The 72089-nt window shown below is 30.2% G+C and overlaps 3 protein-coding genes across 3 annotated transcripts in view; all 3 read right to left on the bottom strand.

Moving 5' to 3' along the window:
• Positions 1-10288, bottom strand: part of LOC107443529 (uncharacterized) — a 22119-nt gene extending 11831 nt beyond the window's left edge. The window contains exons 1-4 of the mRNA XM_087165207.1: positions 10096-10288; positions 4268-4405; positions 2265-2471; positions 290-366 (exon numbers count right to left, since the gene is read on the bottom strand). Coding sequence (XP_087021333.1) covers positions 290-366; positions 2265-2471; positions 4268-4405; positions 10096-10282 — 609 coding nt within the window. The 5' untranslated portion in view covers positions 10283-10288. The remainder of the gene's footprint in view (positions 1-289; positions 367-2264; positions 2472-4267; positions 4406-10095) is intronic.
• Positions 10289-19011: 8723 nt separating this feature from the next.
• Positions 19012-41619, bottom strand: LOC122271853 (uncharacterized). Its single transcript, XM_071185468.2, has 8 exons — positions 41526-41619; positions 38739-38891; positions 36678-36875; positions 31791-31879; positions 28329-28410; positions 24536-24751; positions 22088-22181; positions 19012-20307 (listed from the first exon to the last, which is right to left on the bottom strand). Exons 1-8 carry the CDS (start codon positions 41617-41619, stop codon positions 20286-20288), a joined length of 948 nt encoding a protein of 315 aa, XP_071041569.2. The 3' UTR covers positions 19012-20285.
• Positions 41620-41889: 270 nt separating this feature from the next.
• Positions 41890-66417, bottom strand: LOC107443353 (uncharacterized). The gene is made up of 7 exons (XM_087163413.1): positions 66340-66417; positions 65127-65344; positions 60339-60385; positions 54272-54418; positions 50098-50235; positions 48801-49100; positions 41890-42147 (listed from the first exon to the last, which is right to left on the bottom strand). Exons 2-7 carry the CDS (start codon positions 65296-65298, stop codon positions 41998-42000), a joined length of 954 nt encoding a protein of 317 aa, XP_087019539.1. The 5' UTR covers positions 65299-65344; positions 66340-66417; the 3' UTR covers positions 41890-41997.
• Between the last annotated feature and the right edge of the window lie 5672 nt (positions 66418-72089).

The following is a 72089-nucleotide window of genomic DNA, read 5'->3' as shown; positions in this document are numbered from 1 at the left end:
TCTGAATTTTTAGTTTAAAATATCGCTCTCGTAACTTATAATAAGCTTATTCAAAATTAGGCTCTCGAAACAGAAAAAATAAAATCCGATATTTAAATCGAAATTATTTAGGAAATTAGCTCTTTTTTTCCGCGTCGTACATTTGGCCAAATTGACAATATTTATCTCTTGAATACGGGATATGTATAAGTATAAATTTACAATAACTGGCGAAGCTCTGAACAATATATATTTACAGAAAAACATTTTTTATGTTACCTATTTAAAATTAATAGTATTTGGTATTTACTTGATAATCTTCAGATACGCTCATATCTACTTTAATTTCCAGCCATCGATCAGCTTCAAGTTTGAAATCTTTATAATCTGTAAAAATTGAAAACAGTTATTCTATTATTAGTAATAAAATCAGTTTCAATGGTATTTTTAAAATTATTTCATTTTTCATTGATTATTAAATTTATTTCATCAGAAATTTTTTAATTTATTTAAACCTGAAATAATGAAATGAAATAATGACCTGAATGAAAACCTGAAAATTGTTTTAAAGTGATAGCTTAAATGTGAAAAAAATATATAGATATTTTAATGCATTTATGTGTGCTAAAAATTGACTCTAATTTTTCCAGGTCGTGAGTAAGCTGAATTTGGCGAGGTATCCTAATGGTAGGGCAGCCAACTGTTTTTACTTTTTGTAAAAATTTATTCAAGTGATGCCTAGGTTTGTGTTTTAATATATCATTTCTTATTCATTTGAACTTATTTTTCCCCACTACATATAAATGATTTTAAAGTTCATATGCAAAGTCACTTTGTTATAGCTCTTTCGTTATAATGCTTTTAAAATGCTGGCAAAGTTACCAAACTTCTGAATGCTTTGGTTTTTGAACGTCTACCACTCTATAAAATATTTAGCAAAAGGCGTTGTAGTTGGCAGATCTGTAATGGTTAATTTAGGTCTAACGAGGTGGAAAAAAAGATACATAATACTGAGAAACATTTTTTTTTCGCTGCATGAGAATTTTTTAAACAAAACTTAGATACTTTTGCATCAAATCTGCAATCAGTTTCTCTTATTTACAAGCTAAATTTTTATGTAATTCAACAGTATCATCCACACCTGGAATATTGTTTTTATTGTTTACCCAAGGGTGTCACTATTTCACTAATACGGTGGGCGTAGTAACTTGATACATATCAGTTTATGATTCTTGTTTTAAGTATTACTTTCAAAGGAGCAAACAAGTGCATAGATACAGGAGTTGGATAAAAAATATTGAGTCACTTTCGATACTAATCTATGAAAACAATCTTTCTTTTAGCAGTTAATGTTTTACAAGATTTAACACAGCAAAACTGTTTGTACAATTTGAAATATCATACTAAAAGCTTTCAGACAAGTCGTTTTTTACTAAGCGAAATTCTGATTGGCAAATTTTGATAAGAAGAGCAAGTAAAGTCTTTGACGCAGAATTTTTCTTAAACTGATTTTTAATTTTTTTCATTAGTTTGCTTCAAAACAAGTAAAAATATTTTATTTAACATTTTAATAATGTATGGTTATTAATTACATAAAGAAATCTCTCTTTTTCTATGTTGAAGGTAAAATCCTTTTTTTTTTAAATGTGCGCTTATTTTCATTTATTAAGAATTAAGATCAACAGCTTCTTTGAAATACATTGATAAATTTTTGTAAATGAATAAAAAGCATTTTTTTTTCAAATTTCTTTTTTTGGGATATTACATAATTTAGCACAAATATAATTCCGATAGTCTAACAGATTTATAGGGTGTCCATAAAATGATTTTAAAAACATTATTTCAATAAAAAAATATACCGTTGCCGGCAGTATTATTAGGAAAGTATTTTGTTTTTAATAAAATAAGTTCAAATAGTTGCCACTAGGCAACATTGACTATTAAAATCTATTTAGCAAAATTGTAAATGTAGCCAACTTTTGTATTTTTAATATGATTGTATATATTTTTGTATGAATGTATTTTTGTATTTTCGCACATACATTTGACAATGTTTTCGTTGAATCTTCTTAACATGCTCATGTTTCTTCTAGCGGTACCATGTGTCGAAATTTAAAATTATTTAAACTCAATGCATTTTTCTCTAAAATGTATTGTTCTAATAACAACAATGCAGCAAATGCCACATTATTTTTTTCTCATATCAGATAGTATTTACAATCTACGTTCAATATGAATCAATCATTTATGAGACATCCTCTATGTTTTGAGAGAAATCAGATTACAATTATTGTATTTTCTAGGAGCTTGAGATATTCGGATGTAGTTTGGCGTCATTGTGTTGTCATTCTCAAGAAATCTGTTCCAATAAGCATAGAAGTGCAAGCATTTGAATGAATGCATTCTTTTTGAGAAATATTTTGGTGTTCGCAACAGAACTTCTAGCGCTGTTTCACTGTTCTTAAGGATATCTTTTATAAACCAAACACCACCTGAAAGAAAGTTTATAGTTATTAGCGACATCTATTTCATATATACTAAATAAATTAAACGACATTTAAAATTTTATTAACCCCTTCATGAGTTGGCAGCTGATACAAGTCGACCAGCTGTCTCTCAGCATTACTATATGATAATAAGTTGAATACTGGGCTGCCAACTTTTGGGAAAATTAATTTTGGTGGTAGCTACGTTGATGATTTAATGTATCATTCCGGTTTCGTAAATTGGATTTACTGTTTTTTTCACACAACTACAAGTAAATGATTTATAAGTTTATCTGAAAAGCTATTTTGTTCCTACATTCTTTTTAGTAAAGCATAAAAATATGACTTGGCAAACTTTAATAATATCTTCAGCAAAAAATTATTATTAAATGAAAATATTACACATAGGCCAGTGGTAGCCTTTTTCATATTGGAAGGCAGGGGTGAAAGCAAGACGGAAAAGAGGAAAGGCTGGTAGTAAAACCATTTCAGTTATTGCTAGTTTTGGGGAGGAGTTTACTTATTCTTTTTTTAAATTTTTCAACAGTATCTACTTTATCTTGGAAAAGAAGCAGTTTTATATATATATGCCAGAATTATAAAAGAAATCTTGATAGTTACAGATATTTCATTTTTTTCGATAAAAATGCTGGAATGAAATGTTTTACGTACCAGGTTTTTCTCTTTTCCGTCTTGCTATATAAGGGCTTTCAGCCATGTTGGAAGGTATACTATCCACAGGGAATAGAACGTTTGCCTTCCATTGAGGTGAACCGGGTTCAAATCCCAGCGATGGCAGGTCGATACGAATTCCACATATATGCATTTTTTCTTTTGATCGCAATGTTAGATACGTAAATAGGCACATATACAAGTTTGTACTTTTTGTATATAAAATCTATATAGCTTTTAAACTATTAGCCTGATAATCTCGTAAATGGTTTCATTAAATGCATCGGAAACAATGCCTGTTTTGAAAAAATTCAATTTTCCCTCTCAAATCACTCCCATTTCCCTCCAAAAAGAGATAAGGGTGTAAAATAGAGTAGGGGACTGGGCTCATACGCAAATGGAAAAAAATTAATATATATTTTTTTTATATTATTATGGTTGTAGCTACTGGTATATTTTATTTTCTCTAAGTAAACTTGTTATAAAATTTCTTTAAGACTTTTCTGTCACATCTTGATTAGTTTTATTTCATACGTACAAGTTCTCTTTGTCTATTTTACGTTTAGGATACATTTTCTATTTATTCTGGGTTTTCGGTTTTATTCCACTGTCCTGAGAACTATAACAACCTCAAGGACCGGAAGAAACACAATCTTGCCATATAATATTTTGGGTTAATTTGAGTAAAAGCATAGATCGAATTTTTATATTAAAAATTGGAAAGTAAACTTTGCCTTATCTTTAACACTAGAACTTGGATTCGATTAAATATTTCCTCACTTTCTAAGTTAAGTTGCGTAAAAGCATAGATCTAATTTTTATATTGAAAATCTGAATGTAAACTTTGCCTCATATTTAACACTGGAACTTGGATTCTATTAATTATTTCCTCATTTTCAATTGTAAATTTTTTAAAAAAATCTGCAAATGAAATTGTATTTGAATAGTCAGTTAGTATTAAGAACGAATTACAAGATAAAATAAAATGTGAGACTTGAAATAGCTGCTCTTAATACGAATAATATTGTAAGATACGATAGCTAGAACGAACATCGAAAGCATTTAGTTAGTATGTGACGTCATAATTTCTCCTCTCCGAAGAAGAAAAAAAGTCCCCAGGAAGAACAAACCTTGCAATTCTTTATAGTGATAATTTTCGATCTTAGCAGATAAGTCTTTCCAGCTCCATTGCATATGGCCGTGTCTTGTAGATGAGTAACCACATTCATGTTGATTAAAAGTACATAGCTCGGATGCATTATCTGAAACTATATTCATAAAGTCAAAACTTATTTTCAATCAAAACTTAGTAAATATGAACAAAAAAATCTGTATATCTAAGCAAATATTTATTATAAAAAATTATATTTACGTATTTAAAAAAATTTTAATAAAAAAATATTTATTCAAACAATTACACACACATACACTATCTACCAATAAGTAATCGGACACCTATGCAAATGACTATAACAGCGGCCCTGATATACATCACGCCCTCCTGATGTGGATTGGGACCCTTGGTCCCCATTCATGGTAAGCTCAATGCCGATGCCTACTGCACTATTTTGGATGACAATGTGCTTCCTACGTTGTGGCAATTTTACGGGATGGACCCCTGTTACTTCTATGACGACAATGCCAGCTGTCATGTTGCGAGGGTCACCAAGGCTTGGTATGGTGCCAATGGGGTTAATCGAATGGACTGGCCGGCCCAGAGCCCAGACCTGAACCCTATCGTGAAACTCTGGGACGAGATGGATCGCCGAATTAAGGGGTGTACTACCCGTAAAAAATCAGTGAAGGAACCTACATGCCTTCTCCAAGCCGAGTGGAAGAAAATACCACTAGCCGTCACACAAGGACTTGTGGAAAGTGTGCGACGCTGTAATTCACGCTGTAATTGCCTAACGTGGTGGCTCTACCAACTATTGATTATGAATAAAGTTTGTTTTCAATCACACGTGTCCAAATACTTATTGGTGGATAGTGTGTGTATATATATATATATATATATATATATGTGTGGGGGGGTGGGGGGGTGTTACTGTGAATGACCGAAACTGGTGGTTTTTGACAACCACATAGTTGCTTTGATAAATATCCGAAATATATAGTAGGCCTAGTTCAGTGTCATTTCCGGGTATACTCTATTCCGAAGTTTTAAAGTCAATTTTCACTGCTGGTATGCCTTACATCAATTTGTTTAGGCTCGAAACTGCAATAAAGTGGTGTACAGTATATGTCTATGAATTATTTGCAGTAGTGGTGGGTATAAATTCTATAAATCGAATTTATAAAAATTAGATTTTTAAATTAAATACTACCATTATAATATATTTATCTGCAATCGGTTTCAGGTTGACATCTGTGAGAATATATACAATTAACAGGGCTGCAAACTTTCTACCCTTTTCGTAAAACTTTATTCTGGTGGTACCTATGTTTATGATTTAATGTATTATTTTTTATTTATATAAATGATTTAAAAGTTCATACGCAACGCCCTTTTATTGTAACTCTATCGTGGTTAGTATTTTAAAATGTTCACAAAATTAACAAAACATGGGTGAAAGCGAGACGGAAAAGCTGGTAGTAAAACCATTTCACTTTCAACTTGTTTTCGGGAGGAGTAAAACTATTCTCGTTTTACGAACTAGTTAGCAATGTTTACTTTTTTCTCTGGAAAGAAACAGTTTTATATTCATGCTATAATTGTAAAAAAAAATCTCGGTAGTTTCAGAAATGTACTGTTTCACGAAAAAAAAAATTCTAGAATGAGAGGCTTTAAGTACCAGTTTTTACTGTTTTCAATCTTGGTATTTATAGGCTTTCTGCCCTGCCAAATATTCGGAATGGTTTGGTTTTCAAATGACCACTATTTTTTAAAAGATTATTAAAAAGGCATAGCAATTAAAAAGACTGGACAACGTCATTTTCAATTTAAAAATAAATTTACGAAAACTGGAAGAATATATTTATCTTATTTTACTTTGTCGAAAAATAATGTGTGTTATAATCCTTATCAATAAGTAAATAAAAGCTTTTGATTTGGAGCTAGTGTCAGCACATGAACTTAACTTAAACTTTAAAATACAAATCTCCGTTAGCTTTCCTTTATTTATCTTAATTTTTAATCATATGAAAATAAATAAAATAAAAATCTAAATAAAATAAATAAAATAAAAATCTAATTAAAATAAATAAAAGAAAATATAAAATAGAATTCAAAAATAAATAAAGTTTGAAAATAAATAAATACAAATTTTAAAAAAATAAATGAAATTAAAAAAAGTGTTACGAAATAGTTCAATTTCCTTGTGCCCGGTTTACCGAAAAGTATATTTCTAATGATGTTTGATCGTTTATTTCCATTTTGAGTGATACAGAGATACTTTTATAATCATTAATTTGTTAATGATCCTTTTTTTAAAAAATCCCACACTGGTCTCAGATCACATTGCCAGTACAGATGCGTCTTAAAACTTGTTATTTGATTCATTGTTACTAATAAGAAAGCAGATAAAGCAAAATTTCAGTCTTGAGTAAATAATCCTCACAGGTTTAACCCCTTGGGGACGGGTGATTCGTAAAAGCATTCCTGCAAAATCGGAATCAGGGTGTAAATAAATTAAAAACGGTAACTTAAATGTAAGCATTGCTAATTTGACAGACTTACTTTGCTTTTACTTTAATTATTGTTAGTTTAATCATATATATATAATCAATGTTAGTTCAAAGTGTAACTAAATAATTTTATTTTCAACTAAGTAACGGTGAATTAAATAAATCAAGCAATTATAACCCCGTCCACAAACAAACTTTTGAAGAACTACTTTGATTACCAGTTTTATCTTTTTAACCTGATTGATACGATTTTATGCTGACACGTATTTGTGACAGTCATCGCGAAAGTGTTAATAATATATAATAATGTTAAATCCTAATGTATGCTTTCCGATTTACCAACAGAGTATTCCTAAGTATTTTAAATGGTCGCGAATGCCACTATTTTTCTAATTAATTTTTGATAGAATATAGTTGGTTTACAGTGATTGGGACACCACAGTATATATAAACAATAAAAACAAATTTATATAACCTGATAATCGGATGGTGAAGGTTCTTAAGCGAGGGCTAAATAAAACTAACATTGCAATCCTTAATTGATATAGCTCTAGCACTTTAAATATTACAGGAATCTACAACTTCTTCGCAGGGGCACAGCGAATTTATATAATTGGGAGGGGGAAATTCCCATTTCGCCGAATGAAATTTCGAATTTGCCCGACTCATTAATAAGTAGGTATTTCATTCGTTTCAATAAAAATATTTTTGTTGCTTATATTTTCGTAATAGAGTAATTTTTCTACCAATATAGTGATAATTAAACGACTTTATTCTAATCAATGAGCTGCGATTGATCAATGGGTAAGGCACTGAACTATTGTGAAGAACTGAAGTTCGATCCTGAAAACCCATCCTGATTAAGATTGATAAGTACGTAAAGACTGCCTACTCGAAAAGATAGTCATAATGCCACAAAGAGGAAAAGCCACATTGTGGAGCCTTAATACCCATGAGCACAAAAAGCAGTAGTAGAAATGCTTATTTATTCTAGTCAACAAATAAAATAAATAATGAACCATTTGATAAATAAATATAAAAAAGAGAGATTGACTCGCAGCTAATATAAAGATATAATTTTCCACTATCACATTAATCGAGTAACAAATTATTTAGCAATCGTCAAATGTCAGATGAAAATTAATTAGATAGAAATGAGAATTATGCTTTTAAATGGAAATATAGTTTGAAAAGTTAAAAAAAATTTTAAAGAAATAATCGTTTTGAAAATTAATTACAAATTAAAAGTTGAACTTATTTAAGATAATTTTATTTGTTGAATTTAAAAAGTGAACTAGAATGAAGTAGATACGATCAAATGGTGATTATTTATTGAAAATTATTATTTTTAAAATCACTACAAATATTTTGCGGTTTGAAATAATTTTTTAACTTTTTTTTTCTCGTAAATCAAAGTTAAAAAATACGACTAACAGCTGAGCAAAATTTGCCGAGTAGAGAAAATTTCTGGAAGGTCTCAGTGGCCTAACGTGACCTTCCACCCGGCGGCCCTATTTCCTTTTTAATTCTATAAAATTTGCTTCAAGTTTCCATTATTTCTTAGAAAACTTTAATAGTGGTTCAGAAAATAATACAAAACTTAAGTATTTAATAACTGTTTGACCACCATATGCTTATTTTGTAAAGAAAATTGAGTTATATAAGAACAGTGTCCAATCAAAATTTAAGTTTTAAAGTCGTATCTGATAATTGTCTTTAAGGTAAAATAAATATCTTGTTAACATGAAAGCAAATTAACTGGCAATAAAAGATTTCGTTTATGCTGAAATTCCTACTGTAGCCACACATATATATGTCCACTACCGACCCAATAAGACATTGGTTCGTTTAAATTCACTAATGGAAAATTAAACGAGGTAAATCTCATCCATAATGTAATAGCTTCTATTATTGAAAACGATGAATATAAATAGTACAAAATATGAATTAAGATTTTACTTGCTAATTTATTTGCTAATTAACAGCCATGAGTTTTGACAAGTAACTACAGATAAAAAATTAACATAATTTTGCGAATCTGCTGAAATGCTCACATAAATTTAGAGGTATAAATAACAGAAATTTTTCGCTAGTCTACTATATCCCCCCTCTCTATTATATATATAATAAATTGTTATCAAAAATCAGACGATAGGTTTATTTCACGTTTTTCACAACAATAATAAAAAGATAAATCAAAATTAGTGTTAAAAATAGCTTATAACTACAATTTCAAAGGAAAATTCCAGAAGAAAATTGAAACCAATAGCAAATTGCAAACAGAGGAGAAAACAATGAAAAAATATGACAAATATAATAATAAAAGCCGAAGCTGACTTCGTCAGGGGGTAGTCTGGCCCGGAAGTTTGTTTTATGAATTTCTGAGTGTGATGTGCTTTCGGTTTTTGCAATGGAATTTGTTTTTAGGTAGGTTTTTCGAAATTTATTTTTCCTTTCGTAATTGTATTAATTCTACTTTTGTATTCTTTTTTCTATTTTCCTTGACTTCTTGCAAAGCCCTAGGAGTACAGAGAGAGCAAATTTTAGAGCCTCGTCCTGCTCTCTAGATAGAAAAGATTTTGTGCTATTCTTATGACTTCCGAGACTGGTAGCCCCTGGCGACGTAAGCTTCTGTTGTCCTTATTATATTTTTCATATTTTTTATTATTTTATTATTTTATTCTTTGTTTACTTTTTGCTATTGTTCTCCACAATAACTCTTCTTTTGTGGTATAAACTTCCAACATAAGAAAGCATTTAATTTTTTAATTTATAAAAGATTACAAGAAATGTGCAAGTAAAGAATACGGATAAAATAGAAAAGATTTTGAAAAGAAAAGATTTCACAAAATTCGTATTAATTTTGTGACAATGAATAATTTTTTTTTTACTTGACTTTCTTTTTTGAACAAAAAATATAAATCTATAGGCTTCATAAGTATATGTTTAAAGCTATTACACATTTCTGATTGTAGCTTACATAATAAAACACAATAAAATGAATACTCCCAAGAAGCTGTGTGGGCTTTATTTAATGTACACTTCATTTGCTTCCGAAATTATAAGTCGAAAAGTCGACATCGTTTGAGCGCTCAAGAATAGGCTCAAATGCGCAAGTCTTGAAAAAAGAAATGAAGTCAATTTCAAAGAAGATTAGTCTGCACTTGAAACTTGTTTACTTTTTACACATAATCTCTTAATTTACTAAGCAAATTAAGTGCCAACATGATCAAGTATATAATAAAGCATACTGTTTCATCTATATATTAATATTGCTTCTAGAGTTTTTCCAGGTTCGTACAAACTTATTTAAAAAAGCAGAAATTCTTACCTCCCTGAGACATTTGGTTATTGAATGTATCATTAGTAAACATTTCAACAGCCGCATCTTTTCTAACTTCAAACGTTCTACCATCTTGAAATGTTTTAAATTCTAGCGATTCTATATTTCGAACATGCGTGAAAAAGACCAAAATATTGCATAAAATTGTAATTAATTCCAAAGCTTGCTTATTCATGTTCACTTTTCTAATTATTCATCCCTTTCGGATTTCGATGAAAAGGAAAATGCTAATTTCTCTTCAATATCTATTTAAAAGGCGCTATCATCGGTATCGTTGTCCGTTAATTTCTTATCGCGTTTGAAACGGCTTATAGAACAATGACAATTAAACGTTAGACAACTAATCATAGACATCAGAAATATGATATTAATCTGAAATATTAGAAAATGTGTTGAAGAATTCTATTTCTAGAATTAAAACAGATATTTTCTTCTATTCCTTCTCTTAACTTTTACAACTCTTAATTTTTCCTAAGCAAACTTGAATCATTTCTTTTCTCTTTATTTTAAGTTTTTTTTGTCTAATTTCAAATAATATTTAATGGTCTTTTTCTGTGCAATTTTAAATTTTTAATGATCAGCTACTGTTACAACTTAAAGAGAAAAAAACCACTTCTTTAAGAAAATAAAGCTTATTACAATATTTTTTTAATATTCTGTTTCAGTAAAATCAGTGTTCGGGAATAATGTAAATTTTCGAGTTTTGCACGACGCTTAAACCACTAAATGCTTATGTTCCTTTTCTGAAAACATTAGCACTTGATTCTTTTTAAAAAGAGACAAAGCAGTACTGTAATTTTTATGCTCTTAGCTACCAATAGGTTGTAGTTCAAAGGCTCCAAAAGTTGGTATATCTAAAAAGAAATTACCACCTTTATTTAAGTGCGAACGCCCTGTTCTTGAAAACAGTTTTGTCACAATAATTTGTTGCGTTCACGCCCCTTCTATAAAGTTATAATTTCTTTGAAATAGTAAAATGGCAGTTGAAATACACACAGCAGTTTTGCCAAAGTTTAAACGCAAGCAATCATGGATGCATAAATAGGGATGATTCTTCAGAAAGGGAAATAATCAAGAGTATAAAATTATTACGTTAAATAAATAATCTCAAGAAAACTAAAGCAGTAATATATTTTACTTAATTAAAAAAAGAAAAAAAAACTTTTTTCTCTCTCATTCACGTCTGGAAAGTCTTGAAAATGGCCACCTATTTCTTAACACTTTAAAGTTGTCGACTATTATTTTTTATTTGTATATTTTTGAAGAAATGAAGTTTTTAATCTAGACAATTATAATAAGTTAGCTTTGCAAAAATGAAATGTCGAAATGCACCGAATAAAATATATAATAGCCAAAAAAAGTAATCAGAAATTGACTTACAGATAGAACGCAATGCTTCAACCACATATGATTCATAAACATACTTTTATTTGAGATTCTTGTCTATAGAACCAAAATGATAGTCTATGTATTTCTATACTTTCATTGGTGCTTAATTCACATTTTTTTTTTTAATTTTAGTGTACACAACACATTGTAATCCCTATTCTTTTTGCATGCGGAAAACTGAACTGGATAAAAAAAGTATTACGGTAAGAAGATTTACGGTCAAATATAATAACTTAAATGTTTTAGAGAAGAGAAAAATATATTAGGATTCTTTCTAAAAAAATCGGTAATTAGGTGATATTTCCTTGCTTAGATAAAATTAATGCACTTAGTCAATAATTCTGAAGTTTTAGAAATTTTCATAAGGCCAGTTAATTTAAAGCTGGAGTATTTTTTCAATTATATAAGAATTAGAACACACTCGTTTTGTTTCACAAGACTGTGACATTTCTTCTTATACTGCGCTATTTTCATGCAAACAATAACTAAGGATAGAAAAACTGAACTGATAGTCCTAAATGTCTGTTTTAAAAGAAATACAGAATAATAATAGAACATTATTCCTTAAAAAGCGTTATTCCTTATGAAGATCGAATTTTCGGAAACAGCATTAAGTATATCATATATAAGATAGACAAAGACATTTTCTTTGGATTCTAAGAAACGGACATTACATTGTTTTGGATTCTATAAGACAGACTTTCCCCTGCTACAGATGTCTTTCGCTTGTTCTTTGCTTTTTACATAATTCCAGTATATTCTCTGACTACCACTTCAACTACGGAATTCAGCTATGTGATTAAAAAGTGTCGGAAAAGTTCTTATTTCTTTCCTTCAAATACAGATGTGCCAACTTCTCCGGCTTCTAGCTAGATATTTTTCCCAAATAGTTAAAGTAATTGCATAATTTCTGTTTTGATAATCGATTTAAAAAAGATGTTTCCCACCACAGTATACAATTAGTTGAAACATATATAAAAAAAAATATAATTAAGTAGCACAGGATTGATGTGCACTTAAAAAAATTAAAAAGTGGTAGTAATATTTAAAAAAAAAGTTATATTATTATGTTTGTGTTAACCAGAATGTTTTATTTTCTCTTCTAAGCAAAAGTAAATAGATCTGAAGGTGTCGAATAAAAAAACTTTATTTCGATAGTAAAAGCTAATATTAAGAAATGTTCATCTTCTTAAAAACAAAATTGGTCAGTAATTAATTTTTACATGATTTTTACATGGCGACACTTTAAGAAAATTTGTTTATTTATTTAAATATTGTTTTAAATAACATCGAAGGTAAACTTCTGTGTTCCTAATCTCTAATTTATTTTCTCTTCTAAGCAAAAGTAAATAGATCTGAAGGTGTCGAATAAAAAAACTTTATTTCGATAGTAAAAGCTAATATTAAGAAATGTTCATCTTCTTAAAAACAAAATTGGTCAGTAATTAATTTTTACATGATTTTTACATGGCGACACTTTAAGAAAATTTGTTTATTTATTTAAATATTGTTTTAAATAACATCGAAGGTAAACTTCTGTGTTCCTAATCTCTGCCTTATAGAATATGAATAAAGATGATGGACATCAGGAAACTATCACTTGGGAGGGAAGAAAGGAATAACTCTTTAACTTTTCTTCCGAGGATCATTTTTTCCGCTGGTAGTATAATTAAAATAAATTATAATTAGAGACAGAATTTTTTTTTTTTTTTTTGCATTTTGTCAAAGCTTAAACACATGATAGAATGATTAACATACATTTATGTGCATGTTTGATATGATTAAATGTAGTTGTGGTAAAAATTATTAGAAATTAATTTAAAAAATACAGAGAAAAAATAAAAAGCATACATTTTACTACCACTTTAAATTGAAAAGTACGATTTTATGAAAAATCCATAAATGTTATCAGCTATGATAGATGTAAAACGGGCAATTTAAACATTGCTGCTTATGTACTGTTTCTTATTTATTATTAGAACCTTGAATCGAATTGTATTGTTCCCACTTCAATTGTTTTAAATAATAATTATAAATAAGCGTAGTTTTAAAGTATTTCTTAAACTAATCTATCAGCGTTTAAGCTTATATCATTATAAATCAAATCATCAGTAAGGCCTGAGCCAACACCTCCTACAACTGAAGGCTTTTACATAGGTTTTTACAGGTAGTCCGATCAAACCACATCACTATGAAAATAAACCAGTCTATGAAAGCGCCATTTAATACAAAATCTAGTAAAAATAAGAAAGTGATTGCCAACATATGTCCTTAATATAGGGATATTATTGGTTTGTCTTAATATAGGGATAGTATTGGTTGTAAGTATTTACTTGTCTATCACCCCAGATTTATTTCTCAAATATATAATTTAAAATTCTTTCAATTATTATTAATATAAAATTTCGGTACATGAGCACAACTGGTTTAGTTACTAAATAGTCTGCGCAGATAATTATGCAGAACCGGGCAGAGGCTTTCTGATGTTGGAGGTTATGTCTGAACACTTTAGGAAGAAACATTGATACTCCTTGAAAAAACTGTATATCTACTAAAAGTATAATTCTAAAGAAGCTATAAAGTTTTATAATATTAACCCGTCCCGAAGCACCAGATTTCAATAGAGAATTTTATTTAGGCTGTACATTCTAAGTGAAGTGACATGCTTTAGTTCTTGGTTGCTTGAAGAACATTCCTAGCTAAACGCTTGAAAGCAATCAGTTTTACATTTCTAGTGGCTTGTAGCATTTGTTAAAGTAGTGTTGTCAGAATGGCTGCATTGAACTAGAAAAACTTAACCCCAGTATACAAAAGTAAACATTTAATGACATCGCAGAAATTCAGTTATTGTTGTTGTGTAATATTTGTTTAAGCAGTGTCGCCAGAATGGCTACACTGAATTGGAAAGGGTTATAAGGCCAATATACAAAAGTAAACATTTAATGACATCGGAGAAATTCAGTTAATGTTGTTGTGTAATATTTGTTGCAGCAGTGTCGCCAGAATGACTACACTGAATTGAAAAGGGTTACAAAGCCAGTATACGAAAGTAAACATTTAATGACATCGGAGAAATTAGTGTTGGTGTGTAAAATTAGTTGAAATAGTGTTTCCGGAATAACTGTTCTGAACTGGAAAGGATTAAAGCAAAACGCAAACACAACAAAAAAAAGTAACAGTAGGTGTACGGAAGTAAACGCTTAATAACGTAACAAAAATTAAGTTAAAGTTTAAAAATTTTTAGTAAATCTTGCTAAATTGTAAAAAACAGCTTTAACCAACTGAGGTGCTTTTTCTGTCTCGTCAAATAGCGTGCCAGCATTTATCTAAAATCTGAATTGGGTATACTATAGCCTACCTCACAGGTTGTGTTATTCCTACTAAATTTAACCCATGAACGGCATTTTCTGCGAGCCTAACTTCAAGCCCCAAATAAACAAACGAAGAGTTTGATCATTTAAATAGCTGCTTGCCAGATTTTATTGCATTATAAAGAAAAGTAACTGATATTCGATTTTTAATTAATAATTGATTTATGTGGATAGTGGCATTTATGTGGATAGTGGCATAGAATTTAGCATTGCATCATGGTAAATGTTATTCCTACTAAGTGGAAGTAGTTGTGTTTTTTTTATATTATACCCAATTATGAGGAGAAAAACCGGGATCCAGTTTAAAATTTTTAGTGTTCTAATTTTACAGAAAACTAAAAATGCTTTTCTAAAAACGCTGGTCAAATGATGTTGTGCAAATATATAATTTATCATCTTTGAAATTAAAATCTCGCTTCCTACGTATTCATGTCAGTTGATTGTCAGAAACATTTTAAGTGCTCTATTGATTCAAAGCGCAAAACTTATGTTTATATCGAATTCTAGAAATCTCAATAGTTAAATTGATGAAATTAAAAGAATTAATTTGCGTGATTTCTTTGTGATAGGAATCTCCATTGTTAATTGTTCCCACAATCAGTATTTCGAATGCATTTTTTTCCGAATTACATTTTCTACATTCATTATTTTTATATTGATTTCTTAAAGTAAAAAGTTATTGTAAGAAACGAAACATTCAAATAGACAATAAAGGGTGATAATAATAAGTATCACACTTTTGTAAATTAAAATATTTTTAAATGAAATATTTTTTTAATCTATCTCCTAGTCCATTAGGTTTATAATTTTTTTTCAGTATACAGTGATTGTTCTGAGACTTTAAAATTGATTTCATTTAACCCTTAAAAAGATTTAAAGTTTGGCGATAATTTCTATCAGAAATAATTTATTGTTATCTAGTAAGTCAGTTTAATTCAAACTCATCATCATTGAATTTTTGCATCATGTTGTAAAAATGTTCGGCCAACCAAAAATTGTGAATTTTCATCAAAGTAAAAAAATATGTGAATCAAAGTATTTTATTTACAGCGTTTTCGGATTTTTTGGATTGGTTCGACTGAAACCTACAAAATGGAATCTGTGCATTTTATATTCAGTTCGCGTTATATTAGTTTTGGCTATCATATATAATTCGGCTTTGGGAGTTTTCATACACATCAAAATTGGAGTAGATAAATTAAGCCTATTTTATGACATTGCTAATATTACAAGCGCAATTGCTTTGGTGCTAATAAATTTGAAGAGAGACGAACTCACGAGGCTATTGACAACTAAAAAAATGATCTCTTGTTTGAAAAGTAATCACCTCACGAAAATAACTATTTGCTCAATCGCCCTGCCTATATATTACGCTATTTCTCCAATGATGTTTGCGAATGGAACTGAAGATACGAACTTTCATACATTTGGATATGTATTCAAGAATCCGGCAGTTCAATACGTTATTGTCTTTTTAGCACGTTTGATGTATTCGCTTTTATACAATGTTTGCAATATGATCACCCTTGCTTACTTATTTGCTTGCCAGACGATTTGCGATAATCTTGGCAAATTGATTAGAGATATTAATGGCACTGCTCCCGAAGAATTCGATAAATGTTTTCAAAAAGAGTTTGCTGTGAAACGATCTGTAATTTTCAGACATTTAAATGAAATTCAGACTACATTCTCACTACCAATATTTTGTGCGTTCAGTACCTTTTTCTGGATGTGTTTCTCAGCGACAGGGAGCTTTTTAGCTTCAAATCGAAGCACTTTAATGTACTATATAGATACAGTCAACTACATGATCACTTCATTGCTGGCAATGGTGGTCATCTTGTTTAGAGCTGGTCAAGTGCCCATTGACATCGGAAAATTCCGGAAAGCCTTTTACGAAAAGATAGAGGCCAGGTCTTTGAAGGGAAATAGTTTTAATGGTGGAGATGTGGATCTAACTTTGTACAAGATTCCGAAATTTGTGCTTTCAGGAATAGATATCATTTATTTCCGAAGAAATGCCATTTTAGGATTGTTGGGTGCAATACTTACTTACAGCTTCTTACTGCTGAATGAGAAATCTGCAACCGAAGTCAGCACCAAGTATTCAAATAATACCAAAGGTCCTTAGACTCTCTCCATGCGAGATGATTGCTCTTTTTGAATGCTACTTTCAAATTCGGCACAAAATACCTAAATGTTATTAATATTATCGAAGTAAACCTGTTTGAACAGAATTCCTCAATGCTTTTTTAAAAAAAAAAATTCTTGGCAAAAGAGAAGCACATTTTGCTTTTATTTTAATCAAAAATGGAACATTATAATTATTGTAACTATTAATGAAATAATTCACAACAGTAACCACTAATAGTTTTACTATTCAGATACATATGCTTCTCAGATACACGATCATTAGTCACACTCTATCCGACTATGATTACTTTTTTAAAAGTCGTCACAAAATATTTAGGCAACAACATCGACGACGCACCGTATCCGACCATTATTGCTCTAATGTCTGTTTCAGAAGTCGGCACAAAATGCTCATATGTTATAAATATTAACCGAAGAAGACTTGTTTGAACATGCTTATGTTTTTAAAAAACTCTTGGCAAAAAGTCACTTTGCTTTTACTTTAAATAGAAGTATTATAATTATTGTAAATATTAAGAAATAATAATGTTACGATTTAGCTATTCAGATACTTGCTACTCTGATATATGATCATTAGACACACTCTATCTGACTACGATCGCTCTTTATCACTATGCACTCCCCGAGGTCAATATATAATTAATATAAATACATATAATTAATATATATAATTAAACTCAAATATAGTTAATACTTTCCGACACCGAAGTAAAAATGTTTAAACAGAATTCATCACGGATTTATTTCGAAAGCTCTTTGCAAGGAAAAAAGTTTCATTCAGCTGGGATAGGCATAGTAACCTTGCAACCTCCTGTAACTTGGAAGTTTCCTTAACCCTTTTGAAGGCCGTGGTAAGCATACTTACCACCACGTTTTACCACTTTTAATATAGGTTTCCATTTTTCAATAAGTTCAGCTTTCTTGAAGTGAGTTTAAAATTGGTAACCATTTGTCACTTTTAGGAAACGTATAAAAGTTATAAAATACATAATTCCTTTTGAAGTTTGTATTATTTAAGGAATTTATTTTATAAATAAAGAAAAATAAAAGACAGTAAGTTCCTAATAGGTCATGTTAAATATATTTACCACCAAAAAAATGGTATTTTTATAAACTAAATGAGTTTTTTTTCTTAATATCAATTACTGTTCTTGAAACAATTTCAATTCCAAAAATACTTTAATTTACCTTTACTAGAAATAAAGGGCCCGTTAAAGGGTTAATTTTTCTTGAAACGGTCTAACCTTGGAAAAAAGTTATCCTGATTGCACGTTTAGGGATTCCGCCTGTCCCCCTTTATACAGAAGTTTAAATGAATTGGTTGTGAATTAAATAGTCAAACTTGTACAATAAGGGTGATTACGCCTACTCATTAAGAGGGTCATCATGAGATAACAGCACAAAAATTGCATTTTATATCATACTTTGAATTTGTGATATGTAGTGGTGGAAAAAATACTTAAAATGAGAAATACTAAACTTAAAAAAAACTTAACCCTTTCGCGCCGACTGTCACAAATACGTGACAGCATGAAACTGTATCAATCAGGATAAAAAGATAAAACTGGTAATCAAAGTAATTCTTTAGCAGTTTATTTGTGGGCGGAGTTATAATTGTTTGATTCATTTAATTCACCATTACTTTGTTCAAAATAAAACTATTTAGTTATACTTTGAACTAACATTGATTATATATATGATTAAACTAACAATAATTAAAGAAAAAGCAAAGTAAGTCTGTCAAATTAGCAACGACTACATTTAAGTTACCGCTTTTTATTTAATTGCAACTTGATTCTGATTTTATACAAATGCTTTTCTGAATCACCCGTCCCCAAGGGGTTAAAGGTCGTTACCAATAGTAAAAGTTCTTTCACAAATCGGAGCAAGTTGGCATCTATGCACAGTGTCTGTTATAGAAAAAAGCAAACGAAGAAAAGAAATTTACAAAAGCCTGATTAAAGAATAAAATTTATTTTTCACACTTTTTTGTCAAACATAACATATTATTATATTAAATATAAAAATATAGGACTAAGATTAATTTTTCAATTTTTTTTCTTCGTCGATTACCGTGAGGTGTAACAGGGTTGCTACAGCTTTTCAGAAAATAGAACACAAGTTAAAAATATATACGAAATAAAACAATCAAGCAAAAAACAGAAAATACTGAACAAAAAATAAAACGAATTCTATGAAGTGAGTAGCGAATTCAAATGAACGGAATTTTTCAAGTCACACGTAGCGGAATCTTTCAAAAATGATTTAAAATAATATCGTAATAAGACTACCAGATTTCAAAATATGAAAACAGATGCTCAACTGGAGTTAGAAGCGTAATGAGAGGGAATCTTTTATATCGCGTTCTTACAACAGTACTAAAGAGCGGTTGATTTGTTAGTTACATTGGACTGGCCCGAAGATGTATGTGAGCAAGGTAATTATATTATACTGGATAATTTAAAGTTTATAATTAATAAGGTTGATATTTAATTATACAATTTTAATGATTTTAGAAAATTTGCATATATTAAAAAAATGAAAAGAAGAAATGAAACATGATATGCCCGTTTTGCGCCGATTTTTACCTACGGATTTGCCCGAATTTCATTTGCACATGATAAAAATATAAATTCACAAAGAAGTTTTTAGTAAGTTAATTAATATTATCATACAATTAACTCTCATTTCATTCAACTTATATAATACTTAATGACATTAGTTGGGTGTTCATTGTTTTTTGTCAAATTTTGAAATAGTTTGTATATTTGGTTTTAGTATAAATAGAATTACTACATATTCTTTTATTCAATTCCTTTGATTAAAAATGGTATTTAAATATATGTTTTTAGAAACATTCAAACTCCAAGTAATCAGTTTATTTATATTAAAATTAAAATCAACTCCTCTATAAACCGATTAAAATTAACTCCTTTTTCCAGATATAATCGTGTGAACTGATGACGAGATTATATCTTTTTATTATTTAGTTTACCGGCTTTTTAATATTTTTTTTAATATTTTTTTAAAAATATTTTTGCAAATATTTTATTTTAATAATTTTCTTCTTCATTAATCTTTATTAGATAATTTTCTATCTTTCTTCTCTATATTTTTAACTTTATATATATATAGTATATTTTTGATCATTGCAAATTAATAAATTCAAAATTGTAGCGATATTTCATATGGCTGAAGAAGTTTATAGAGCTCTCATAATCTCGTTAATCAAACAATGCAATGCAACATTCTTTCACTTCTTTGTTATGGGAACAATTTATTCAACCTGAAACAAGACAAAAAATATATTACAGATAGAAGTCATAAATAATAATGACTCATATGGGTTATTAAAAGAATAACTGGTAACTTTAAATATTAAACATTGAAAGAAAATTATCCCGCTTAAATTAAAGAAGTTTCAATGCTAGTAAATAAGATACGAATTTCCTTAACGTTGAAGTAAAATAATAATTAAAATGAACAATATGTACTTAATTTAACAACGCATAAAAACTTAACATTACTGTAAGATCTTCTATAGTTATTCATATTGCTTATAAACCATAATACACTGCTCGAAACAGTTAAAAGATATTGAAGTTGTGGATTGATCTTGCTCCCGGAGAATTGTTTGAATAATTGACACATTATCGACAGACCTAGTAAGTTATATGAGATAAAAATGACATTAGTTTTGTAGAAGAAAATGCGTTTTATTGAGCATTTGGGTACAAAAGGAAAAATCATAATTTGTGCATATGAGAAAAACAAATAAAAAAAGTTGTTCCCTTAAAAAGAAATCGTTTTATAGTTTCCCGAACGGCCAGCAACGTTGAACGCCTTTGAAGCATCGAGTCAATGAGGTTTTTTATTATTCTGAGGCTGGTTACTGAAGTTATAATTCAGGGACTGATGTATTCTGCCCCCCTCCTTCAGAAGAACTCTTTCCGGTTCTTGGAGAGTTTGTGGGGGTGGTGGAAGCTCGTCTGCTTAGAATGTCCCAAGCACGCTCGATTGGGTTCATCTCCAAAGAACATGTCAGCCAATCTATTCTTGTTATTTCTTCTTCCAAAAGGAAATCATTCGCCAAAGTAACGCGATATGGCCTGCAATTGTCGTCCATTAACCAATTGCTACAGCGTAAGGGCCTGCAATAAGACTCAGGGTCTCATCCCTATAACCAACGACCGGTCAGAGCTTTATTTCAAATGATATGGATATTGGTGCTCCAATCATTGAAGATGTCAGCATTGACCATCACTAAATGTTACACTTTCTTTCTCGAAAGCAGGATTGTTTCTAGTGCCACGTTCCCTAAAGATGCTTAACGCTACTTTTAAAATGTTTTAAAATGTTATGTCAGCCCGCTACTACTTAAAATGTTTAAGAAAAATCTATAATTTAAGTAACACAAGCTGCCATTTAAGTTGAACATTGAACATTTTAATTTAACATCCATTCTTTTAAAGTTATTTTTTTAGACTACAATTGGTTCCATCTTGATTTTGTAATTAAGAGTGAGTAAAAGGTTAATATTAGTCAAACATTATAATTAGTTGAAATTTTCTTGATAATACTTCTTTTAAAAATGAAAGCTTAAGCACTCGTTGAAACGTGATCTGTCAAATACTTGCTGAACTTATAAACTTCATTTAACTTTTTACACGTCATTAAAGCAGCAAAACTCGCACCTTTTAATTTGAAAAAAATTCCATTAATTGCAAAATCGAGCTTACTACAATAATTTATAATAATTATTTATGTCTAACATTTATTGATTCATATTTAGAATTACAGTAGTTGTGCCAAAAGTAAAGCTAGCAAATTAATCAAAATAATTATATTAACATTTTTTCCTTCCAGATTTTGATTTCGCTGTAAACTAATGAATCATACGACGTCTTAATTAATAATAAAACCTTCCATTTCTGAATTTAAACTTTTTTCAAATATATTCTTTAATTATTTTTCATATTTTTAATTTCAAAATTCTTTTTTTTTTCGGAACAATAAAATAAATTGAAATATTCATCTAGAACTCAAGTGATTAACTTGACATGTACCTTTTAAACGTTAGTGCTGCCAATGCGGCTCCACCAAGAACCATCAAAAAAGTAACTCCCAAAAAGCTAACTACAACAAACGTTAGTGTTAGATCTGTAAAAATAAAGAAAAAAATATTATTTTTTGAAACTGAACATTTTTCATTCTGATTGGTGAAATGAATTGAGGGGGGGGGGGCATTGAAAAATAGTTAACGCATTGTTCACCGGGAACGTCATACACGATCAATATTTTGATAACCGAGAAATAATTGAAAATATAATTTTGTTTAGTTTTTAATTCTAACAAAATGAAAATCCGAGCAGTCATTAAAACTGTATTCGTTTTTTTCTCACTGTACACGCCGTATGATAATTAAGAAGCATGGCTTTCTGGGATTTTGTAATTCTTCCGGCTCATTAAAGATAATCTTCAGTATTTCTAATCAGTCTGGTATTTTAGGACTTATTAATAAAATTAGGCAAATTAGAAAATTCACTAAGAATTATTGAATCAGACAAAAAATACTTAAACTTATGGCAATAAGCCATGCAGGCGCTTTACAAAAATCTGTTACAACTCTGAGTATATTAAAAATTGTCTTAACACGTTGAATGCCACGCTAATTTTACACGGTAAATAACTATTACCTAAATTTAAAAATATAGATAGATTTTGCAGGTTTAGCATACCATAGCTGATCATCATCATCATCATCATCAATATTTATCTACGCACCTGGGGCCGTTAGCGGCCTTTTTCCCATTTGTCTTGAATTGTGATTTTTAGGGTGGCTCTTTCTGGTAATTGGAATGCAATTGGAGTAAAAGGAATTTAAGTATTTTGAATTTTAGATAAAATTACGTCACTTCAAAAGTAAGCTGCCATCGGCCTGAGGTTTATGTCTTCTCTTAAGTTTTCAAAAGTAAAAATTTCGTCGAATCCTGCGGTGTCACAATTTATGATCTTTTCAAAAAATCTGAAATTTAGCTTTGCAATATGATGATCTAAAAAATCTATGTTGAGGTTGCGATGTATGTTTTTATTTCGGATAAACCATCTTGCTTTTGTTATTTTCCTGAGGATTTTGTTCTGGCATATTTTGAGTTCTTTAAGGAGTGATGTAGAGATGTTGCACCAAGCTGGAGATGCATAAGTCAGGATGGGACGGATCATTGAGATGTAAAGTAAACGTTTAAGTCTAAGTTCCATTTTATGGTTCTGAAGAAAGATTTGTAATCTGTGGCAGGCTGCTTGTGCTTTGTTGATAACTGTTTCGACGCGATCTTTCCAATTAAATTTACTGTTAATGACCAGACCAAGATATTTTGCGCTTTTGACTATGGGAATAATTTCATTAAAGAGAACAATTTGATTTTTGGGGAGGATGGTTTTTCTTTTATGCTGAATGATTAGTAGTTTTGATTTTTGTCCGTTTACTTTGAATATCCAGTCTAGACACCATGTTTCGATTTCCTTCAGTTTTCCTTGGAGTTTTTGTAGGGCAATGTTGGGGTTTTTTGACTTCACTACGATTCCAGTGTCATCTGCGAAAAGTGCTGTGATGCTGTTAAAGTCTTGTTTATCGACAGGAAAGTCGGGGGTAAATAATATAAATAATATGGGCCCAAGAATGCTTCCTTGGGGCACTCCTGCTGTTACTTTTCTGTTTGTTGACTTCATATGTTTAAAGCTCACTTGAAAAGTTCTATTATGTAGGTAGGCTTGTATGATTTTTATGATACCAGATGGGAATTTCAGTTTTATCAGCTTGAAGATGATGCCCTGGTGCCAAACCCGATCGAATGCTTTTGCTATATCTAGCATCAGAAATGCTGAACGCATACCATAGCTGAAAATAAATAGTGAATTTTATATGCCTACGAATTGTTTAAAAATAGTGGTGAATGAAAATCTACTAAATTGAATTTATTAAACAAAGAATCACAATAATTAAGTAAATTTTGAATAAATTTTCTACAATTCCATAAGAGAGTGTAAATTTTATAGTTCTATATCATGTTATACGCTGCCAGCCAGCTGTTTATCGCGGCTTATTTGAAAGGTCAGTGTCAACAAGCTGTGGCGGACGAAGCCTAAATGTAATATCAGTGTCAGCCATCGGTGGTTGACTCTGCCTAAATGTGATTTCAGTGTCAGCCACCGGTGGTTGACGCGGCCTAAATGTAATTTCAGTGTCAGCCACCGGTGGTTGACGCGGAGCTCAACGTGTTAACTAAACCAGGAAAATTGATCATTGAATGGTGTTTTTATTAATGAGCATAAACAATAAACCGTTAGAACTCTGAATGTATTCTAAATTGTCTGAACTAAAGACGGCTTTTATCTACATTTAAAATACCCAACAGAGCATTTATATATTATTGGTTTTTTAATTTTTTAAATAATGTGGTTGATAGTTGTCAAATTAGAAAAAAAATTACTTTTAGAGAGGTGAAATTGCTTACTTTTGTTTGTTGGTTCAATAATCAAATTCATTGTTGTTGTTAAAGTGGGCTGAGTCTCACTGCCTCTCTCGGTGGTGATCGATGTTCTAATAGTTTCCTTATCAATTGTACTAATACTTGAAGTGATTTCAGTCGAAGTTTCATCATTTATTACTTGCGTTAAAGTATTTGTAGCAGTTAATGAAGGTGTGATAGTAGATGGACTTTCACTGTAATCTAAAAGATGTTATTACGATTTATCAAGTTCGTTATACATAGGTAACCTAACATTTTATTATTTAATTAGTCTGTATAATTTCAATCAGTAATATTTCTTAATCAATAAAACAACCATTAGTTGGACATTAATAAATATTTATCGCTAGCTTAGAATCAGAACGTTTTGTTATAGCATTTTAGAACTTCAAAATACCGTAGACCGATATTTTTTCATAAATTTATTGCAGATGGAGTACGATTCAATGAAAAGAGTTAATAGTGTAATTATTTAAATTGTTGCATGCACAGTAGATATTAGATTTAGAGCATATTTTATATGCATAGTATATTCCTTAATATAAATACTTTTGAATTCACAGATACAAACTAAGAAATTATATGCAAATTAAGGAAATAAGTAAACTCTTTTTGATTTGATTTAAACAACTGCAAGCTAATATTGTTTACCTTTTTTAGCTAATAGTTTTCTTGATAGATTATGAAAATTGAATTTATCATCAATACGTACTCAATTTTGAGATCAAAAGTATGGAAAAGAAAAAAAAGGACTTTCTGAAGTCGAAAACGTGCGTGTCTTATTGACATTACTTAAACAGATAAAACGTAAGTATATTTTCTTGTGGCAGCTACACAACAGAAAGACGCTATTAAAGCAGAAAATTGCTTATTTTTACCATCATTAGTTATCTTCAAATAGCTTTTCGCAGATTCAGATTTTTTTCTTCGTTTAAGCAAAGAAAAGTGATAAATGAATATTTTTACCAATGCATGATGTGTTTATTATTTTGTATCCAGGTGGGCAGTCACATAAATATTTAGATACGTTTTGTTTATCATTGATGCAAGTGAAGAAGTCTCTAGAGTTTTGACAATCATCAAACCCACCATAGTCTTCACAACCTTTTTTTAGCTAAAGCAAAGAAGATCCGGTTTAAATGCAAATAAAGAATTTTATTTTCATTCTCAAATTGCCTTCTATGAATTCAGAAAAAGGAATATGTTTTTTTCTTTCATGAAGTGACAGGTGAATATTTTTACCAATGCATTCTTTTTTGTTCATTTTGTAACCAGGTAGGCAGTCACATGAGTATTTAGATACGTTTTGTTTATCATTGATGCAAGTGAAGAAGTCTCCAGAGTTTTGACAATCATCAAACCCACCATAGTCTTCAGAACCTTTTTTTTAGCTAAAGCAAAGAAGATCCGGTTTAAATGCAAATAAAGAATTTTATTTTCATTCTCAAATTGCCTTCTATGAATTCAGAAAAAGGAATATGTTTTTTTCTTTCATGAAGTGACAGGTGAATATTTTTACCAATGCATTCTTTTTTGTTCATTTTGTAACCAGGTAGGCAGTCACATGAGTATTTAGATACGTTTTGTTTATCATTGATGCAAGTGAAGAAGTCTCCAGAGTTTTGACAATCATCAAACCCACCATAGTCTTCAGAACCTTTTTTTAGCTAAAGCAAAGAAGATCCGGTTTAAATGCAAATAAAGAATTTTATTTTCATTCTCAAATTGCCTTCTATGAATTCAGAAAAAGGAATATGTTTTTTTCTTTCATGAAGTGACAGGTGAATATTTTTACCAATGCATTCTTTTTTGTTCATTTTGTAACCAGGTAGGCAGTCACATGAGTATTTAGATACGTTTTGTTTATCATTGATGCAAGTGAAGAAGTCTCCAGAGTTTTGACAATCATCAAACCCACCATAGTCGTCACAACCAGTTTTAGCTAAAGCAAAGGAGATCCAGCTTAAATGCAAATAAGGAATTTCTCAAATTCCTTTCTATGAATTTAAAAAGAGGAATATATTTTCTTCTTTCACGAAACGAAAAGTAATAAATGAATATTTTTACCAATGCATTCTTTTTGGTTTATTTTGTATCCAAATAGGAAGTCACATGAGTATTTAGATACGTTTTGTTTATCATTGATGCAAGTGAAGAAGTCTCCATACCTTTGACAATCATCAAACCCACCATAGTCTTCACAACCAGTTTTAGCTAAAGCAAAGGAGATCCAGCTTAAATGCAAATAAGGAATTTCTCAAATTCCTTTCTATGAATTTAAAAAGAGGAATATATTTTCTTCTTTCACGAAACGAAAAGTAATAAATGAATATTTTTACCAATGCATTCTTTTTTGATCATTTTGTATCCAAATAGGAAGTCACATGAGTATTTAGATACGTTTTGTTTATCATTGATGCAAGTGAAGAAGTCTCCATACCTTTGACAATCATCAAACCCACCATAGTCTTCACAACCAGTTTTAGCTAAAGCAAAGGAGATCCAGCTTAAATGCAAATAAGGAATTTCTCAAATTCCTTTCTATGAATTTAAAAAGAGGAATATATTTTCTTCTTTCACGAAACGAAAAGTAATAAATGAATATTTTTACCAATGCATTCTTTTTTGATCATTTTGTATCCAAATAGGAAGTCACATGAGTATTTAGATACGTTTTGTTTATCATTGATGCAAGTGAAGAAGTCTCCATACCTTTGACAATCATCAAACCCACCATAGTCTTCACAACCAGTTTTAGCTAAGGCAAAGGAGATCCCGTTTAAATGCAAATAAGGAATTTTGTTTCCCCTTTTAAATTTTTCATTTGTATTTTCCTTTATTACATACAATATATATTTTCTTTTATGCAAAGAAAGTGATAAATGAATATTTTTATCTATGCATTTCCAGTTTGTCAATTTATAATCAGGAAGCCAGTCACATGAGTATTGAGGACACATCTTTTACAGCATCAATGCAAGTAAAGAATTGTTCCTTCTTTCGACAGTCTTCATGGCCTCCATAGCCATCGCAACCAGTCATACCTTAAATATACATTAACCAGCTTGATGACGAATAAACTAAAAAACAAATATATTTTCCGTTCTGATTGCACTTCATGAATTTCAAAAAACAAAAAAATATCTTTTTTGTAAGAAATACTGTTATAATTTAATAAATTTTTTATAATTTTTCTTTTTGTATCCAGGCAGATAGTCTTGTCTCTCAATTGAATGTCTCTCAATTGAATCGAGATACGTTCCTGATTGTAATATCAAACTATATGCAAATGATTGTTTAAAATTATTACACCGGTATTACCTGCAAATGATTCAAAACTTCATAAAAAGCTGCACTTTTTACGAATATCCTCTTGTTAGGACATTTAATACATATTGACAAAATTTATCCGAAATTTGAAAGATTTAGCTACCAAAACGTCAGGTCAGCTGACCACAAAGTGATATTGCAAACATTAAACAAGTTCACAATGCATCGGATAAGGTCAACCTAGTGGCCCAGGTGCCCAGTTTCCGATTAATAATTGGATTTGGAACAACAGAAGAGGAATTCTGAAAGATTTCGTTCTTAATTTTTTACCCATTTATGAAATATTTTGCAAAAGTTCAATATGTGTATATAGATAGAATACTTATGAAGCTCTATAAAAATTGAGTTAGTTAAGATTATGTTTGTTTTGACCATTGCTACTACAGGGAATATATAAAGCTTGTTTGCCAAGATGGCAACTATGAATCTTAATAGGAAATTCCATTACCTGGGCAACTTCCTTCCAAAATGGTCACATCGTCTACAGCCACAATGGATCTTTCATAGTTCGAAAAAGCTAAAAATTTCACCTGTGTGTGTATGTATATATATATATATATATTACAACAAAATAAATAAATACAAGAAAACACGAAGAAAATTAAGAAAAACAATAAGTTTCATTTATTGCGCATAAGCTGCAAGTAAACAGAACTCATTAGATAAGTTCAAAATGAAGATAAAAAAAGGAAAATTATAGACACATGAAAAAAAGGGGGGAAGAAAAATAATAATGGAAAAAAATAACAAACAATTGAAAAAAAAGGATGATTTTTTTCTTTTTAAAAAATCCGGAATATAAAAGGTATAAACTTTTCATCAGTCCACACGATTATATCCACAAAAAAGAGCATCTCTTTTTCTTTTGCATCTCTTCGTTATGAAAAGAGCAGTTCATAACGAAGAATAAAACAAAGAAAAATAATAGACATATGAAAAAGGGGGGGAAATAATAAGTAAAAAATAACAAACAACAGTTTATTAAAAATAATAATAAATAAAAAAAAAAAAAAAAAAATTTAAAAAAATTAAAAAATAAAAAAAATCATGAAATGTTAATTAAAAAACCGGAAAATAAAGGATATAATCTTTTCTTCAGCCCACACGATTATATCCGCAAAACAGAGTGCTTTCTGATATTGTATCACTAAAGCCAAAGCTAAATAAATTAATACAATAGTGTGAGGAGCACTCAAAAAATTTTTTTGAAAAATAACAACAAATGAAATAGATCACAAAAAGTACAAATAAGTAAAAATAACATGTAAAAACAGATAATAAAAAAAATAAAAATAAAAAACATTAAAAAGGGGAGACTATAAAGCGAGCAGCAAAATCAGTTCAACTTACATGGACGGATATTTTTCATATATCATATTCATATTCATATATTCATTTCATATTTCATATTTTTCATAATAAATACAAGAAAACACGAAGAAAATTAAGAAAAACAATAAGTTTCATTTATTGCGCATAAGCTGCAAGTAAACAGAACTCATTAGATAAGTTCAAAATGAAGATAAAAAAAGGAAAATTATAGACACATGAAAAAAAAGGGGGGAAGAAAAGAAAAAAAAAAAAAAAAAAGAATATATATATATAGTATATATATATATATATATATATATATATATATATATATATATATATATATATATATATATATATATATATATATATATATATTGTATATATATATATGTATAAAGATTTTTCACTGCAAACTGTTGACACTACACTTTTTTAAAGATGCTTGAAGTTTTTAGAAATACCATTTTTACCACGTCGACAAAAATAAACGCTGTAAGTTAGTAAATTCTTGCTTGGTATTTAATACCAGCAATTTTAAAAGTATTCTCTAGTATTGCAATGTTAGATTAAAATATTTTTTTTATTTTAAGTGGTTTTGGAAAAGTAAAGAAGCTTTTCACTTCCTGTGAGTATTTTTCCGATTCAAATTTTGCGTAGATTAAAAGTACTCCATTTCTAAACACTTCTAGTATTTTCTTTTGAACTGTGCAAACAGATTTCCAAGTAAAATCTTCCAAAGCATCTGCTGCTAAAAGAAAATTTGTTTATATAAAGTATAAATGTGTTAGTTTATTGCTATTAGTAACTGATTGTTCATTGGTAAAGTTTCAGTAAGAAGGCTTGTGAAGTGATATAAGCTTAGACATTACTATTGAAGACCAGCCTATTTTCACTGTTTCAAATGAAGTATTTTTCAAGTGGTCTTGAAAGACAAATTAAAACGCAATTGTTAATAAAATAAGTCATTGCAATTTCGTTGCATTGCAGTCGTTTTTAATACGTACCTTACTTTTAATATAAGATTAATATGAATTTGCATTTAGTGGTAGAAAAAATCATGTTGAGTTAAATTAATAAATCCATGAATTAAAAAGATCAAATTCGAAATCGAATTTGTTAAATCCTCCAAAACATTTGCTGCTAAAAGAATAGTTATTTACTTAGAGTTAGGATAGTAGTATTTTCCTACTTTCTTCCAAATCCTGCATATCGTGGTTTTCCTAATTTAAGGGAAAAAAATTTCGAAAGTAAATATAACATTGCTGAAAAAACTATTTCATCTTCGAATATTCTTATTAAAACACACATAAAGAGGGAAAAGTTGCTGCATATGCTATAGTAGCAGATATATTGAGCATTTCAATGTAATCGCATTTTGTCCGTTTTCGGCAAAAATAAAAATAAGTTAAATAAACTGATTAAAATTTAATTCGATTTAAAATTTTTTACAACTGAAAATTACGTTGGAAGTCATAAAACGTAATAATTTACACTAAATGTATTATTACCTTCTTGCTACAATAAATTCCTTAAATTGAATTATTTAAGAGATGTTTAATAAATGTTTTTTTACAAAATAATGGCATGTTATAAATTATAAAACGCAGTAACCAAAGCAAAATAACTAATGTGTTCTTCTTACTAATGAATTCCTTACACTGCATTATTTAGATGTGTGTGTCTGTGTTTTTTTCATTTTTTTTTTTTTTTTACAAAATAAAAATTTGTTATAAATCGTTGTATGTGTTATAAATCGTATTTGTTTTAAATATATTTGTTAGCAATCTGTGGAAAATAACATGTTCTTCCTGCTAAGGACCTATTATAGCTGTACTATTTTGCAAATGTTTTGCTGTGAGTATTTACCGAATTTTTTATATCTGTATTATCTTAATACTTATCTTAATACTTAATACACATACTTAGATGCAGGAAAATGTCTTTAGTTAGACAGTTTTCAAACTATAGATTTTTTTAAAAATTAATTTAAATAGTTCCGTAAAAAATTTTGAAAAAAGGACTTCGAAATCTTAGGCTTAAGTTCGAAATTTTCTAAGTCATACAAATTAAATTGAATTTTTAAGTGAACACTAAAACTTCGCGAACTGCCAATGAAACCAGAAAATTTTCTTTTCCTAAAATACAGGGGTGACAAAAGCATCCAATAATGTTAAAAGTGGGGACTAATTAATGGCGAAATTTTATTAAAATAGTTTTAATTTGCAACTTCTTCTAGCCTATCTTTTTCAGGAAGCCATTGCTACAAATTAGATAAAATGATTTTATTTTCAATGTGGCTAATCTGAAAAGTAAGTCATAGTGGTAATTATAATTGAATAATTAAATAAATTATAAATATTTGAAAATGAATTTAATTTCTACCACTCTTAAATTTTTAGTAGCCAGGGGCCACACTGTAAAATCTTATTAAACAAGCCGTACTGCCAATTTTCCTTAAGCCTGAGTTATCTTGGAACACTTAATTGAAGCATATACAAACCTAAGATAACAATATATAATTTTTTACTAGTTGTTACATTAAACTTCACAACTAATTTAATTTTTTATAATTATTTTTAGTTTTAAAACACTTTACCTGATATTTACCTTCCATTTCAACTTCGACATTCACTTTCGTCCACTTTTTATTATCCCCTGTATAGTTTGCAATTTTAGAACTTCTTTCTAAGAAAAAAACAAACACGAAAATTTATATTGGCAATTCTCACCTAGCATCATACAATCTTCAGAATTATATTGCGGAAATAGATTCGTAAAAATATTGCACTTGATCAAGCAGGTGTTTTTAAATCATCCCTTAATAATTCTTTTTGTGACCTGGTCGCATACAATCCGTGGTTTTTAACCACTTTTGATTTTTGAAACCTGCAGCTATCTTTTTATCCAATTAATAATCTATTATTTATATAATATTTTGGTTTACTTGAGAAATTATTTAACCCTTCAACACATCTGGTACACCAATGTCTCTTTAACATTTGTGAAGTTCTATTTACAGACAAAAGAATATTTTGGTATTTTTTTTAATTATAAAATATAGTATAATAGCTACTAAAAAAATCGGTTAGATTATCGAAATTATATTTGTACTAATATATAAAATCCAACAAAAGTAGTATTTTTTTTCATTCATAATCAAAAATTTATGTTTTAAATTATATTAATAGCTATATTATAATATTTTATAATATATTATTATATAGTTATTAATAATTATATAATTATAACATATTATTTATATTATAATAATAATATGTTAATAATTATAATAAAATTTATATTTATTCAATATTTTATTAAAATTGATATTTTAAATTAAAATTAAGGAATTTTTTAAAATAAAGATTAGGATTTTTTAAATTAAATTAAATTTTAAATTAAAAATAATTTTAATAGTGAATAACTGTCTCTCTTGGATCTAAATAACTGCTAATAAGTTTAAATTTGAAAAATTACTGTTTGAAAGTGTTCGCATTTAGATGAGTTTCTCGTTAAATCATAAAAAGACACCGGTAATTAATGCTGAACAATTTATAAAAACCTAATTGTAATGTTTTTCACTTATTTTTACCTAAATTAATACAAAAACAATGAAAAAGTATGAAAAATGTGTCGAATAAAAATTCTGCGTCATGCGGTTAAGTAAAATGCCAATGAAAAAAGAAATAGAATTTAAATAAATCTATATACTTTCCGATAACAATATATTGCAATAGTAAAATACGAAAACGAAAAGGAATTACGAAAAACAATGCATTTGCAAGCAATTGCATTAGTAAATATCATCAAATTAAACAATTGAAAAAACACTAATAAATATATTTTTCAAATCTTTGGTCATTTTTCGGATACAGGTATAAAACATAAAAATTTTTATAAAAGATAGCAATCACCAATTTTGAATATTCAAAGTTCTATTCGTTTTATTACGATCACTGGTTACCCATTGGTCAAAGGCGTTTTCTTTCTGGATTGACTCCGTTAAACAGCACATTTCAAATCATGGGTTGCAAAAACTGTCTCTATTGATGTTTGTGGTCGGATTGATTTCCATATCCTGCCTATGCAGGTGTCTCCAGACGTCACAAAATATTTTTCCTTCTTCAGTATTCATATTTACATCGAAATCACAGTCAAGCCAGTAATTATACGTTAATAATAAAAACAATATAAAAATACTTTAAATTATTATTATGTAAATACATTAAATACTTACTCCAATGATAATTTATATGGGCTCATAAAAATTTGTAAAAAAATGGAAATTTTACATCGATTTTATTAATTTTCTTCGAGGGGGGAAAATGTCGCCAAATAGAAGATTTTTTCTTTTAAAAGTTAGAAAAGTTAGTTTGTTATTTGTCCGTTCTGAAGCTCAGATAACTCTTTACAGCAATATGACATAAACAGTATATAATTATATCTGCGCTTTATATGTAAGGCATTTAAACTGCGGCTTTTTAATTTTTCTTGGCGAAAGGGCTTCGAAAAAAAAAACATGCAAACATAAAAACAAATTGTAAGACTGTTTTTGATAAAACAATGAAAAAATGTCGACTAATTTAATTCATAATCCGTTTTTTTTCTGTTTGTATATTAATAGTTGTTAATGGGCTTAATTTATAAGTCGAGGTTTCGCTAAATGAAGCTCAATTCTTTAGGATTTCGAAACGAAATTTAAAAAAATTGACAGCCACTGGCATACAAATTCGAATTCTGTTTTTTTTAATAGTAGTATTTTTTTTGTATCCGTCGTTGAACAGTCGAAATAATTTTCGGGATTACGACTACTAATGTTCAACTCCGTAGCCTTGTAATTTTGAACCAATTCAGAAGACTAGGAAACTTCTGGATCCGTACCCCCGAGGTATTGATCTGTTATGGGAACATGGAGAACTTTGCGACTAGGCGGATTTAACGTGCATCGGTCACCATTTGACTACACGGGGAGTCTTCGGAATGCTGGATCGGACCCACGAACTCTTGGACATGGGCCCAGCGCCCTACCAACCAGGCTATCCCGGTCTTAATAGTATTTTGAAAAATGTGTTAGGTAAAGTGACCAAATTAAATCTTGAAAAGCAGGGTAATGATATTTCTACAAGACACATGGCGGCTACTTTTGCGTTTAGAAACAAGACTTTTTCTAATTCATTCTTACTTGGAAAGAAAAAAAATTTGTATCAAAACTGTTTTATTTAATTTTTCTGTTTGCTAACAGATAGTTTTCATCCGTCTACAGCTTTGTTTCGATTATAATATGTTTATTTGCTCGTAGAACTTCTTACAGATAAATATAGATTATTACTATTAATCACTCGTAGTTGTAAGGATCATAAGACTCCTTCCGAAGTAAATAAATGAAATAGTTTTACTACCAGTCTTTTCTCTTTTATGGGTTCTTTTCTGTCTTGTATCTGCCGGCCTGTAATTAAAGCAATCGGTAGCAAAATTTCCGCAAGTCACATTAAATGCCTAATATATGATAGAATAAACCTGCTAATATGAAACCTGATAGTATTAAATTGTTAGTATTAAACTTATAATAAGTACTGGGACTAACAGCTCAATTCAAATTCGAAAAATGCCAGTTCTTGCAGAAATAAACACATAACACATTTAGAACATTTTGTAGATATTTTTATTTCAATGTTAAAATTGTAAACTATATTTTCATAATCCTTTATGAAAATAAAATCGCTTTATTCACTTTTCACTACTGCCCCTTATTGTAAACTATATTAATTTGATCCCTAAAATTCAACGCATTGGATGAGAAAGGAATCAATAGTTCATACGAATCTTCATTCTTTAAAATACAGTAATTTTGAAACATTTTTTCACTTAGATTAAATATAAAGACATTTTTTAGTCGTTATTACTACCTCTCTTTCTCTGTGTCATTTTATTTTTATAGATTTGTTCACATTTTATAATAACAATCCTTCTAAAGCAAAAATAAGCAGACATAATCCAAATTATTAATAATAATATATAATCTTTCCAAGGCAATAAAGATCAAACACAATCAGGTTATTAATAATATATTATCCTTCTGATGCAATAAACACAATCAGGTTATTAATAATAACGCAATCACAACAGAAGCAATCAGGTTATTAATCATATATAATCCTTCTAAAACAATAAAGAACAGACGCAATCAGGTAATTGATAATGTATAATCCTTTCTAAAACAAAAAGAAGCAGACGCAATCAGGTTTTTAAGCATAACTTGGCTTAGTCAAGACATTATTTTTCAAGATTATTTCACGATTTTGATATTTAGGTCTCTACCGATCCCTTTGAAACATGAGTTAAAAAATTTTCCTTACTATAACTACCATAAAAATTTGTTGCTTCATTAAGTGTGGTATTAAAGTACTTTTCACTATAATTACTGTATTCATTAACTTTGCTAATTATGCCAATTTTTAAAAAAAAATCAATTCAAAATTATATTTTAAAAGTACTTTACAAATCTGTTTTATATACTAAATAACCGCCTTTAATAATGCTGCAGGAGAGATATTTTAGTTTAAAATGTTTATCCACCATAGAGAGAAAAATAATCGGCGTTAAGCAAACGGGGTGGTAGGAATAAATGAGTTAAAATGCAAGGTAATAGATTTAATTTTGAGTTGATAGAAGAAGATATGAAATAAATAAAAAAATTTAAGAAAAAACAATGGAGAAAAAAAGCATGAATGGGGAATTTATTGAACAATTTCATAATTAAAATAATCACCACGCACTTTAAAAAGCAAAAGTTGTCAAATGTTTTTAACTGCTATGGTATCAAAATCCTACTACCAAAAAATAATAATTTCATTTCTCGGATATCTTAGTAACGTCCTTCTCTCTTCCTTAGTAGTTTTCTTTATCCTCTTTGAACCCAAAATGGCATCCTCAAGCACTGCCTGGAAATTATTTTAAAATGGTAGCTATTATTTTAATATACATACTTCGAAGTATTCATACCTGAAAAAAAAATTCATTTCACTTATCGTAGAGTGAAAACTTCAAAACTGATTTTAGAAAACTTATTTTATGAATTTTCTATAATTATTTTAAGAAATTTTAAGCAGTCTTGAGAAATGTTCGTTACCACTCTTTCACTTTTTCCAGCTTCCGGGTATCCTGTAATTTAAAATGCTTTCTAATGGATGCATTGGCTCTGAAGTGGTTAAGTTACGTTTCTATGACATTCGATTATAAAAGTGCAAAGTTATAGAAAATATGAAACATTAAAAAACATTTCTTAACTTTCGTTTCCTCAGGGCTCAGAGATTTTTCTCAAGTCTTAAAGTTTTTAAATAAATTCTCTAACTGACAACACTAGCAAATATCAAATTAATCTAAGCATAAATGTCCTTTTTTACCTTTCTACAATTTATTGCGTTTTGGCAGCAGTCTGGGATTTTGCTTGATAAATGAAATTTTAAATAATATTAAAAGTTACCTTCTGTAACATAGACTTGTACATATGTTTTCCGTTGTTCCTTCGGTAATCTGAAAGAATGAGCATGATAAGTCCAATAGAAATAAAACTGGAGACAATTTAATGATTTTGCTGGTTTAGGGTATGCCCCACTTTCTAGTACTACTTTTTGAGATATTTCCATTTCATTGGGTGGGTCAAGGATGAACCAGAAACCCCCTGAAAGAAACAAAAAGAAACTATATTTACATAACGGGAAAAATATACTTGAGAATATACTAACGGGAAAAATATACCATTCCCGTTTGCTCGGAACACAACAACAGGCAACAGGATTGGCGGCCAAAACATAATGATATTTCAATAAAACATTGAAAAATTTCAACAAAACATCGGCCTAAACTTGCAATGAACCCAATATAAGTAAAATTAATAAACCCGACAAAATGCATTTTGAATCGAAACAAAAATTTGTGGAGTAGGCGCAGAAAGAAAAGGAAAAAAACTACTCACTTCTTCATTAAGCTTGAATATTCTCTGATTTAGGTGCTAAGAATTCTCTAAGAACAGTTAAATACTGTCTAAATTTATCATGAATAGAATCTGTGTACCATCATCGCCACATAAATTCGACAAAATACGAATCGAAAATGGAGTCTGTAATACCGGACTAGCGGTGACATTTTTTTCTAAAGTCTCTTTTTATGATTGCCCACATACCTTATTGACCAGAATCAAAAGTAACCTTACCAGCGGGTATCCAACGTAGAACTAACGAACCTCTGAAATTACATATACCGTTGAACATTTAAAAATAACACTAAAATGTAAACCAATCAGAATCACAATTGGGTTTCAACATCTCCCAGCTTGGCGAGAATCAAGGGGCACCCTCAACTATAGTCTACCCTTACAATAACTTGTTCGGGAAGTTGTGAGCACTAAATTGATCGAAAAGTACGAACTGGTACGGCAGATATTAAAACTTCAACCGATTCGTACCAGATTATGAGAATTCTCGCTTTTAAGCTGGAATGTATTCTAGTTTTCTATCACCGTAGAGAAAACTTTGAACGTGATACTAGAAACTATTTCAGTTTCCCTTTGTTTTTGAAAGATGGAACCCCTTCATTATTACTAATATAAACACATTCAAGACTACATTAATTTACAATGGTCAAAAATTATAGAAAAATTGTAGCTATGGCGACAAGTTTCTGCTAACGTTGATTATATTTCATCAACCGCTTCTTTAAGTTGTAGTGATTAACAGCTGAAATTTTTTTTGGTTATGTTATTGCTGAAGTTGCGTGAGTGCAATGTGTTAAAATAGATTCCTCTAGTGTCTGTGAAAAACGTATTGTAAAAGACAGAAGGCCACAGCACAGATAATTAAGACAAAATGCGCAGTGGTGATTAAATAAGTAAGATGTCATTGCGTTCGGGATACTCAACTGCGCTGCCGGAGTGAAAAACGAAAATTTTTAAAACGTTCGGACGACTAAAGGATACAATTTCTCGTTTATGGTAACCCGTGCGGAGGCCTTCTCTCTTCTAGAAGGTGTTACTATGAATCGTGTCCAGTGAGACAGCCTGCAATCAAAAGAGCCACAATGGGACTCTGGTCAAAAGTCAGCAAAAGAAACGCGTAAATATGATCTACATTGCGGTAATGCAGTGCGCATGACACAGTATTGTACTAGGATTATCATTCAAGATGAATCCTGAGCACTCGCCATAGTCTATCAATGTAGCTCTAGTGCAACGTAACAACCAAACGAAATGGAAGGCAAAAATGATGTCTTTACTTGCGAAATTGGGGCCAAAACTTTCTAATGAACAATTCTCACCTGGAAGTCTATTGTTGCGCTGCAAGATTTTTCAGCTTGTTTTTTAAGTTGGTTATGACCAGCTTTTACTAATGCATTTTAAAACTTATAATTTCTCCTCGTGCAATTTTAGACAAGTAAAATAGGAAATATTTATCAACCCACCACTAAGATTTCTTTTATTTCTCATGGATGTTTATAAATTTTTAAATAATCTGATTAGAGATAGTTTTATTAAGTTACGTTTACTTACCTTTTTCTGTTTTTTTCGTATGATCTTTCAATATTTCGACTTTATCCTCGTAAAATGATCGGTAATTCTTCCATTCCCACTGCATAGACTCGTATTTCGTAGACGAGTAGCCGCAGTTGTGATCATCAAAATTGCAGACGCATAGAATATTAACTGAAAAGAAAAGGACTGGTAACTTCTTAACAATTTATAAGAATTATATATATATTTACTAAATTTGCAGCTATGAGATCTTGCACATCTGGACAAATAAACTTCTAAAAATTTTATTACTGAGCAATTGAGAAACGTATCACTATAATTATACTACAGATGCAATTAAGAATTGCTTTTTTTTATTATTAAGATATTATGACAGACAGAATCATATTGTATCAACGAGATAAATAATTCTAACTAAACACATGAGCTACCGCTTTTTTATTTTTCTAAAGGAGATACTTTCTTAAATCAGGATGCTAGTCATTAAGAAGATAATTATACAATTTTTTTATTTATTTTCAAAAACGTATTTGAAAATTGTTACTTGAAAATTTTCAAGTATTTAAATTTCGTCATTTTATAAGAAAGTTTTGAATATATTTTTAAATTTACTTGTTTGTATGATAATAATTATATATAAGTATTTTTTTTTCATTTAAAAATTCAAAATATAATTAACTTCAAATTTACTACCCAATGCAAAATACCTAATTATATTTATAATAAATCTCATGAAATTTATTTTACTCATAAGCTGTACTAAAAAACACTGCCAACAAATTGCTGGTTGACTATAATACTTTCGAAAACGGCATCATTTTAATTTAATAATTATATGCAATTATTAAAGTATTTTATTTAAACTGCAATTCATATTAAATTTATTTTTAGGCAAAAACCTAAAGAATTTTGAATGTGTCTTATTTTCATCGAAATTCATTATGAGAATTGTTCCTTGATATTGGACATAGGTATATTTTAGTAACTTATAGGCAAGAGAAGTATATCCTAATAATAATATTCAAAGACTTTAAATTGGAAAATAAAATATTTTGTTAAATAATTTTTAGCTGCCTTGTTTAATCATTTTATTTATTTATTTATTTTTGTAAAGAGCGTTGAAATGTGTTTGTCTTGCAAAATGGGCAAAAATTAACTAACAATTGGGAAACTATGCTCTAAATTGATCGCTTTAAGCTCGGTTAATGCTCGGTATTCTCTATACTGTTTTTAAAGTAAAAGGCTATTGTCCGTTAAACACTTGTCCAGAATTTCTGATAATTTTAAATCCATTTCTCCTCGGGCATCTTTTGCATACTGCAGACATATTTCTAACTAATTTACTTAGATATATTTGTGGATTATTTATATTATTTGTGTTCTATATATATATATATATATATATATATATATATATATATATATATATATTATATATATATAGCACCACAGAAAGGAGAAAAAAAAATAAAAAAAGAGAGATTAGCGACGGAAATTACGAAAAAAAATAATTATTAAAAAAATGCAAAATAAAACTCAAATGTTCCTCTACCATCCGGCATTTTGCAACACATTTTCGTAACTATTTTCGTAACATATTTTCGTAACTAATTTAACAGATTTCAAAATATAAAAATAAGAAAATATATAAAGGAGATTGTGATGAACTTTAAGGGGAGTTCTTACTGAAGCACAGAATTCTCACGGCATTTCTCACGGCATTTGATTTCTCAGTTACCTAATTACAAAATTTTAAATTTTGCAATTTTCAGAGAAATAATTTTCATTTGTTTAAAAAAAAATATTGAAAAAAATTCTTTATTAAATATTGGAAATTTTTTAACGACAGATCTGCCAGAATTGGACTTACACATGATAAAATTATAAATTTAATTAAAAAGAAAATTTGAAATAAATCCATTAATAATTATAATATTAACTCTTTTTTCTCAGTAGATATTTTTCTCTTTTACTTTAGGAGGAATTACAAATTACGATACAAGTTTTGTTATTCCTCTTTCTTTTTCTTAAAATAAGTAAACTTTCGTTTGACTTGAGGTATTTTTTTTCAATATGAGTGTCTAGTTTTCTGTATTGGCAGAGAGCATTTAATTTTTTTCTGTTAGTATTTCATCAGTTAGCAAGCATTATCTGCATCTCATAAAGGTATTCATTTCACACCTGACGGCTAACTTATAATCTAGTGACTTTAAACGACTCGCTCTCTTTTTTGGTGATTTTTGCTGATTCGCATTATAAGGCAAGCTCTTATTTCCTTTAAAATATTCTGCTTGAACTAAAAAATAAAAAAAAATAAGTAATCATTTTTTTTCTTTAAGATTCAAAGTATAGAAATTTCGATTCATTCAAAGTATAGAAATTTCGAATGCATTTTGCAAATAGAAAATAGTATTTTAATTTAGACATAATAATTTAGAAATCGTGAATAAAACATTGAACTCTATCTGCAGTATCTAGTCTTTAGAAAAATATTGACAATCATCTTCAATTTAACTTCTTGATTTTCCAGTTCAGTCACCTTTACCGACCCGCTTTCCATTTTGGCCTATTCATAAATAAAAAAAAAACAATACTAAATTCTGGATTTTTGTTTTTTTGATCAGGTTACAAATTTTAAAATAAAATAAAAATTTGCATTACAATTGCGATCAACTTCAACCAAGAGGAAAGCCTAAAAAAAAAAGAGAACAAGTCCTTAAAAGTGGCAAGATTGTAAATTAGAGCATTGGTTGTGCTTCTGATTATTTTACCCCACCCTCAAAAATTTATAAAAGCTCTACATACTTCTGTTGCTTGATAAATTTGTCGTCGTTTCATCTTTAAGGAAGTCATCTAGCAAAGTTTCGTTGTCAGACGCATTTAAAAATTTACGCAACATTCTATTTTCATCGGATTTATGAATTTTAAATAACACAATGAGCAACAAAGCAAGCCATGCGTAACTGGATTTAAACATTTTCATCAGCACTTGTCTATCGTAACTTACAAGCATAAATGATAGAAATGATTACTAAGATGCAAAATTTCAGTCCTTTTTTTTCTCTCATAGCAATCTAATCGCTTCCATAAATATTCCGTTAATTTTTTTATCGCAGTCGTTTTAGTAACGGAAAACAAAAGAAGATCTGAGAAACAACTAAAATCAATACTTTGTGAAAGCTTTATTATTTTCACTTTACACAGTTAATCTATAAGTTTTTTTCCAAAGATTGTTTAATTTATGTAGGTTTCTGTAGATTTCTTGTTCTCTTGTCAATTAAGCAAATTTCAAAGGCTTATTGAATTCGATTTGAATATTTAGAGTTCTTCCAGAGAACAGTGATTCTGATTTTTTGTTATCAATTTTATTATTTTCCGAGCAGGAAATACTCTCATCATCACAGACAAAGAAATTTTCTTCATTATTCTGAAAAAGAAAAGAAAGAGACGAGATATTCATATTATTACCTATACATCGAATAGTAAACTAAATTAGCGCGTTGAATGTCACTGGTGACCGGTACAGAGTTTTTTCGCAGCGCCACGGGGGTCACCGGTGACCAGCGGCGAAGTCAAGACTATTAGAAACACATAATTCGAGGGAATTTTTAACGCTTTCAAATTTTTTATATTATTTTCGTTACTAAAATGGTTTGAAGAAATTAATACAAGATAGAACACACAAAAATAGTATTATTTATATACACAGAGATGCTAACTTGCTCCGGACAGCGAATAAATATTTTCAAGTGGTAGTTTATTAATTGTGACATTTGGTTTAACAAATTCAATTGAGTAGATTTTTATCCACCTCTATTGCTAAGCAATTCGTAGACTTATATAATTCACCACTTTTTATAGATTAGTAATGCTAAACCTTTTAAAAAACTAGCAAAATCTGTCCAATATTTGCAAATTTCGTTTGCAATTGTTTACCGTTTGGCAGGACGGGCAACGCATTCAACATGTTTAAAATAAAACAAAACTGCTTTTCTCTAGTCAATAAAAAATTGAGAAAGCTTTTGCCGGGGGGAAAATTTAAAATATTAAGCGCATCACTTTTGAAAGACATGGGGGGGAGGTGTTTCAATGGAAGTAGCCATTTATCATGAAAGTTATGATTAAACTTGATTAGCTCATTGGGGATCAATTTAATTAAATACCAAACTAAGAGGTAATAGCTAACTTTAAAACCGGTGACAAGGTTTTGATTAAAAAATATAGGAATTTCATATTATCTAGCTAACTGCTTACCAAATCTAACTTGATACTTACGTCTTAACTTGATACTCCGTTAGAATTCCAAATTGATACTCACGTTGTACAGTTTTCAAAAATAAAATTAACATTAGGGGGTCACAAGCGCTTTTCTGACCAAACTATTGGGAGCATATTTTCCAGATTGCGGCTACCGTCTGTACTGTGGGGGTCAGAAATCCGAATCCGCGGATGCGAAAGAAAAAGTACGTTTTTGTTCTTGATTTCGAAACTTAAAATATCGCCTGCACTTATTAATTATCATATTTCAGGTCACTCTCTCGTAATATTGACATTGAGTACTAGAAAGTGAATATATTATCATTAGATCAAAAGTTATTCGAGGTGGTCCGTTTTTTTTCCCATCTTTTTTTGCGCACTGTACATTCTATAAGCATGTTGTCAATTATAAGATGTAGTAGTTTTCAATGCAGTTTGAAATAGGCTGATGGCAATAGATTTAAATCAATATTTATTAAAAATAACCACCATCGTCAAATGACGTCATTAGATTAAAGGAGATTAGACTAAAGGTGTAAGCGAATATATAAACAATTTATGTGTGTTGTGATGGCCTAGTTCAGGGATGTCCACGCTTTTGGGGAGAATTCCTTCTAGTGGTGGCAAAGTTTACTTTTTAATATAGAATTCTTTGTTTTGTTAGTTTGACTTAAAGTTATTTTCCTCAGCACTAGTTGTAAATTATTCAAAAGTTCATATCAAATGCCTCTCTATACTAACTCTCTCGCGGTGTGGCTTATAAAATGTTTGCAAAATTACCAAACATTTTGCAAAATTTGCATTTTAATTGTCTACAACTTTGCAACAGAAATACCAACAGCGACTAAAAAATTTAGAAAGAGGTAGTAACTTTATCCATCTTTATTTGTTTCATAATTCAATAGTAACTACCTCCATAACTTACATTGCAAATTATTCATACTTAAAGAGAAAGCATTTTTTGCATTCAGTTTCAATAGTAGACTAAGAGCAAAATGCTTAAAAAAAGGTTGCTAATTTTATTTTATTTAAAAATATTTTGCTAGTGATAAATAAATACTTTTCTTACGTTTTTAGTCTGCTGTGGCAGCCTTGCTAATGCAAAAGAGAATTTTTCTGAGTTGAAATCGTTGTTTAAACCCATACCTGCCAACTTTTGCGCATTTGGCGTAAAATTTTATTTCTATATTTAAAGCGGTAGTAAAATGCATGCTTTCTATAAATTCCTTGAAATTTATAAACTTAATTTATAATCTTTCTGATCCACCACTATTTTTTAAAAATAATTAAGCGTATATATAAATACGTAATACTGATGTTGAAGTCAGTTGCATACCATAATGTTGCAAAATCAAAATGTTTTCACACAATGTTTTTAATTCATGATGTATGGGATAGGGGCCGCTGCGCGGCCCAGGTACCCAATTTTTTGTTAATAAATGAAATGAAATGATGTTGAAGTCAGCATAAGCTTGGTCAAAATACACCGTATTTTTCTGCCCATAAATGCAATTTATATTCCATTTGACTACCACTGGCAAAAATCATTCTTGAGAGGATTAAAAGTTGGCAGGTATGAATATGGCTGAAAGCCCTTATATAGCGAGACGGATAAGTGCAAAAACTGGTACGAAAGACATTTAATTTTAGCATTTTTTTTAGAAAAATATAATAACTGTAACTATCAAGATTTCTTTTATAATTTTAGTCTATATATAAAACTGCTTATTTTTCAAGGATAAAGCAAATATTGTGGTAAAGTTTTAAAAAGAATAAGTTAACTCCTTCCGAAAACTAGTTATAACTGAAATGGTTTTACTACCAGCCTTTTCTCTTTTCCGTCTCGCTTTCACCCCTGGGTATGAAACACAGACTATAATTTCATACTCATTAAATGCAATTAAAGGATACTGAAGGTAATATTATTTTGTAAACGAAAAACTTGACCACGAGGATACCAACTTGAATTGTTGTTGAGGATTATTATTCTTAGTGTTAGCAACATTTGTATTTTAGTTTAAAAATTTTTAGTTTTTATCCCTCTAAGACATTGCCGAAAATAACGGTTGTCACAGAGTCTACCGTCTCAAACAAAAATATTCTTTAGTAAATCTAAGAATAATTCAGTTTCTCAATGACAAATTCATTGGACAAATTGTATCCCAAAAATTAGTTTGCTTAAACATTCTGAATAATCAATGAATTTGGAATGAATTTCAAGAAAATTTTTATGGTCAGTAGACAGCCTGGTCCTGCACATTTTAACTAGTAAAAAAAGGAAAACCATTACTGTGAAGTGTAATAGTTAATTTATTCGTTAATTGTTCAGTAATTCATCGAACAAAAAAGATGCAACATTCGAGATAACATATCTATTGTTTTTGTTTGTTTGGGAAGATAAGAAAAAAATATCGTGAATTGAGGCTGACTGTTACAGTCATCGCAAGTTTTCATGGAAAAACTGATATTCTTTTCACTTCCTAGACGAAGACTAATGCTCAATATCATATCGCACCCCGGCAAGAAAAGTGTCATAACTCTAAAATGCAGCATTTGAGAAAAATCAACTTAAGGAATACGATAACCCTTATTCTGAATTTAACTCAAAACTAACACAACTGCCCTCAGCTGGATCAATTGCGAGTTAGAGATGCAATACTTTTTGAGCTAGATGGAGCCATTGATACTTATTTTTTACTGACATAGCCTCAAAATTCCTGTTTTTTGATTTGTGTCTCTTTTCTCGACGGGTGCGATATGGCAGTCATAAAAATGAAATGGGGAAAAAAAATCGTCAAATTAAAAGTGGGTGGCATTATTGGACTATTAACTTCCAGTAAATATAAATTAAATTATTTTTGGAATTGGAATTAACGGAAGAAAAGAAAATTCATTTAGTTTATCAGATAAAACTAATTTAAATTTTAACGCCATTTTTTTCACGGTAGGTATGTTACCCACCACCCATACTGTGATAAAAAAAAGCAGATAACTCAAATCCTTCATATTTTTTTATTTATAAAATAAATTTTATAAATGTTCCAAACTAAAGAAGAAAAGTTATAAATTTTTATGCATATAGCTGACATAGCTGACATGCGGTCACCAATTTATTTAAACTTATTGTATTAGAGCTAAATTTCTTAACAGCTAAAGGCTCGAATTAAAAGTGGTAAAACAATTTGCCATGGACTTTAGAAATTGACGGAAAGTATACCAATCACAGCCTTAAAAAAGATTCAAGTAAATAAAAACTTTTTACTCACAATGACGAATGAATGGAGTACTTGCTCTTCAAGGAGAAGAATATGACCGATACCCACATACGTGACCTGTGATCTCAGAGTCATCAAATATTTATTAGCAAAATGGCGTATTAAAGTTGAGCTAAGTTTCTCTGCATAAGTTAGAATGTTAATTAGTGCTAAGTTAATTAAATATAGAGCCGTATTGCGCATCAAATTTGTTGAAATATAATTCTTTCTCGTCTACTTCGTTTACTTAACTTATATTTATTATTTGTTTATTAATTTTATTGTAATCGTGTAATATTTTTGTTTTGTGTACCTGGAAACTTTGATGCATAGTAAGTTTGTTTATTTTCTACCATGACTTCGTGCCTGTCTATGTGTTAAGTCTCTTGTGTGTAGATATAGAGAAATAATTGAAATTTTTGTGAAAGAATTTAGAATGGGTCACTTAAGAGAATTGATACTTGACGAACTTAGCTTACTTGAAATAGAATGGAAAGAGCAGTTGCTAATGTAAGCAAATGCCACGTTTCAACAACCAATCAGGATCGAGATACCCACACTACGTAACTTGCAGGTATCCCATTGTACCACTTGTGCATATACTATCAAATATGTGGAAAGTTCTACTCAGAATTGGAAAGCAAAGTAACTTAAATTTTATACAAATTATACTTTTACAAAAAATATTTTTTGTAAAAATCTTTTCCAGCGATGGTTCAAGTTGACAACTATGCAATGAAATACCTTTTGATAATATCTTAACTTAAAAAGATTAATATTATATATTTTTTCGTCCATTTAAATTTCCAGCTAAGTATAAGTTCAAAAATATTTGTAGTAAAAAAATGTGTCGCTATGGTTTTATACTATCTTGGTTTACTATTTTAATCTTGAAAGGGCTAAAAAATTACATCAAAATTTTTAGTCAATTTTTGACTTCATAAGTTTTCATCATTTACATGTCGAAAAGTATACATTTTTCAAAAATGTAAAGGGATCGATTCAAAATTGTGTTGCTTATAAAATAAAAACTGGTTAAATTTCCCTGGTTTGCTTTTTTGAGAAAAATATGTGGAATTGTTTTGTTAATGTTTGGTATTTGTTTGAATGTTATTTACTAAAGACAGTACTAATATATTAAAATGAGTACCACTTTTATTTCTTCTACCTTTTAAAAAGCCGTAACAGTATATTAATTAATTAATTTAATGACTTGTTCTCACTACCCCCTATTACAACTCATTGCCAGAAATGTCACCACTATAGACGCTTGCTTATTTTGAACTTCCATTTCGTGCGCCTTTAAACTGGCACAAGTGATCTAAATTATTATGATTTTGTACTAATTTTTTGTTCTCTAACAATTATTATCGAAAAATGCTTTTAAATAGGCTAAAAATAGCTGTTTCGTCGTAATTTAATGATTTGACGACTAAGTTATCAAAATTACCATGTTACTTGTCAAATAAGTAAATTACGATAAAACAGCAAACTTTTCCGTCTATTTTAAATCAATTTTCGACCATAATTATTAGAAAACGAAAAAATAGTATTTAGATTACTTGTAGTGCCTGTATAAAAGTGAACGAAAAGGTAATTGATGATAAAAAAGTGGCCCTAGAAGCGCAAAATTATATTTTTGGCCTTGGGTTGCGAAAATCTCCGCAGCTTCTTGTGAAATTAAAAACATTTTTCTGAATCATGTATACTTTCAATTTTGCCTATGTTTCATTCAAACTCAATACCAGCGTTCAAATTATAATTAGAAAAATACTAGATATCATCGAAACAAAGATAATTACGCTTTTTGGCAAATTTATAAAAAGTGTCCACTCGAAGAAAGCTCCCAGTGCTCCTACTTTTTCTATTCAAAGCTTTGAACTCATGTCATAAATGGAGAAGACGAATAAAACTTGTGAAAGTATTTCAGTTGAATAACATTTCTAAACGAATCTCAGTTATTTTCGCGTCGCTGTTTTTAAGTCTGCAATTGGTTTCCCTTTAGAAGCAACAGTTTTTATGATATTTTATTACATATTCCTCCCCAGGAGTTTTAAAATTCCCTTTAGGGAATACTTAGTGTCCCCACATCTCTGAAATGTAGGGAGTAATGTATATCCGTTTATGATGTGAAACGTTAAAGTCTTATGTTTTTTTTAATCTTTAATTTTTTTTTCTAAGGATAAGGGTGTAAGTATTTTTTTAAACATATACGTTCATCAAAAATCTGTATATTATACTCAAACACAAAGCAAACAAAACCGTTTGCAATGTCATTTTACTACAGCCGAATTGTATTAGATATCAATGTTTAATTTTCAGTCTTGTAATGTTGATGCAATCCAGGAGAGGTCTAACTGCTGAATCTATCATGTGAAGAAACGCGCCTTTGTGGAACGATCTTAAATGGAAATAACCCGCATTAGCTTTGCATTCAGATGAAAACCACGAAAACATGCCTTATTTTGCCCTGACGAAAAAGGGAATATAACCCATCAACCGTTTTACACTAGATATACTAATCCACACTGTAAAACTAATATGAAAGCACAAATATACTGGTACCTGCCTTCTGACTAACACAAGCATTATCGCCAAAATCACAATTAGGAATGGAATTAACATCTTTTAAGTTGATTGACTGTCTTTCAACCATATTATTGTCAATATTTTCTACTGCTCTCAGATTTTTGAGATCATTTCTTTTTATATGTTCTAACAGACACCTCAATTTTTCCAGAAGTAACTTCGCTTTGGCACATTGATCGATCAAATATTTTTCGTTTATGACTGCGTGTTCCATTATATCAAAATGTGGTTGAGACGAAATTGAAGTTCCTTCAGATGTTTTCTCAAAAGAAGTATTAGGCTGAAAAGGAAAACAAAAACGATATATATATATATATATATATATATATATATATATATATATATATACCAGACCAGAAAAAGGGAAATTTTGCTTATAAAGTTAAGATATAGTTTATAAGAATAAGGAATCACGACAGCTATTTTTAACGAGCATGTTGTGTATCATAAATCACAACAAAAAACTATTAAATGTCTCTTTATTTAATATAGACTGAAGCAATGAAGAGTTATAGTCCAATACTACTCTTCCTGGCGTCATACATGGGAAAAATAAAAAAATTTAAACTTTTTCTTCACTATTTGTAGATTGTAACAACGAAGAGTAATAGCCGGATACTATTTTTAATAAGCACTTCCTGTGCCATGCTGCATAAAATAAAAATATATGAAATTTTTGAATGAAGCAAGAAATAGCAATTACTTCATACTATTTTTAACAAGCTCTCCCTTTGTCATACACTACACAAAAATAAAACAAATTATGATTTTTTTTTCAATATAGATTGAGGCAATGACGAGCAATCTAGCCTCATACTAATTTTATCAAACGCTTCATTCATTTTTCTTACTTTGAAAAAAATGAAAAAACAAATTGTGAGATTTTTCTTTATTAACTATATATACTTAAGCAATTACGAGTAGTAGCTGGATACTACTTTAAAGAAGCACTTCCTGCGTCATACACTGAAAAAAAAATAGTTATAGACTGAATCAATGAAGAGCAATAGCCTATTTTTAAAAAGCACTTCCTGGGTCATGCATTGTAAAAAGCAAAAACAGAATTGAGAAATTTTTCAGAACTAATTATAGACTGAAACAACAAAAAGTAATAGTCTGATACCATTTTAAAAAGCACTACCTATATTACATTGCATGAAAAATACATTACAGTTTAAAAAAAAAAAAAAAAAACGTATTAGTTTTTGATTAGAAATTTTGTCAAATTTAAAACATAACGAAATGTTTTGTCAAATTTAAAACAAAACGAAACTTACATTTTCAAGAAATAAATTCTCACTAGTGCACTGATCAGGAAAATTGTCTGGATCAAAATATTCTTTCTCCATTTCGTCAGTTAGGAATTGAAAAGAAATTGAATCTCTTTCAAGCTTTTCCTCGAAAGAAGTATAAGGCTGAAAAATTCAATCAAATTATTGTTGTTGTTTCTAATACCACTTACCAATACCAGCAAGCTCGCTTGGTTTAAGCAAGCGAATTTAAGGCAGCGGGTATTTCTTGTTTTTTAGTGGTGCCATCTACGGCTAAGAATACGACTTCCTCCTCACACGCGTCTCAGACCGTTTATCGGGTGAACCCATTCATACATCCATTCATTCATCCACCGATCGTAATTTTGACCTGAACCAGAGAACGATTAATATCACACTCGGTGAATTAATTAATAAGATAATATGATTTATGATTTGCTATGGGAACATAGATGACTCTGTGACCCCACAAGATTTATCGTACACTAGTCACCATTTACTGCGTGGGGTGTCTTCGAAATCAAATGGTTATTTAATTAATTTTAATCCATTGTTCTCTTTTGGTAATACTATGGTACTCAAAATATTGCAAAAAGTTAGATTATGAGATTTTAGAGCGAATGAGTTAGAAAATTGTTTTGAAACAAGTGTACAGGGTTTCCAAACAATATCTTAATTAGAAAAAGTTATAAGCCTACCTCCATTGCCGCATCAACAATTTCAGAGATTTGAGAGGCAATGGCCAAAATAAACAAAACGAGGTGACGACACTTTATGTGTAATTTACATGATTATTATAATTTTTGTTGAAGATACATTTCTTAGTTACATTTTCATACATCTCATAATTTGTATGCATTTTACTTTGTGTAATGATATTTTTTTTTAGTTTATGCAACTTCTTTAAGCTAAAACAAATTATATGAAAGTTTTTTATTCCTTTTTTTCAAAATAATATTCAGAAACTATATCACTATTGCATACGCGAAGCTAAATAGAGCTTCAGAATTTAAAATTAGTAGCTACTCACGAATGCAATCTTTGAACTTGTTATTTTCATTTTATTAATATCTAATGCTGTCTTTTATAAGAAAGGCTAAGGAATTTCATCAATTGAAGTAAGAGCTCTAAAATCTTTATTGCGTATAAAAATCTGCAGACAAAACAAAATTGGGTGAGGAATAAAGTCTGGAACCTATGAAACATTTTTTGAAAAATGTAAAACTAAAAACTCAGTTGAAATGGGTCTCCAACTAAAGTTTAAGCCAAAGACTGATTCTAATAAAAAAAACTAATCACTGCAGCAAAAAATCCTTACCCAGTTTTGTCACACTGGCATCAATATGCTAGTGAAAAAATTTCAAGCATCTGATATTTTAAAAATTAAAAAATTGGAAAATGTTTAATTTTTTTAAAAAACAGAAATAATTTTTATTTAAAAATATTTTTTGTAATTTTTTTTGCTGAGAATATGTTTTAATATATAAATGTCACCTAAAAAAGCAAGTGAATAACTTTTTTTAACTTTTTCCCCGAAAATAAAAATAGGGAGATTTCGCACTTTTACCTTAGCTTCCGTACGCTAGCATACTTAAGATTGAAACAACTGCGCGTGATCTCGTTTATTTTAGATGCTACGTATAATTACCTTATGTTAGTCGAATTTACTGATACTGATACTAGAGTCGCTCAGAAGCCAATGCGGTCCAAAACGAGCCAAGTCCAAAACACAAAAATTGAGAAAATTAATGTTTTTTGATACATTAGTTTTTAAAATTCTTGGTTTATTAATTTAATTAAAAAAAGTGTATAAAGTCTTTTTCCGAGGTGTAAACTCTGCAAAAAAACAATATATGTACAGGATGTGTAAATAAAAACGTAAGTATTTATTGAAATAATGACAGCATCTTAAAAATTTTAGGACTTATACCTTTTGGCAGCTGAAAAAGATAAGAAATTTATGTAAAAATAATAAAATAACATTTATTGTCATAAGTTTTATGTTTATTCATCATAACAAACATCATCTTCTTCCGAGTTATTTAAATGTATATCTTGACCTCCACGTGTTGTCCTTAATGTCCTGTAAAAGTCGTGTTTAATTGGAGGTATATACTTTAATAAGAACTTGATGTCTTTTTTTTGTTTCTCTTGAAATTGTTCTGCCATTAGGATATAATATACGTTGAGTTATATTTTTTAAATTTACTGGCCTACCTATTTACCAATTATTATTCAGTGTTGCCAACAAATATCGAAAGAAGAAGAAGAATTTAATTTTTATTTCAAAGTTTACGTAAAAAAATATTGATAAAAGGTGGACTTATTCACAATGGCTTTTGAAATTATTATACAATATATTCAGAAGCTATTAAAAAAAGGGCTGTCTAACCTAGAAAAAAGTAACCAACGAGTAAATCCTTTAATAACTAAGAAGATTATTATTTATTTCATCAAAATTTCCAAAAATCAGAAAATATCAAAAAATGGACTTAACCGCATTGGCTTCTGAGCTGCTCACTTGTCAATTTCTGTTTATAGGATACTGGTTTCTGGTTATGGATGGTGTTTTCAATAGAAATGTAAACAATAACAATCTCGAGTTCGGCACTTACTCTAGTTCCGGTTAAAAAGTTTGCAGCTGCTTACTACATGTTATTCTGATACGCGATGTTTTCAAACGGATAATTTTGTTTTCAATAAAAGAAATAAATTAGATAATTTCCGAGCTCAAATCTGCCATATTTCATAAGATATTAATGTTAATATGCAATTCTGGTGAGTTTAAAGTGAAAATTTGTTTTAGTTTTTTAGAGATACAGTCAAACCCCGCTATAGTGAACCTTCAACGGACCGAAATTTCGGTTCACTATAACCGGGAGTTCACTATATCCGTTGCCAGGCAATTTCACTAATGGTTCCCAAACTCCTCCCTTTTATTACATTATGCTCATATAAATGACTGAAAAATATTATGTGTTAGCAAAAAATGTGTTATTTTTCATCACTCTTCGTCTTGCGTACAAATAAAAATTAGTAATCTTTAGCTGATGAGCAATCCTCAACATCAAATATGGAAACACTTCCCGACTCTCAGATAATTTTTCCTGAATTTCTGTTATTCCGCTTTTTAAACCTGTCTAACATGCTATTCGAGCACATAAAAGTAGTTTCTATAGATGGTTTTAAAAATCGGTATATGTATTTATTTTGAAGTACAAATTTCAAAATTATTACAAAGAAAATGGGGGAGGAAATCAGTCGAAGACAGAAAAAAGTTCATTATATCCAACTTCCTCACTTTTTTGGTTCACTATATCCACTAAAAATAACATTATACGTGTATAGCAAGGCACGGGACAGAGCATTTCGCTCACTATATCCGGGAGTTCACTATAAGCCGTGTTCACTATAGCGGGGTTTGACTGTATATTGTTAAAAAAGGTGACATGGTTGCTAGATTTTGAATAACTCGCTTTTTTTGGCAGTCTTGATATGGCCTCTTTCCGTAAGTTTATTACTATTTGTTCTTGTTGCAAACTGTGCACCATCTTACGTTAGTGTTAACACTATTAGCATTGTAAACACCAGTATTGTTAGCATTGTAAACACAAGTAATAAGTAATCAAATACATTGTTTGCAGGAATCTCAAAACACAATGATGCCAAATGGCTTTAAAATACAACGGAAACAGTAACCCGGAAATTTAGGCGGTACCGAGCTTGCAGCGTTCCCTAGTGTAGAAAACACCATCCATAGGATACTGATACTTGTTCCTGCACTTCGACCGCCCACAATTATCCCACGCTCTAACTCAGTTAAGTCGCGTTTTTCGCATTAATCTCAACGCGTAACACAGATCAATTGATGGTTCACTTGCCTTGCATTCCATTTTTGTAGCTATCTCACTCTCTAGAGGCACCCTTGTAGCTCAATTGCTCATTTTCCATAAAACTGTCAGGTGGTCATAATAATTTGGCCACTGGCTAAAATATATTGCTTGTGTTCAGAATTTTTGAAACTGTTGTCAAAGAACCTAACCAACATTGCAATATAGAAACATAAGCTAAATAGATTAAGTGATAATTGTAAAGACTATGCATAAACAAACTGTAAAAGTGATAATTGTGTAGACTAAGTGATGATTGCAAAGCTAGTATAGACTAAGTGAAAACTTACTGTTTCAAAAATTAAATTTGCTTCGAAACAATTCTCAAAAGAAGGTGCCTCTTCGACGTTTTGTTTCTTCATTTCATCGAATAAGAGATTCCTGATTTGAGACGAGTTTGAATCTATTTCATGTGTTTCCTTTATATTAGTTTCAGGCTAAAAATGAAAAAAAATGAGTAAAAATTATAAGCTTACCGACAATATGTAATGTCTAGTATTAATAAAAACAATATTCTGCAATAAATGCCGACTAATACTATAAACACTAGCTAATGCATATTTCCTAAATACATAAGGAATGTTATTGTTGTTATTGATTCTAAATCTACTGGTCAATGCGAGTAACCCTGCTTGGTAAAACCAAGTGAACTTAAGGAAGAGGGTGCGTTTCTTGTTTTTCACTGGCACCATCTATGGTCAAGAATACGACTTCAGCCACACACACACTTCACTACCCGTTTATAGGGCAGACTGCCGTTCATACATCCATTCATTCACAGACGGTCATTTTGACCTGAACCAGAGAACGATCAATCTCCAATTCAGTACACACTGAGGTATTGATATGGAACATAGAGGACTGTGTCTAACATGCACCAGTCAGCATTTACTATATGGGAAGTCTGGCTGGCAGGGATCAAACTCACGACATCTTGGAGATGAACCCAATGCCCTACCGCCAAGGCTATCCCGCTCTACTTATGGATTAATTATCCTGTACCTCGGATTACGGCCGGGATAGCCTGTTTGGTAGGGAACTGGGCCTTTGTCCAAGAGTTCGTGGGTTCGATCCCTGCCGGCCGAAGACTCCCCGTGTAGTAAACGGTGACTGATGCACGTTAAATCTGTCAAGTCGCAAAGTTCTCCATGTTCCCATAATAAATCACTGGGGGTACTGATCCAGGAGTTTCCTTGTCTTCTAGATTTGTTCAAAATTACAAGGCTACAAAAAAAATCAAATGACCAATTAGGGCCAGAGCAACCTGGAGAGAATACTTTTTAAAATAACTGTAAAAAATCGAACTAATAGAAAAATTCATTAAAATTCAAAGATTTTAATGTATTAAAATACAAAAACAAATTTGGTAAAAATTTACTGGTAAAGTAAGAATTAAGTAAAATGTTACCAGCTCATTACTCGTTCTAGCAATTGACTCCAATTTGCAAAAAAAAGCTAATGACAGCACAGATGCACTCCCCAACCTGACCTTCTCAGTTAAGCACTGGCATAAAAGTGCTTCAATGCCATAATTGTCCTGATCTATTCCACACAATAAAACGATCTTGCACAAAACATGCGGACAAATGGGGTGAAAATATTTAATTTAATTAAAGTCTTTTGAATTAAAAATTCGTAACCAACTGGTACACGAAGGAACAATTTTTTTTTTCGTTTCCTGCTTTCACGAGGTTTTTGTACGAATCTTGAATATTTCTCCGTCACCGATTTCAAATCTGCAATCGAATTCCCTCAACAACATATAGTCTTTATGCAATTAAATAATATTTTCTTCACAAGGATTTTTTAAAATTCTTTCGAGTATTAACTTTTCGAGTTTTAAACTTTGTATCTGCACTTCTCTGTAACGTAAGGAGTGATAGGAAAAAGGTGATAATACATTTCAATTTTTTAAGTGATAGATAATGGTCATATGTTTTTTATCTTAGCCCTTTGCCCTCCGAGTACTTTTAAACGCTGGTTGATCTAATATCAATATTATAGCATTTAAAATACACAATAAAATATTTTTATACAATTTTAAAATTCTTATAATAATGTGGAAACTAATTATTAAGGCGTAAAATTTCTAATTTTTAAAGTGGTGACTGTTTATGGTTCCTCAGTGGAGACATCGGAGTACAAAGGGTTAAATGCATGTGTATGTAAATAAACCTCTACGTTCTTTTTAAACTTGTGCATTAAGACTAAAATAAACTCATTATAAGCTAAAAACATCAGTTTGAAATTTATATATGTATATTGCTTTCGGAACAAAACGATTTTGGATTTGAAATCCCCGACTTAGATAAGATCAAATACTTGTATAAGTGTTTAAAAAAAAACATTTCCTCAATAGTTTTCATCACAATATGTTGCTTATTAGCCAGATATCAAGTACTCTATTTATCTAAACTCATGTTTGTTAAAATTGCAACACCATGAAGGACTTACGCGAGTGAGCTGAAATTTTCAGGAAATGCAAAGTAGAGCATGATATGCAAATGATTAGAATTTCAGACCCGTAGCGCATGCGAATACTGAGCAGCGCCCTCTGAACGGTGGATGGATCCGAATAAATAGACGACTGTAGTCAAGAGAGTATGGTTATCGGTGGTAATCTGCTAGTGGTAAACGTTAGCTTAGTCATTACGTATGCTTATTCGACGAAAGAGAGCTAGATTTCAACAACTTACGGAGTTTAAACGGGGAAGAATCATCGACCTTCGTGAAGCTGGATTATCTTAACGTGCAGTAGCCGCTCGTGTGCAGCGTAACAGCAGCACAGTGATGCGTGTTTGAAAGCAGTGGATGGACGAGTGTCGGACAACTCGGAAATCCGGGAGTGGACCCCGAAATGTCACGTCAGCTCGCGATGATAGACATTTGTTCGGCGTTGCGCTAACGGACCGTACGGCTCCCTCTAGACAACTGGCAGCACGGTGGTCAATAGCTAAATATATTTCATTGTGTGCTTTATTAATTCGTAGACGTCTGCTGCAGCGTGGACAGCGTGCAAAGACTCCTTTATGCAGGATCCCCCTTACGCTGAACCATCGCCTGCGGCTGCAATAGGCCAACCAGCATAGGTACTGGCGTGCTGATTGGCAGCGTGTCGTGTTTTCTGACGAATCTCGCTTCAATTTGTGGTACCATGATGGCCGCATTCGTGTCAGACGCCATCTTCCGGAGTACGTAATCGAACGCCACAGTGGACGAACACCCGGAGTTATTGTCTGGGGTGTTATAGCATATCACGGACGATCTCAATTGCTACGAATTGTGGGTAATCTAAACAGCAACCGGTACATCAGGGAAGTTCCGCAGCCCAAGCTGTTCCCTTCCTTCAAGCCTTGCCAGACGCTGTATTTCAACAGGACAATGCCCGCCCTCATTTTGCTAGGACTGTTCAATCCTTCCTTGCATCGCGACAGGTACAACTTCTTCCTTGGCCGGCGTATTCCCCGGATATGTCGCCGATTGAACATGTGTGGTCGGCGTCTCGCTCGTAATCCTCGTCCTGTTGTTTCTACAGACGAACTTTGGGTACGCATACAAACAGTATGGAATTCTCTTCCTCAAACAGACATTCAAAGTTTACTTGACTCCATGCCACGTCGTGTAGCAGCACTTATTGCGGAGCGTTATGACTACACAAAATACTGATTTCGATCTCTTGTTATTGTTTGTTTGCTTTGAAAGTTTAATCATTTATTTGTATCACTACCACTCAAGTGTGTATGAAATTTCGATCAATTATGATGATTCCTTCATGGTGTTGCAATTTCACAAACAGGAGTTTAATAATCGATGTCAAAACTTGTGTTCACATCGATTTCCAGAAATCTCAATTATTTAATTGATAAAACGCAAAAAATGAAATGTATAATTTTGTTATTATATAAATCAATTTCTTAATTGAACACACAGTGATACATAACACATACACAGTGATAATTGTTCACAAAATTTGTTTTTTCGATATTATTTTCTTAAAGTACTGTATTCTATATGATTTTTGTCTTTGTATTGATTTTCTTTAGGGAGAAATCATTTTAAGTCACGAAACATATAAATTGACAAAGAAAGAAGAGTAATGATGAATATTACAATTTATGAATCTATTTATTTTTAATTTATCTCCAAGAAATCGTTTTGACGTTTCAAAAGCTTTTTCTAATCTATTGCTCAAATTCTCTGAATCGATTTTTATTAAACTCTTAAATGATTTTATATTTTGACAATACTTTTGTATCAGAAATCAGAGATTTCATTCCAATTCATCGTCATTAAAAGTCAGCATCATATTCTAAATCTATTCGCCCCGTTGGATTCAGAACAATGGACATTTATCAAACTGAAAGATCATCTAATACAAAATGCTTCATTTATTACATTTTTGGATATTTAGGTATGGTTCGACTGAAACCTTCAAAATGGCATGTGTGCGTTTTATATACAGTTCGGGCCACACTATTTTTGGCTTTCGTAAATTATATAGCTTTGGGAGTTTACGTTGTCATCGAAGCCAAAGAAGTAAAAGTAAGCATCATCTACAGTTTTAGTAACATTACGAACGTAATTGCTTTGGTGACAATGAATTTGAAAAGCACTCAACTGACGAGGCTTCTCACGACAAAATCGATGCACTCTTATCTGAAAAGCAGACACATCACGCTCATGACGGCTTGCTTAAATGCCCTGCCTGCATATTACGTTATTTCTCCGATGTTCTTCTCATATGGAGCTGAAGATACAAACTTTTTCACATTTGGATACGTATTCAAGAATACAGCGGTGCAATACGGAGTCGTTTTTTTATCACGTTGGCCGCAATCGCTTCTATACAATGCATGCAATTTTATAGCCCTTGCTTACTTAATCATTTGCCACAAGATCTGTCGTAATCTTGACAAATTGACTAAAGACATTAATGCCACACTTCCGGAAATGCTCGACCGATACTTGCAGAAGGATTTTGCTGCCAAACGATCTGCAATTTTCAGGCATTTGGAGGAAATTCAGGCTACATTCTCAGTACCCATATTCTTTGTGTTTAATACTTTTTTCTGGATGACTTTCTCCACAATCGGAAGTTACTTATCCATGAGTAACACCCTAATGTATGACATAGATACGGCCAACTTTATGGTCACCTCAGTGGGAGCATTGATGGCCATTTTGTTTAAGGTTGGTCAAGTTCCCATTGACATTGGAAAACTTCGGAAGGCTTTTTACGAAAAGATGGAAGCCAGGTCTCTGAAAGAAATTAATGTCGGAAATGTGGATCGTACACTGTACGATACTCCAGAATTTGTGCTCTCGGGAATGGATATCATTTGCTTCCGAAGAAATACCATTTTAGGATTATTGGGTTCAATACTTACTTACAGCTTCTTACTACTGAATGAGAAAACTTAGTTTCTCTGAATTCGGCACTCGAATGTTAATACTCGATACTCAAATGTTATTATACGCACTCTATTCGACCCCAAAGTATACATATGTATTCAGAATTTCTCTGAACATTTTTGTTCAAAAATTCTTTGCACAAATACAAATGCTTTCATTTTAACAGGGTTCCTGTGAGCCTCGTAAATTTTAAAAAGTGGTAACAAAAATTAAACATATTTCGATAATTAATTAATTTTTGCGTAACCAACACAAAAAAGTTATTTTTCAAAAAAAGTATAGAGACATGGAAATTCCAGCTTCTAAACAGCTTAACGACAAAATGGCAAATTAAATTAAGATATATCTTTTAGAATTAACCCTATTTTACTCCCACAACCAAAATTTTTCAAGGACCGCGAGAGCATTCTTTAGTAAATTACAGGATATACTTTTTTGCAATCATTCAGATCAATAATTATACGCTGTATTATAACTATTCTACTACATAAATATATTCCATTATAACCATCCATAACATACATTTTTAGAATTCTGATCAAAAATAAAGTTGGAAAAAAATGAACACATTGAGAAATAATAATCAATATTCAAGCGAAAGAAATAATTTCATTTATTCAGAGAAATTACGTTTTTGAGTCAGATTTTGTAACTTAAAATATCATCTACACTTATTAATTAGCATATTTGAAATCACCCCTTTGAGTCATTAAGATTGAGTACTAAAACTTGAATATCCGATAAGATCAAAATTTATTCAGAGTAGTCCTTTTTTTGCGCGTTGTACATGAGACAATGCAATACATTATTTTAGCTTAGAAAACTAACTCCACATAATTATCTCAACCAACCTTAACATCAAACTTGACACAGAAATCTCAACATTTCAATTTTTCGTATTAAATTGTATCTTTCAAATTGTTAAAAATAAACTTATTACGGTACCTTCTTTGTTTGTTTCGACCGTAGCATCATTTTATGCATGAGGAATACTAAAAAGAAAGAAGAAATGGCTGTGAACAAAATACTTTCACACTAGAAACTACCTTATTTAAAACTGAAATTGCAAAATCAACTGAAATTGAAATTGGTGTCAAATATATATATATTTTTTTGAATTTCAACACTCACTTATAAAGATTTTAAAAGAATAGATAAAAAAAAATACTTCATTAGAAGCATTTGTAAAACAAATAATACATTCCAACAAACTTTTCCTGGACGATTTTATTTTAATTTTATGTATACATACTCAACCTTTCAGAACGCGCGCCTACACAAATTTTACGACATGTTCGATTTTTAATGCAATTTTTTTTGTTGTTGCAAATCGCAGCTTGTCTTAAGGTCTGGTTTCTTAGGACAAGCGCCTTATCTGGGCGTCAGCGGGACGTCAACGGCCCGCTGACGCCAACGAAGTACTGGTTTGTTAGCTCAAGGCCAGGTTTCTTAAGGCCTGACTTCTTAGGACAGGACGCCGTTAGCTGGAAATCAGCGCTAACCTCTGATTGGTCCATTTGTGAGTTTGATAGTATACATCGAACGCTCATCTTGAACTACAATTGCCGTACAACTCAACTGCAGTTGAATTACAACGTGACGTTAACCATAGAAGCAATGGCGGACAACATCCAACAGCACATTGAAATCAGCCAAGATTTTGATTTTGACATTAACCCATTAACGCCCAGTGTCCTCAATTGAGGACAGTTCCTTTTTTCTAAGACATTCATTGTGGTGGGAAACTTTTTCAGTATTTTCATTTATCTGGGTGAATTAAAAGATTCTCAGATACCACAATGATTTAGTTATTTCTGATTAGATCTAGAATTATAAGAAGCAAGTACTTTCTGATTTATCAAAGACTTTTTGAATGACCTAACAGTAGAAAACTAATTAATTTCGATTATATATTATACCACTTTTTCCATAAAACCACTTTCTGTATCATTTCAAAATATAAAGTCGGGATAAAACGGGTTAAACATAGCTTCTTCATTAAACATAGCACTCTTCATTTAGCTCAGCTATAATGTGTTTTTTCTTGAACAAAGTCATTATTTGTTCTCTAAAACACTGGTCGACAATAACAAAATCAATACAAATTCAAAATAAATATTTGTTTACGTTATTAACGCATGCGCAATGAGAGATAATATCTGCTTTGGGCCGACTGCTCACGCTGAGCTAACAAAAAAGTATTTTTTTGGCGTCAGCTCTACATCAACTTACCGCTGACGCCCAGATAAGGCGCTAGTTCTAAGATACCAGGCTTTGAGCTAACAAACCAGTATTTTGTTGGCGTCAGCGGGGCGCTGACGTACCGCTGACGCCCAGATAAGGCGCTTGTCCTAAGAAACCAGACCTTTAAGGCCTGGTTTCTTAGGACAGGACGCCGTCAGCTGGAAATCAGCACTAACCTCTGATTGATTCATTTGTGAGTTTGATAGTATACGTCATCGAACGCTCATCTTGAACTACAATTGCCGTCCAACTCAACTGCAGTTGGATTACAACGTGTGGTAACCACCGAAGCAATGGCGGACAACATTCAACAGCACATTGAAATCAGCCAAGATTTTGATTTTGACATTAAACATAGCACTCTTCATTTAGCTTAGCTATTATGTGTTTTTTCTTGGACAAAGTCATTATTTGTTCTCCAAAACACTGGTCGACAATAAACACATCAATACAAATTCAAAATAAATATTTGTTTATGTTATTAACGCATGCGCAATGAGAGATAATGTCTGCGTTGGACCGACTGCTCACGCTGAGCTAACAAAAAATTATTTTTTTGGGGTCAGCTCCACGTCAACTTTCCGCTGACGCCCAGATAAGGCGCTAGTCCTAAGAAATCAGGCCTTGAGCTAACAAACCAGTATTTTGTTGGCGTTAGCGGGACGTTGACGTCCCGCTGACGGCAAGAAAATAATTTTTTGTTACAAATTTTTCTTTGTTTTATTCTTCATATATATATATATATATATATATATATATATATATATATATATATATATATATATATATATATATACAATTAGTCAAAAAAGTCTGTGTACATTCACAAAAGTAATATCAAACTCGAATTTAAAGGGCGAAAAAGAACCGTTTTTTAAAATTTAATTATTTTAAATCCTTAACGTCAGTTAGTGACTTTAAAATAATTTGACAAAAATATTTTCATACCCAATTTTTAAAAGATAATTGGACAAAAATCAAGGCCAATAAAGTTTGCGTACAAGCCAGAAGGGGCGGGGAATTTCTTATCTTAATTTTAAACTTCAAACTCGAGAATGCAAATCAAATTACACTTTCAAAGTCATTGAGCTTCAAATCTATTTTCGAGTTATTGGGAAGTTGCTAGTGCTATTTTTTTTGACGAAAATGTCAGTTAATAAGGAAACTCCTTTAGCTCCAAGACAGTTAATTATAAAATTGAGAGATGAAGGTAAAACTCTTCGCTATATTGGTAAAATAGTTGGGAGGCCTCATTCTAGTGTGCAAAGAGTTATTCAGAACTACCTTGATACTGGAAATCTTGCTGTAAAACCAAGATGTGGAAGACCTAAGAAGCTTACTCAGAGAGAAGGAAGAAAAATTCTTTTGCTAATTAAACCAAATCCTAAACTTTCTGCTGTAAATATAACAAAAGATATTTTTTTAACAAGCAATAAGGAAATTTCCCCTGAAACTGTAAGAAAAGTACTGCGAAAGGCAAATTATCATGGACGCAAATCTAGGTCTAAGCCATACATTTCTAAGACGAATCGAATGAAAAGAATTGCTTTAGCAAAAACTTATTTGAACTCCTCGGCAGATTATTGGAACAGTGTAATTCGATCAGATGAAAGTAAATTTGCAATATTTAAAATCAATGGCCACCCTATTGCATACCTGCCAACTTTTAATCCCTTCCATTATCATTTTTCCTAGTGGTATTAAAATGAAATTAAAACATCAATTTTAAGCAAGCAAATACGTTGTATATGAGCAAACTTAAGTTGATAACCTTGTTAGTAACGCATATTAATATATGTGCTTAGTTTTTGTAAGAATAGTGGTGATCAAAATCATTTAAAAATTAAGTTCATAAAAGAAAAAATAGTATATATTTACTACCACTTTAAATATGAAAGCAAAATCTTCCGGAAAATCCGGAAGAGTTGGCAGGTATGCTATTGTATGGAGAAAACCGGGAACAGAATCGAATCTGAGAAATTTAAATCCAACTGTTGAACATGGAGCTGGTGGAGTGATGGTATGGGGATGTACGTCTTCGAATGGAGTTGGAAATTTGCATATTATTGATAAAGTCATGGACAGGTATGTTTATTTGGATATTTTAAAGAAAAATCTACCAGAAAGTGCTCGAAATTTAAACCTTTCTATTACCTTTATTTTCCAATCAGACAACGACCCTAAACATACTGCTAAAATTGTGAAGGGATATCTTCTCTATCAGACTCCGCGACAATTACGAACTCCTCCACAGTCATCAGACCTTAACCCGATTGAACATTTGTGGGCAAAATTGGACAAACGAATTCGGAAACACAATATTACTTCCCGAAATGAGTTAATATGCAAATTGCAGGAAGAATGGGCGAAATTTACGTCAGATGATACACAGAAACTAGTCCAGTCAATGCCTAGACGTCTGCAAGCTGTTTTAAAAAATAAAGGGTACGCAACTAAATATTAAAATAACGCTAAAAACTTGCATTTTTCATTTTTTTCTTAAGTGTACGCAGACTTTATTGGAGTGTATTGCTGTGTTTTTTTCGTAAAAATTTATTTTTTAAAAAGTTTTTAAAATATTGCAGTTTTATTTTTGCTCTTTATTGTAGCTTACAATAGTAGCTATTACAGGAAAAAAAATCATACTGATTAAAATGTTTCTTTGATGTTTAAAGTGCTTTTTTAATTTTTATAATCAGTCCGTACCACGGTTTTCTACGGTTTTCTTTTTTACTTATTTGCACTTGCCTAAAATTAATATTAAAACTATTTTTATATCTATGATCTTTTAAATATTATTCCAAATTTTTAAAGTAAAAATTTTATTTTCAATTATTGGTATGATTTAAAAAGCATACGAAATTGCGATTTTAAATTCTGGGAAATTATAATTAATCTTTGTATATTTAATCATTATTTTTATAATTAAAAAAATATTAAAATTAATGAATTATTATAAATTCTACTTTTTTATCTTGCCTGACTAATTTATTTTTATTAGCCTGCCAAATACTACGCTTTTTGCAAGATGTTTTTTATGGTGGAAGACTTTTAAAGGCCGCAAAGCCTAAATTGCAGGGAACGTTTATGAATGGTTAAATTTTATAAATCCATTTAAACACAAATTACAATAATAAAACTTCCTAAAATATTAAGCCTGTTCACACTCCACCTCGTAAGAATACCATAAGCGGAAGGATACACCGGAAGTTTTCTAAATTTCTTCCGGTTTCAGAAAGCTTGTTATTGTTTACATTCAATCAACCATCCATAGTGCATTCTAAATTTAACCATTTATAAACTGTCTTCAGAAACCTTAGATTCTATTTTATTAGCATTTTTGTTTCGCCACATCGTGCTAAACAGAAAAAAAAATGGTTAGAAATAAATTGTCTATTTTTCAGTAAAGGATACTTTTTATTTATTTCTATATAATCATGCAACTCTAAATTAGTTAATTAATTTATGAAAAAACATAAAAAAATTTACCAGTTATTAATGAGGAAACTAGAGCTGAAATACATATATGGATGTAATAAATATCGCTGTCAGTTCTGCAAAAGTTTTGCGTTTCATGTGGAATTTGTTTGCTTCTGTGGATTAATGGATTATAATTCTTGTTCAGAAACTTTAAAATCAGTAAAACGTCAAAGAAACTCATGGTCCATAAGAATTTACAAAGCAAGTGTTAGAATAGTGATAAGAGTCTGAAAAATATAAAATCTGTTCTTAGCTATTGAAACATTACATCATTCAGATATTGCCTGTTTTTATCAATCAGCGGATTATGCTTATTGTTCAAGCATTTCAACAATTGTATAGTATAGGATTAGAATATAGGATCTCATCTGAATTTTCTCCAAAAAAAATATAATAATTGATAATTTTATAATGATATTAGCTGCCAACTTCTACGATTCTTAGTAAAAAATTTTCACATTAGTAGTAGAAAAGCAGAGCAAAAGTAATTAAGTTATACAGAGTTTTTGTAACATTTCATCAGGTTTATTACACGCGAAAGGTTTAAAATCGAGGTTTTTTTGTATAATTTTTTACGGAATTTGTTTTGTTTTTAGAATACAATAAATTCAAATAGATAATTTCAAACTCTAATTAAAATATCAAACCATAAAATTCAATACCACTGGAAAATATCGTTCGTAAAAATTGGCAGATATGATAATATAATAAATTCAAGACAGGTTTTATGAACAAAAACTCATCTCGAAACACTTAGCAAAATGAAATCTTAACACTATAAATAAAACGACATTGCTCAACTTAGTGACTAACTTTGCGATAATCCAAGCGTCATCCCAAAGTATTGTCTAATCAAGAAATTTTTTCAACTGTATTCCCCTGTGCTAATTAACTGATAAAAAGTTTACTTGCAGCTATTACTTGCACTGGCATTTATTACAGCATCTGCGAATTTTTACGGCCCCCAGACCAGGGAATGAAACCCTTTTTTTTAAATTTAATTTCTGAGGATCTAATCTTTTTTTAGTTTTTCTATTGCATGAAACGATCTCCCAAATTACCTAACATGTTTTTATAATTAAATACTCCACTACCACATTGCTTTAAAACAGAAATGTTTTTTTTTCTAAAAATTAAAAAAAAAAACAGGTTATTTACTAACAAATAATTTATGATAACAAATAAAGAGCTTGAACGAAAAATGAAATTTAATTCTACTTACACATATGAAATATCTAATAGGTATATATTTACATTCAGTTCGGTTACTTTGTTTCTAAGTTTCAAAATCTGACTAATATTCAACAATTTCGTAGTAGCATTTGAAATAAAATTATTTTAAGTTATTCTTATGCGAGCTCTAAATTAGGTAGAGAAGTTTTTATTTTAATTTAATCCTTTAATGTGTACTTGTACTTCAAAAAGAAAAAGAAGGTCATGATACCCACTCACATGACCTATGACGTCAGTGCCAGATGATCGTTTATAAGCAAAATGGAGCGTTAAAGTTGACCCAAGTTTCTCCGCGTGAGCTATAATGTTAGTTAAAATGATATAATTTAAATACAGCCCCGTATCACACATGGAATTTGTTAAAATATTATTATTTCTTGTCTGCTTTTTTTATTTAACTTAGATTTATTATTTGTAAATGTATTTTATTCTTACCGTGATATATTTTTGTTTGTGTATCTGGCAACTTCGATGCATAATTAGTTTCTTTATGTTCAACATGACTTCGCTCCTGTCTTTGTGTTAAGTAAGAAACATATAGTGAAAGAATTGAAATCTTTGTGAAGGAATGTAAAATGTGTCACTTAAGAGAACTGATACTAGTCGGGGTTGGCTTACTCGAAATAGATTGGAAAGAACAGTTGCTAAAGGAAACAAATGCCACGTTTCTCAACCAATCAGAATCTAGATATCCACGCTGCGTCAGTTGCAACTATCCCATTGTGTTTCTCGAAGCTCGAACCTTTTAACAAGAGATCAAGTTCACAGAACTCAAATCCCTTAAGAACGAAGAAGAGATTTAATTTTTAAGTGATTTAAGATATTTTATTCATAAAAAAACTTTAATGGTGATATTTTATAAATCTTAAAAATTACCAAACTTTCTATAGAATTCTCCAATTCTGGTATTATAATTTTTCCAATTAGATTAAAATAATTAAATAATTATGATTTTCTGCACATTATTATGTTCTCAAACGATGTAGTGGATTATAGAAGCAGTCTATGACGATTACTTACGAAAGAGTGCAGAAACGATTCTTTTAACCCTTGGGAACGGGTGATTCAGAAAAGCATTCGTACAGAATCAGAATCCAGTTGTAATTAAATAAAAAACGGTAACTTAAATGTAGTCTTTGCTAATCTGACAGACTTACTTTGCTTTTACTTTAATTATTGTTAGTTTAATCATGTATATAATCAATGTTACATCAAAGTATAAGTAAATAGTTTTATTTTGAACAAAGTAATGGTGAATTAAATAAATCAAACAATTATAACTCAGCCCACAAATAAATTGCTAAAGAATTACTTTGACTACCAGTTTTATATTTTTACCCCGGTTGATACGGTTTTATGCAGGCAGGTATTTGTGACAGTCGACGCGAAAAGGTTAAAACAGACGCTAGAAACAAATGGCCTAAATTATGTAGGTTTCTCAAATCACCAAAATTTTATTTATAGATGGGGCCGTAATTAAAATTCAAGTAGCATTGATGGTTTACTGAATTTAAGCAATAAGAAGATTCCTTTTACCGGAATGAAATTTCAAAAGCTTCCGGTGTGCACCTCCGCTTATGCTAAGCTTACGAAGCGTTGTGTTTATGTTTAAATTTGCGCATAATTTTACCATTCTTAAAGTTTCCTATAATTCTTAAATTTTAACTGGTTGTGAACCTAAAACAAATGTAAGAAAATGGATATCACAACATAAATAAAGTGTAAGGTTTGCCATGTTTTGAGTGTTATCCTTTATTTGGCTATATTTGTGTTAAATATCACACTTAGTTATTTTCGAGCTGCATCTGGCAGACCATAGCATGCTTGCGGAATCTACCAAATTCGTATGTTTCGTTGAAATTTAAAAAGCGTGTTATATTGTAAACACTACAAGTATAATAATATTTGATGTCACCCTTTTTCATAGTTAGGTGTAAAAATCAATCGGAAGTAGTAACCGGAAGTCTTTCGACGAATGTTAAACCCTACAGATATCTGTTCTTAGCTTTACACGATCAACAATCCATAAATATCGAAATGAAATGTAAAAATATGAAAACGGAGAGCAAAGAATTTTCTCACATCAATATCTCGCTGTGATGCGCAATATATAAACGATAAAAAACTATTCTCTCCATTTTTTTTTTATTGATGATCAAAATGGAACTCAACGGAACTCTCTACCATATATGGCAGCGTTACTTTTAAAAAGTAACGAGTAAAAGTACAAGTATTTTTTAAAAAAAGTAACGAGTAAAAAGTAAAAAGTTCTTGTTTTAAAAAGTAACGAGTAAAAAGTACAAGTAAAAGTACAAGTACTAAACCAAAAAATAACGATTTAAAAGTACATTTCTAGGAAATCGAAAATTCAAAGTAACCTAAAATTTTATTGAATAATATTCGTATGTTCTTTAATGTTTTTGCAAAATTGTTGCTATTTATTTAATTATTTTTAATTTTGAAAGTTATGGACATTAATTTATTTTTAAATTTGGAAAAATATTATAATATAATTTTATAATATAATCGTATAATATAATTTTAAAATCAAATATAATTTTAATATCAAACCTTTTATGGATTTGCACGAAAAGAAATTTTATCTATTGATTTTAATTTTTAAATTATTATTTTCATTTATTTAAATTACCATTAATTTAAAATTGTTTTACTCTATAGAAACGCGTTTTAAAAGCACAACGTAAACAAATTAAACGCGGGGTTTCAGATAGCTTTGTGATCTTTGAGCTAGTAAAAAATAATTGAATGTGCAGTATAAGTTGAGTACAGTCTACAGTTTTATTTGTAACAATGGCTAATGCTGAAGTCATGCGAGAAAATCATTTTCCAAAAATTTCTGCCGAACGGAAAAATTAAAATTTGTAAACGAATTTTAGTATCAGCGGCTAAATTAATACCTTCGAGTTTTCAAGAGTTAACATAGTAATTATAATAGTTTTCAATAGCACAAATAGTTCTGAAGTTCTTAGAGACTTGACTGGACGTTGTTTGACAAGGTCGGGCATAAACATAATTTTAGTAAAAAATGTTCTAGGTAAAAATGTATTTAGTAAAAAATTTATAAAGACGAAATGGACGAACGTTAGTGAGTTCAAAAAGAAAATTGAAAAACGTAACAACAAAATCCAACATTGTTTATTTAAAATGTATTAAATAAATGCATAAAACTCGAAAATGAATGAAAATAACTTGCTTATTAATATTTTTATTCATTTTGCAAAATAATTGCATTTCGAAAGTGGTGTCACTGAGTCTGCTGCGAGAATTTCTCTGAACGTGCTTACCCAGAACGCCGAATTACTCAGAACGTGCTCAGAACGTACTGAATAAGCGCTCCACTGGAGCACTAGAAGGTACTGCAGTATTATATTTCACATATAATTTTTTTACGATTGGATATCGATTTAAAATTGATATGCTTTCCGTTTCGACATTTGAGCTCATGCATGCCATAAATTCTTCTGTCTCTGGTGATTGGTATTGGTATGATGTTTTCAGCTTTAGAAAATTTAAAATCCCCGGTTTCTTTTCTGTTACGTTATTAGTGATAGCAGGGTGTTCAGCTTGGACAATTCTTTCCAATTTTTTTGTAGCCTCCTCCCTAGATTTTTCTTCCAACCAATTAAATTTGATGCAAGGTACCAGACCAGCAGCAAACTTTTTTTTTTCTGAACGCTTACCGAGTTTTAGAAAAAAGTAGCGATTTCATTCGACATTTGCGTTACAAATACTTGTACTTTTCCGCAAAAAAAGTAACGAAAGTACAAGTAAAAGTACTAAATTTAAAAAGTAATGAAGTACAAGTAAAAGTACGTACTTTTTACTTGTACCGGCAGTACAAATAACGAAAGTAAAAGTACTGCCATATATGCTCTTTACCTATGGCAACAATTTACATGCTTTCACCATTTGCGTGGGGGAGAGTCATTGAAGAAGGAAGAATACGTTAGTTTCTGTCTTGATTTTCATATAGATTAAAATCTTTCAAGTTGGGAAACTATATGGAACTGAAAACTACATTAAACATAGTTCTAAAAGAAAGCATCATGGAAATTTTAAAAAATATAGTTATTAATTAAAAATATTAAGAAAAGGAAAAAAAATCGTAATACATTTCTATGCAACTGCAAAGAGGAGGAGAGGGAAGGGAGAAGGGCCAAAGGCATAAAACTGGAAAGGACATCTCATATTATTAATAAATAAACATTTATTTAATACCGTAACAATATTGTTTATATTAAACTTTAAACATTTTACAATGTAATGGTTTCTTAAATAAATTCTTGAGCAAAAATAATTTGTTTCAAATCAATGTTTTTTTTTTTAATATTCGTTGATTTTATTAAAGCTGAAAATTAACATCATGGTAGCAAAGGCTTCAACTGATGATTTTTGCTGATAATTTTTTCATTTCAGATTTATGGTGAAAGGGAACAACTAAATTTTTACTGAAACATTAAAAGGAAACAATATTTTTTAACCTACTGGGTGAAAGATATGGGACGATTTTATACCCTTTTGAAATTTTTCTGAATTGAAATTTCGAATTTGTAAAGGGGTGCGTGGTGAAATTTCCAAAAGCTAATCTAATTTTTTGCAGCAAGCTTTTTGTGTGCTTACTAGTGCTTAAATTTTGCTTTGTATATTTTATAGTTTTATCGATAGAAAGAACTCACCTCACTCTCCGTCTGTAGCATTGACTGTTATGAGATTTAATTATTTCTTCCATATCAGCAGTTGGCCTTAGACTTTGCGGCAAGAGGAATTCTTTCTATAGACGAACAATAGTTTATTATAATATTGCAATATTATTTTGTAACAATATTTTTGTCCAATTTTTTTCAGGTAAATTATTTGGCCCTTATAGGAAGGAAGAACATCGAAAAAGCCACATGGAACAAAATGGGGCACATCTTTTCAAAAGATGTTGCCCCATCTTTCAATTAGGCTGGACGAGGTGACAAGATGACCTTTTCCACCCTCGGGGTTAAAGATGTTGTTGTTAGTAAGTTGCACTTATATTGTGTGTTAACTCAATATTATAGCTCTAAAAGTGGTCTTTGGGAGGATAGAGTCTTGTTTTTAATTTGGTCTGTAAAAGTTGGACTTTTGATAATTCATTTAATCTAGACAGATTTTGATGAACCACCTCAATTTATGGAGACTTATATTTATCTCTTAAATTCTAATATTACTTTTTTGTATAAATTCTAATTGTTTTAAATCGTCTTGTTCCAGTTCTCTGCCACTTAAAAATAATATTTATCCTCAAGATATATTCTCAAATGTTATGGGGTAAATATATGAGTGTGTGCATGTGTATATAGCAGTTTTAATGGTACAAGTACAAAACCTTAGATTTGTTCTCCAACTACAAAAAATTTAAATGCATCAAACTGTATATTAATTACGACAAAGAATGATAAAACATTATATAATTTTGTTATTGCTGAAGCAATATTAAGATTTTACTTACCCATTTTTAACACAAGTGAAAATCTTTTAATAATAAAAAATAGATATATTCTCAAATGTTATGGGGTATGTATATGAGTGTGTGCATGTTATATAGCAGTTTTAATGATACAAGTACAAAACCTTAAATATGTTCTCTAACTACAAAAAATTTGAATGCCACGAACTGTATATTAATTACGACAAAGAATGATAAAACATTATATAATTTTGTTATTGCTGAAGCAATATTAAGATTTTACT

The sequence above is a fragment of the Parasteatoda tepidariorum genome, chromosome 5 (assembly GCF_982258835.1).
Source record: "Parasteatoda tepidariorum strain Cologne lab strain chromosome 5, Ptep-v5.0, whole genome shotgun sequence".
Lineage (NCBI taxonomy): Eukaryota > Metazoa > Arthropoda > Arachnida > Araneae > Theridiidae > Parasteatoda > Parasteatoda tepidariorum.
This window is presented reverse-complemented; position numbering and strand designations above follow the sequence as displayed.

What these genes read in the sequence shown, in the direction of transcription:
- LOC122271853 (XM_071185468.2), bottom strand. Translation starts at nt 41,619, where the DNA reads ATGTTGCGTAAATTTTTAAATGCGTCTGACAACGAAACTTTGCTAGAT. An exon ending in TACGAAAAAAACAGAAAAAG is followed by an intron (nt 36,876 to 38,738) that starts GTAAGTAAACGT and finishes TGTTTCTTTCAG; the next exon opens with GGGGTTTCTGGTTCATCCTT. An exon ending in AAATGGAAGGTAAATATCAG is followed by an intron (nt 28,411 to 31,790) that starts GTAAAGTGTTTT and finishes ATACACACACAG; the next exon opens with GTGAAATTTTTAGCTTTTTC.
- LOC107443353 (XM_087163413.1), bottom strand. Translation starts at nt 65,298, where the DNA reads ATGAGTTTCTTTGACGTTTTACTGATTTTAAAGTTTCTGAACAAGAAT. An exon ending in GGTCGAAACAAACAAAGAAG is followed by an intron (nt 54,419 to 60,338) that starts GTACCGTAATAA and finishes TTTCATTTTTAG; the next exon opens with CCTGAAACTAATATAAAGGA. An exon ending in CAAATTTAATTTTTGAAACA is followed by an intron (nt 50,236 to 54,271) that starts GTAAGTTTTCAC and finishes TGAATTTTTCAG; the next exon opens with CCTTATACTTCTTTCGAGGA.